Genomic DNA, 72,089 nt, shown 5'->3' with positions numbered 1-72,089 from the left:
CAATGTGCCTTGCTTAGCACGTGTGAGGCACTGGGTTTGATTCTCAGCACCACATAAAAATAAATAAATAAAATAAAAATATTGTGTCCATCTACAACCGAATATATATATTATATATATATATATTTTTTTTTTCTGGGAGTGTAGCTCAGTGGTAGAGCACCCCAGTACCCAAACAAACAAAAACAAAACAATAACAAAAAATAAAACAACTTTGTCAAATTATTACCTATAGAGTCATGTGTAACTTAATGATGGAGACATTTTCCAACAAATGCTTCTTTAGGTGATTTGGTCACATTTACAAACCTAAAACCCACTACACACTTTACCTGAGCTATATGGTGTAGCCACAGCTGCTTACGTGATCCATTGTTGATTGTGACATCTTTAGGCAGCATATTGCTGTGTTCAACTCTGTGAGGGGAACATTCTTTTCAGGACCTGGTGAGAGTAAGGTAGCAGCTCAGAAGAGTCTCTGGAATTCCAACCTCTCAGCTGATTGCTTCTGAATTTACCACTAAGTTGCTCAACTTGTCTCAAAACCTTTATTTCAGTCATGGAACTGAGAGAGTAGAGGTCATGCTCTCTCTCACCTGTCCAGATTCGACTAGTCAGTGAGGGCTGGTCAACACACGAACAGAATCAAACTCATTTTGTGAAGATGAAAACATTTTCTTAACATTTCCATCATGGAGAGGCATTGCAGGCCCAGAGTGAAACATGGATGAGGCCCTGGGTTCCATCCCCACACTACCGAAAAAACCATTTTAATGTCATACTGCTTTTATTTTATTTTATTGGCATCAGGGATTGAACCCAAGGGTGCTTAACCACTGAGTCACATCCCCAGCCTCTTTTATTTGAGATAGGGCTTTGCTAAGTTGCTAAGACAGGCTTTGAACTTGAGATCCTCCTGCCTCAGCCTCCCGAGCCTCTGGGATTACAGGTGTGCACCCTGATGGTCAGCAATATACTGCTTTTAAAGAATTAAGAAGGAAGAACTTTGAAAGATCAATTAGATTCTCAAAGTTGCCTGTGATGAATGTACCCCTGCATATGAACATGTACCTTCACTCACACATCCAGGTAAAATAACTGAATCAAAATGAGCTTCTAAGTATGTTTTATTTTTATTTTCTTAGTTTTTAGTAGCCAATTGTGTGTGTGTGTGTGTGTGTGTGTGTGTGTGTGTTAGTTATTGGGAATGAACCTAGGAGTACTACCATTGAGCTACACCCCAACCTTTTTATTTTATTTGAAGACAAGTTCTCACTCAGGCTAAGGCTGGCCTCAAACTTCTTAACCTCCTGCCTCAGCCTCCTGATTTGCTGGGATTACAGGTGTGCAATACTGTTCCCTGCAGGAGTCAATGTTTTAAATTGGGAAACCAATGCAACAATCCCAGACTTATTGAAAATGAATCAGTGTTGGGTGTGGTGGCACACACCTGTCATTCCAGTGAGTCAGGAGGTGGAGGCAGGAGGAACATGAATTCAAGGTCAGCCTCAGCAATTTATCAAGACCCTGTCTCAAAATTTTAAAGAGTGGAGAGTTGTGGCTGCATCTCAGCAGTAGAATACTTGCCTAGTATTCTCTGGGCTCAATTCTTGTACTACTAGAAAAGAAAAGAGAAAGAAAAGAGTCAGTAACAAGGTTTTACAAGTCCCATCCCCAACCAGCAACAAGAAGTCCTTTGCTTGTCCTGTCCCTAGTTCCTTAAGCCCCAGAATGGACAACCAGAAGTCAGGGTCAGCCTGGCCCAGGCCTGCCACTTCCCAACACCACAGCCCTGTCCATCCCTCCGTACCTTAACACACACCCTGGATCTGCAGGCTGGACAGAAGGAGAGGACAGGGTGGACAGAAGGAGAGGACAGCAAGGTTCCTGGTGTGACAGAGAATCACAGCCACATTCCAACCTGCTCAAAATCTCAAATTAGTAAAGGAAAACAGAAGGAAGACCAGCATGCCCGCCCACCTCCCTCCCTCAATATCCCAGGACAGCAGCATCACACCCCTCATTAACAACACGGTGATTCTGAGGCGACACTCCAGCTCCTAGTGGCTCCACCAGCCCCTGGATGACTGCTGTAAAGGACACAAAGACTATGGGGAGAGCATAGGCATTTGCCCCACTGCCTACTCAATACTAGCCAGTCAAGATGCCATCTTCAGCTCCAACAGGGGAGTGCCAGGGCCCCTCTCCCTTCCAAAACATCTGTGGCTTGGAACCAATCCTCTTGCCAGAAAAGAATGAGTTCTAAAAAGACATTTCTTCCCCAGCCTGGGAAGAAGGAGGGACTATAAGGCCTGGGACAGCTACACTGGCTCCTTGGCTTCAAAGAAGCTCTTGAGGTTCTTCAAAGAAGCTGTGCAGGATGCTGAGGGCCCAAGGATGAGGCGCTGCAGAATGGACCCTTGCAGTATTCAGCTCTTTGCTCTCAGTGGCCCGCCAGATGAGCTCCTCTTGCTACCTGTGCTGGCTCCTGCACTTTCCGAATCAGTTCCATTTGTTCTACCAGCTGTTGCACTTGTAACCACAATTCACCCAGCTTGTCTTGGGTAGCGAAATCTACATGTTTCGGGGCACGGTCATCCACCTGGATGTCCAGGTGGATTCTCAGGGTGCCTCCAGTGAATAGAGAGAACTTATACTTAAAGACAGATCAGGTGCTCCCCAGGGGCATGGGAGGGGAAAATGAGCCTGCCCTCGGAGCCATATAGCATAGCCAGCATGACCTTGTCCTCTAGATTCTTCACCTCCACAAACATGCCAAGCCTGAGACTTCTTCTGATGTTTATCATTCAACCATGTTGGTAGTTTCGTAAGGCCATGGACTTGTCTAGAATCTCCTCAGTAAAGCACTTCTCTGTTTCCCAGAGCATACATCTGATAGCTGGGGCCCACATTACTCTGCTCTACCCTATTCTGGATCAGGGCAAAGACCCAGATACTTGTTCTGCAGCCATATTGCCCCACCTCTATTTTTATTTTTAAATTTTTTGGTACTTAGGATTGAACCAAGGGGCACTTTACCACTGAGGTACATCCCCAGCTCTTTTTGTTTTTTACTTTGAGACAGGGTCTAAGTTGCTGAGGGTTTCACAAAGTTGCTGAGAGTGGCCTACAAATTCTGATCCTCCTGCCTTGGCCTCTTGAGTTGCTGGGAATATAGGCATGTGCTACTGTGCCTGGCTCCCACCTCTGTTTTTTAAACATTAGCAAAATCTTTCTATAAATAAATACTTGCCCTTTTCAATTTTATTTGCACTTTGGTATAAACTTCTCTAAATATCATTTGGGGGCTGAGTGTAAAAATGAAATAAACACCTTCCTAATACTTGTAACTGCATTTGTCAGCTAAGAAGAGACATGCAGGACTCCATGACTGTGTTTCTTGGGAGGAAGGGTTGTGGTGGTGTGGGCACCCACCCCCTTTAGAACACATCATGCTGGTAAACCACTAATTCCTGAAACACTGCCGGGAGTGGCTCTCCTCCAGATCCCAGGACAAGTGCAATCAGCACCAGGAAATGGCCTGCAGTTGTAAGGATCCTAAGCATCTGGAGATTATTCTTTTTTAAAAATTAAATAATTGATTTTGGTACTGGGGATTGACCTCCCAGACTTTTACCACTGAGCTCCATTCCCAGCCCTTTTTATTTTTTATTTGGAGACAGGGTTTTGCTATGTTGCTTAGGGCCTTGCTAAATCACTGAGACTGGTCTCAAACTTGCAATCCTCCTGCCTCAACCTCCCTAGTTGCTGGGATTTCAGGCAACTCTGTGCCAACAAATTAAATTTATTTTATGTTTTATATAAAATATAACAACTTATGCACATTTATGGAGCACCATGTGATGTTCTGATATATGCACACGTTGTATAGTGTTTTTTAATTTTTACTTTTGTTTGTAGATCTTAATTGGCTTTCTTTGTGATTCTAGAAAGCAGCAAAAAATGGCTGAGAATGAGTCTCATTATCAAGTTAAACATACCTCTCTCCTCAAACATTCATAATCTCTTTATTTTGTTTGTTTTTGCAGTACTGGGTACTGAACCCAGGGTTACTCTACCACTGTACTACATGCCCAGATTTTTTAAAAAAATATATATTTCTTTTAGTTGGTGATGGCACTTTATTTTTATTTGTATGTGGTGCTGAGAATCGAACCCTCACACATGCCAGGCAGGCACTCTACCACTGAGCCACAACCCCAGCCCATGCCCAGATTTTTTTTTTTTAACTTTGAAACAGTGTCTTGCAAAATTGCTCAGGTTGGCCTTGATATCATGACCCTCCTACAGACTTCCAAGTGGCTGGGATTACAGATGTATACTACTGAACCCAGAAATTATATCTTCATAGTAAAAATATTAAAAATACTTTGTTTTGATGTTTTGAAATATTCAGTATATTATCATTACCCATTGCCAACCTGCTGTGCAATAGTATGCTAGAATTTCCTACTGCTACCTAAGACTTTGTGCCCATTGATCAGTCTTTTCCTATTCCTCCCTCTCCATTACTCCTCAGTCTCTGACCTCCACCATTATACTCTCAACTTATTGTGAGATCAACTTTTTTAGACCCCACATATCATGGTCATGTGGTGTGTATCTTTCTGTGTCTGGCTTATTTCAATTAACTTTGATGATCCCCAGTTTCATCATTTTTTATGGGTGAATAGTACTGTGTACCATTCTGCTGTGTATTTGTACCACATTTTTTTTATCCGTCCATTAGGCTATCGATACTTAGATTGTTTCCAGAGAATTGTTCTTGATAGCTCCTCTTTCCCTCTCTTCTAGATCTACTCAATTATCAACATCTCTCCAATCTTTTCACCCCTGTTTAATGTATCACCACTTTCCTATGCCAAGCTACCTACATTATTGCAAAATCTTTCCAATTGGGAAATCTCCATTTACTTTTGCTCCCTTCCAATCAAGTCCCCATACTATGGCCAAGTTGATTAAAAAGCAAGCCCCTATCTAAACTACCTTTCCTCTTCCTATAATACTCTAATGGTTCCCCATTGCTCTTAGATTGAAGACCAAAACCTACTATGCTGAGAGGCCATGAATGAGCTGGCCCCTGTCCAACTAGCCAGCCTCATTCTACACCATTCCCATCGCTGTTCCCCTATTTCCTCCACTATGTGGATCTGCTCAGGGGTCCTCACATCTCAGGAGATTTGAGGACAAAGAAGACACAAACCTGAATGCTCCCCAAAGGTCCTTAGGCAATTCTGAACCATTACTCTGGTTGTGACCATCAGATAAGTGGGGGTCGATTTGAAACTTGTATCTTAAGCTCCTTAGGGTAAGTTCACAGTTGCTGGCATCAGGGTTTGACTTAGGACAGGCCAGGAAAATCCCCAAAGTGGCAAGTGGCAGGCAGGCTTCATAGAAGAACAGTTTGCTGCTGTACCTTTGGCTATCTAAAAAGAGATGGCAAAGTGAATTACACACAAACCACTGAGAAAATGCTTTTTGACATTCTATAAAATCTAAATCGAGCTAAAATAAGCCGTCATGAGGCTGAGGATGGATTCACAAAAGCTCGGGAACATTATCTTAGATGAAGCAGATGGTTCCTACATAACCAGAAACTCAGCTGAAAAATGTCTTTCTCTGGAGGATTAGAACTTCACATTTGTAGATGCTGTTTAGTCCTGCTATAACGGAGCTTGTTAAATGGATTTGGATGGGTAGTGGGTCAAATCCTGTTCCAGAAACAAGACAACCAGGAAGGGCTAAGCTTCATCACACAGGATATGGAGACTCTCTTCCAATTTCATTATAGAGAGATTCCAACATGTTGTCAAGTTCCCCTTTCTGCAAATATCTCATGAATTGCATGTTAGAAGCAGGATTCATTTTATTTGTCACTACTATTTATAGCACCTACTGAGTCCTCAGCCAGCTGTGGGAGGATATGGCTACAGTTTAGATTCCCATCGAGTTGTGTGTGACAGTATCTGGCATCCTTTCAATAACTGTAGTCATAATTCCCAACATTTCTTGGAGAGTAGAGCACAGAAGGAAATAAATCAACGTTTAGTGTCAGGATATCACACCCTCTCTAATGTTTTTTGGATACGAATGAGGCAGTAACTGTATAATTAACCTGGATCTTTCCGCTCTACAGCTAGATGATGACTTTACCAAGAGGTACTATCTATAACGCACACAAAAATTATTTAATTAAAAATGAGGGCTTAACATACTAGACAAAAATCTTCTTAAAATAATGATTATTGGGGCAGGGGTGTTTTCAGTGGTAGAGCATGTACTTAGCATACACAAGGCTTTGAGTTCTATCCCCAGCATTTCCCTTTCAAAAAAAATAATTTTATATAGATAGTATATGCAAGAGGACTCAAATTTAAAATGTTCAAAAAAAATTTTTAAAGACCACTATGAGACCATTATGTTCAGCAAAATAAGCCAAACTCAGAAGGCCTACAGTCACGTGTTTTCTCTCATATGTGGAAGTTAGAAAAAAAAGAAAAGAAGGATTTGTGTTGCAGTAGGAGGATCTCATAAAATTGAAGGGAGATAGTAGAGGAATCAGGGCAGGGAGGAAGGGAGGAAAAGGAGAAATATTTGGGAATGATATGGGACAAATTATATTGTTATATTGTGTGTATAAATAAATATACAATCACAAATCCTACCATTATGTACAATGATAATGCACCAATAAAAATTTGGAAAAAAATAAAATGTTCAAAAGAACTAACCATGAAAAATATGTCCCACTTCAAGCCCCACACCTCAGCCATCCAACTCTTCTCCCTGGAGGCAAACATACTAGTTAGTTTTATATTTATCTGTTCAGAAATGTGTGTTTGTGTGAAGGTTTCTGGCAATTGAACTCAGGTCCTCATACATACGGAACAAGTGCTATACCACTGAGCTACCCACAACTTTATCTTTCGAGACAGGGTCTCACCAAGTTGCCCAGGCTGGCCTTGAACTTGAGATCTTCGTTCCTCACCTCATAAGTAGCTGGGATTACAGGCACAAGTCACCCTGTCCAGTTTATATTTTATGCATTCACACACACATACACACACACACACACACACACACATACACACACACACACACACACACACACACACTTCTTTTTTTGAAACCCAAATAGTAGCATATTGTACATAATTTTGTATGTAATAAATGGTGATTTAAAAAATAATAGATGCTATTTGCTCGACATTTGTGCATGGAGACAGGCCTAACTGAACTGTAAATAGCTGCATTTTATGCAATCATTTCTTGACTGACCAGAGAACACTTCTGTGCCATGGAGTCCTTTTGCAGCACCTCAGGACTCAGGTATGATACAGAAGGTCCTTTCAATTCTGTCCCACAGCTGCGACTATTCTTTAACCTGTATTCTTTGCTAAATTGACATACTGTGGCTCTCTTGAAGAGAGTTCTAATGTCTGCTTTTTCCTGAACTCGCTGTCTGAGGAGTGATGAGTGATCTTGTCCTTCTAAGTGCTGGTCTTCTCATCCACAAATTAGGGGTTACGGGGGAGAGGGGGCAGACCCATCTCTACGGTCCTTTCAGCTCAACCTGTGAATCTGTGACTAGAAGAGGTCAAAGGGCCTTTCCAACCTCTACACTTTGATCAGCAATTTAAATTTTCATAGTTTTGGTTTTGTTTCCCCAATTGTCTATAAATTTAATAAAAGTCAAAGAATATTCTGCTAAAATTGTTGCTCCAGAAATGCTGTTGGTCTTCTGGGCTATCATTTAAAGGGCTGTGCATTAATAATTGCTCCAATCCTCATTACCTGAAATGGGTCAGTTAACCTAGTTTCTTTCAGGATGAAGGATAGGAATTACAATGCTGGTTCTGTATTAGAAGCATTGGGAACAATTCTCTCTCTCTTTCCCTGTGTGTGTGTGTGTGTGTGTGTGTGTGTGTGTGTATGTGTTTGCACGTTATTGCATGTGTGGTACTGGGGAATGAACCAGGAGCATTTTACCACTAAGTTACATCCCTAGCCCTTTAAAAAAAAAAAAAAATATATATATATATATATATATATATAGAGAGAGAGAGAGAGAGAGAGAGAGGGAGGGGGGGGTCTCACTAAATTGCTAAGGCTGGCCTTGAAATTGTGATCCTCTTGCCTCAGCCTCTTAAGCACCTGGGATTACAAGTGTGTGCCACTGTGCCCAGTGGGAACAATTCTTAATCTTAGCATTAGGCCCTTATTAAAACAATACATAGATGGCACAAGTTACATGTATTAGTAAGCACTTTACTGAGAAGGGTAGGAAGGTGTAGAAAACATCTCTATTTTAATGAATGGATATACAACCATGTACTACTAGGCAGACTAGAAAATGGCAGAAATGTTAATAAAGTACAGCCAAAGGAAAGGGGGCAAAATCCATTCAGATTCACTTTTATAAAAAGAACAATCTTGGTAAAGGACCAACGTAAAATTGTGGCAAGCTTATGTGAATTTTTTTTTTTTTTAAGAGAGAGTGAGAGAGGAGAGAGAGAGAGAGAGAGAGAGAGAGAGAGAGAGAGAGAGAGAGAGAATTTTTTTTATTTTATTTTTTAGTTCTCGGCGGACACAACATCTTTGTTGGTATGTGGTGCTGAGGATCGAACCCGGGTCGCACGCATGCCAGGCGAGCGCGCTACCGCTTGAGCCACAACCCCAGCCCGCTTATGTGAATTTTTAAAAATACAATTTCAAGTGTGAAAATTTAATTATATGTATAATTAATCAAAATTATCTTAATAGTAATTAATATTTTATATATTATTAATATTTATATATATTGCAGTCTTGAATTTTCTTCTAAGACTGATATGCTTTACTTAATTGAGGTCTATAATGGAAACCAGGCTGAGGCCCCTGAATAGGTTATTACTTGGTTGCAAAGTGTGTTAATAGCAAAGACTATAAGTTTCTCAGAATCAAACCATGGTGACTTTCATAAAAATAAAGTCTTTCAAAAATACTGGGGTACCAAAGTACCAAATCATATTGCTATATTACATATTGTGTGCTTGTATCAATATGTAACAACAAATCCCATCACCAATAAAAATATTGAAAAAAAAATAAATTTAATTAAAAAATAAAGTTCTTCAAAACATATTTCAGCTGCTTGGTTTGGATCTGGAACATCCTCCAAAGGCCCATGTATTAAAGGTCTGGTCTCCAGGGTGGTTTGGTCTCCAGGGTGGTTTGGTCTGTTGGGAGGCGGCTGAACCTTTAAGAGGTGGGGCCTGGTGGAGCATTTGTCCTTGAAGGGGAATGTGAGACTCTTTCTTTCCTTTTTCTTTTATACCTAGCCATGAGGTGAATAGGCTTCCTCTGCCATGCTTTATTGCTTTGTCATGACTTATTGCTTTGTCAATGGACTAAAAGGCCAAAAGGTCATGGACTAAACCCTCCAAAACCATGAGCCAAAATAAACCTTTCCTCTTTATAAGTTGACTATCTCAGGTACTTTGTTATAGCAGTGGTTAGCTAATATAGAGTGCACTAAATAATTTAAAATATGGGCTTATAGCTTATAACTTAAGTCTTATAACAGCTTTAAGCCTTATAGCTTAGGGGTAGAGTGTGTACTTAGCATGTATGTACCAGGCCCTGGGTTCAAATCCCAGTATCAAAAATAAATACAAAAATAAAATAACTTATGAGGTGGTTGCTATTTTATATTTGCTTTTTTACTTTGGCATTGGAGTACGGTTGTATCATTTAGTTAGAACTCTGAGGAACACATGCAGAAGAGCTCTCGATCGGTTAGACTTCTTCATTAGGTCACATTTTACAGTTACACCAGGTTCTGATAATGACTGGCATTTTTTCCTGGCTGGCTCTGACAGGTCTTGGGCCATGGTGCCAAAGGATTGTCTCTCATCATGTACTGCCTCTTGCATCACAGATTCTTTTCCAACAGATTTGGCTCCATCTTATTTCATTACTGCCAGAAGAATTTATCCAGTCATACATTGCCCTCGATGACATAGGAGCTAATCCTTGTGGGTTTTTTCCCCCCCAAACACTGTGGTTCTTCAAATGGTGTTCTGAAAGTGAATACCACAGGAGGCCTTCACTTGGTTCCTATCCTAAGGGTCCTCTGGAGGCACAAAGATGGGAAACAGCAAGAGGATGCGGGGGAGCTGGATAAGGCCTAGTAGTTAGCACAGGTTCTGGAATTAGACAGACTTGGCTTTGTATTCAGGCTCTATCTGTTCCTAGGGGAGTTCACGGCAGACAAGAGGAAGCAGCCAGAGCCAGTCATGCAAAAAGAAGGAGACTGGTGTGGGCTGGGGTGTCCACAGACAGCCATGTGGGGAGAGAGGAGGAACCTCAACCTTGTGGGATGAACAAACTTGGACAGATAGAAGGAAGCAGGTAAGGTATTCCCGGCTGGAGAGAGCGCCATGAGCCAAGGTTTGGAGTTAGGAGTGAGCATAGATGTAGATAAAATAAGTAAAAAAATGATCTAGTGTGGGATGTGGCTCAGTGATAGAGTTCTTAACCTAGCATTGAAAAAAAAAAAACCAGTAACTCTAAAATATTTATACACACAGACACACATAATAATGTAATGCAATATAATGGGGGAAATTGAGAAACAATGAGCAGTTTTAATTGTGGATACATGAATAAGAATTTCCTGTGAAATGTTCAGAGATATTCAAAGAATAATCAGAGGAGTCAAGAGCTGGAAATTTGCATGTCTGAGAAAGATCTGTGCCATCATGTAAAGGGCCTAGAGAGAAAGGAAATAAATGTTTGCTGAAAGAAAGGGAGGAATGAAAAAAAGGAAGAAGGAAAGGCAAAGAGAGAAAGAAAAGGGAAACAGATGGATATGTGAACAAATAGGGGAAAGAATAAAATCATGAATGAAAGAAAAAGAACAAAATCACAGAAGCCCAGGGAAGAGAGAATTTGAAGAAAGGAAAAGTTGTCAATAGAGTCAAATATTCTAGGATGCCAAAGGTTATTGCAGCTGGTAACAAGGTCACTGGACACAATGCAATTTGAAAGTGCATATTTTTAGTTGGAGGACAGAGGTAGTTATTTGCTGATTAAAGAGAGTCCCAAAGTGAAGGTGTGGTTAGAACATGGAGACAGCTAAGATACCCTTGAGTCCTTTTAAAAAATATGGATGCAAGACAAAAACGCCCAACATGATTTCTATTATTTCACATTGGTTTGAAACTTCTAACCCAATGCATAAATACAAAAGAAATAGAGGTAGGGGCTGTGATGTAGCTCAATGATAGAGCACTTGCCTTGTGTGCACAAGAGCCCTTGTTTAGATTCCCCAGCACCTTACAACACACACACTACACATACACACACACAGCCTGAAAACTGCTCTTCTACACAGAATGGAGTAACTCAGGCAGGACACAGCCTGATCTCCATCACCTCACCAGGGAATAGATGTGAATTTTCAAGAAAAACTGAAGATGTCTAATAACTTTTTGTGTGTGTGTGTGTTGCTGGAAATTAATCTCAGGGCCTTATACATACGAGGCAAGTGCTCTGCCACTTAGCTAGATTCTATCCAATTTTAAATTTTTTATTTTGAAACGAGGTCTAAGTTGCCCAGGCTGACCACAAGCTGGCAATCTTCTGCCTCAGTCTTCCGAATAAGTGGAATACAGGCCTGAGCCACTGCACCCAGCTCTAAAGATCACACTTAACTACATGGTAATGTTATAGGTTTGTAAGTTTTTGGTGGTATAAGCTGGGAAGATCAATTAATTAATCAAGTAGTTAATCAATTTATGCCCAATGACCTGAAGGTATGTTGATATCAATTCCTTATTGCTGTGGAGCTATAGAACTGTATTTTATAACTGTATTTAGCACTGCAGAGCTTTTGTCTATCTATCAGTGCCTTTTCTGTATAAGTTTCTCAAAGGTATTCACATTTGTATTCTCCTGCACCTATTGTGGTGCTCAGCACATGGCAGGAACTCAAGAATGATTGGAGGCAATGACCTTGTTTGGCATATAAACAATTCAGGGAGAGTAAAATTTAAAAAAAAAATAATGAAGCAGGTGTGGTGGCTCGTGCCTGTAATCCCAGCAGCTCAGGAGGCTGAGACAGGAGGATGGTGAGTTCAAAGCCAGTTTTATCAACTTACAGAGGTCCTATTGGCAACTCAGTGAGACCTTATCTCTAAACAAAATATTTAAAAAGGCTGAGGATGTGACTCAGTGGTTAAGCACCCCTGGGTTCAATCCCTGGTACAAAAAAAAAAAAGGATAAAAATACAGTAATGGGAATTACTAATTAAAGACACTTATTACTTGAACCTGGAACTACGATGAATTATAGCTCCCAGTTTATTGAGAGGAAACAGGGTTTTAGGAAGGTTCAATGGTTTGACCTTAGTCTATGGAAGAAAATGCAGAGCTGGGAGGCCTGAGGTCCTCTGATGATAAAATCAGGTTCTTCCTATTACTTTTTGCCTTTTACAAAACCAGATTTTGTCTTAATACTTGCAACCTCCTCTTTGCTCAATTGGGAAAAAAAATGAAGCATCTTAAAATAAAGGAGTCTAAAATATGTAATAAATCCACTCTGAGCAGAGACTATTTAGTTCCAGAGTTAGCAGCCCAAACGCACAAACAAAAAAGTCAGACCAATAGAATGTCATTTTGCTAGGGGACTGGCTTTCCAGACCATGACATTTAGGGAAGAAGGGGTTTGATGCCTGTTTCAACCAGCTCATGGTAGAGACTGCTCAGCCTAATATCACGTCTTTACACAATGCTAACAAATTTATCTCTTTATCTAAAGTGTTGGAGGCCATCTTGTCACTAAGTTGGGTGCAGATGAAACAGATTCACCCACATCAAGTAAATCATGCCTTTGTTCTCCAGGCTTTCTTGGTTCTTTAGATCATTTATTACTCTTCCAAGTAGAAATTCAGGATAAGCATGATGCGAGTCTGCGTCTCTCTTTAGAAACCTTGAAGCGCAGGGCCCTGGCCCTCTTGTGACCCTCTTCTCCATCACCACTCTGCTTGCTGCTATCCGAGGCCCTCAAGCTTGCTGGCTCACCCAAGAACATCCAGGGTGAGTGGCACCCCTGTCCTGCCTTCTGGCCCTTCCTTCGAGTTCTCAAGGATGGGCATGGAGCAAAGGCAGGTTTGCTGGGAGATCAGCCAGGTAGAGCACATCCAGAATGAAGGGCATTGGGGGGAACATGAACCAGAGCATCCCTTGGCTGTGGCAGCAGCAGCAGCAGCAGCAGCAGCAGACTTTTATATCCGCACCACAGAGCACTAGCAAGAGGCAGGTTAACCACCAGAACTGCCCGTGGGCTAAACATGGCAGGTGAGAAGCAGTGGGTGGAAGAAAAGCAGAGAAGGGAGAGAGAACCGTAGGGGTTAGCAAGACCTAGCTTTACTTTCTGAAGCCCTGGGTCGATGGCAGACAACTGACTTCGGTCCCTTGTATTACACACAACCAGCCACTTCCCACCTTGAGACCTAGGTATCTGTTAAGATGCTCACCTGTTTAGGACCTTTCATTTCCTAAAAGAAGCACCGGCAGGAACTTAAATAATGTGTTCTATTCCTATGGAATCCAAACCCCATATAATACATGCATAATATTTTTTCTGTTGCTGTTGTAACAAATTACCACAAACTTCATGGCTTAGGACAAAGTATTAACTTATAGTTCTGGAGGTCAGACGGCTAAAGTGGGTCCACTGGGTGGCATTCTTTCTGAAGGTTCTAGGGGAGAATCTGTTTCCTTGCCTTTTCTAGTTTCTAGAGGCCACCTACCTCTCTTGGCTTCTGGCCCCTTCTTCCAACTTCAAATCCAGCTGCTTAGTATCCATCTTCTTCCCTTTTTATTTGTTTATTTTTGTTCTTTTTTTTTTTTGGACAGGATCTAGCTATGTGGTCCTGGTTTAGAATTCCTGGGAAAAGTGATCCTCCTGCCTCAGCCTCCCAAGTAGCTGGGACTGTAGATGGAGACATTGTGGGACCTCCTTCCCTCTTTGAGCTCCTGCCTCCTTTTTTCTTTTTTCTATTTTTTTTTTTTTTCAGTACTGGGGATTGAACCCAGGGGCAATTAACCACTGAGCCACATTCCCAGTCCTTTCTATTTTTTTTTTTTTTTTGAGACAGGATCTCATTGAGTTGCTTAGGGCCTCACTAAGTTACTGAGGCTCACCCCAAACTTGTAGTCCTCCTGCCTCGGCCTCCAAAGCTACTGGGATTACATGTATGTATCACTCTGCCTGGCTCTTTCCTTCTTAATTGCTTTCTGTTAAACAGAAAACTCAGGGGCACTTGATCATTGAGCTACATCCCAGCCCTTTGTACTTTTTATTTTGAGATGGGTTTTCCTTAAGGTGCTCAGGCTGGCCTCAAACTTAGAATTCTCCTGTCTTGATCTCCCCCACCGCTGGAATTATAGGTTATCACCATAACACGCAATGAGGGAAAAATCTTGGAAGTAGGACCCATGATCATACATGAGTCTTTCTCCTTTCTTCCTTTACTGTCTCTTCCTCATACTCTTCTCTGTTAATTAAATGATATTTTTCATTTGTGCAGCATTTAACCCGTGTCAGACACTGTTCCAAGCATTTAGCATACAATGTGTTATTTTCTTTATTTGGGCTCCCCTCTGACTTGATCATCTGTGCTTTGGGTGTAAATTCTCATTTAATCTAAGGAAATTTTCCTTTTCACAATTAGTGCCTTACAACAAATAAGTCCCGTGAGTTAGAAAGCATCAATGGCAAAGCTTGGACTCCATAGCACAGCACTCTTAAGTTTTCTTTTGGCAACTAGAGATGTGGCATTCGCTGTGAAATATTGGTCACTGTTGAGTCATGCGCTTGAAGACAATAAAACAAATGGTGCTTAAGAACACTGTGTTCAAGCCAGGCACAGTGGTGAACACCAGTAATCCCAGCAGCTTGGAAGGCTGAGGAAGGAGAATCACAAGTTCGAGACCAGCCTCAGCAACTTAGCAAGGCCCTAAGCAACTTAGCCAGACCCTGTCTCTAAATAAAATATAAAAAGGGCTAGGGATGTGGCTCAGTGGTTAAGTGCCCCTGGGTTCAATCTCCAGTAGCAAAAACAAACAAACATTGGGTTCAAAATTAGGTTTAAAATGCTAGCTGTACCACTCATATCTGTGTGATTGGGTCTAAGTTAATTTTCATCTAAATCTTCTGTTACTCCTTGTAAAGACTAAATGGCATGATATGAAGTGATTGACAGAGTAAGAACTCTAGAAATGTGACTTACCGCTTGTAGTTGCCTATTCTTCCTTCTTTCATGTCACTTTGCCCTAGAGAGTTCCCAAAGCTGGCACGCTGGAGACTTACTGATAGGTTGTGCCTATGAGCTGCACACAATATCCCATTTGATCCTCACACTAACCCTGTCAAATGGCTGCCATTGCTATCCCCCTTTATAGATGGAGGAAGCCAAATTTAAGTAATTTTTCCAAGGCCACACAGCAGGTGACAGAACCAGATGTGGTATGAATGTTTGGTTCCGTATTCCACACCACTAACTACACCACTCATATTTTGCATCTTTGGCCAGGATGCAGTTTCCACATTCCAGGAGTCAGAGACGTTAATCAGGAAGATAATGTCATGGCCTTTGTTTCACCCAACCTCGTCATTAGACAGTTCTCCCTCTGGATGTGGAACTTTCTCCTTCCACTTCATTATCGGTGAGCATGGAACTTTCTGGGCCATAAATCACTCTGGTTTTCCTTTCCCCCTATTGACCCACAGAGGCCCATTTCACACTCAGTGAATTCAGTATATATCAGCCAGCTTGGAAGGAGTCTGTCACTAAAGAAATGAAGTAATTTTATACTCTCTTTCAAAAGCAAACAAACCTAGACAGCGCCCTGCACGGCCACAGTGAGCCTGGGTGTGAAGGAGGCCCCACGTTATGAAAGTGAACTCTGTGAGAAGCAAAGGGAGTGTTTCTTTTGGAAGTTCACTGGGACTTTCTAAGCTAACTTTGGTCCCATTTTCTGACACCCTGGTTCCTGAAACCATCTTCCACTGCCCAATCAGAGGCTGAAACTCTCAGACAATTTGATATGCTTGATCTCAGGTGCCAGGGCGCCTGCACGGCATGCATGACCCAGGTTAGCCACAGGAGGTGGGGGTTATGGAGTAATTCATAAGAGACATCTTCTCTAGTCTATCTCCTGATGTTTTTGCATAAATAAAAGCAGGTTAAAATGCATTTGCAGCTGGGTGTGGTGGCACATGCCTGTACTCCCAGTGACCTGGGAGGCTGAGGCAGGAGGATGGCAAGTTCCAGGCCCATCTTGGAAACCTAGTGAGACCCTGTCTCAAAAAAAAAAAAAAAATAGGGCTGGGATTGTGGCTCAGTGATCGAGTGCTCACCTAGCATGCATGAAGCACTGGGTTCAATCCTCAGCACCACATAAATATAAAATAAGGGAAAAAAAAGAAAAATAAAAAGAACTGGGGTGGTAAAGCACCTCTGGATTCAATCCCCAGGACCAATAAAATAAAGTGGGGGTGTGGCAGAGGTAGAATGCTCCTGGTTCAATTCCCGGAACCTTCCCCACAAAATAATTTTCAGAGCATTTGGGTGGCATCATGTGCATAGAGAAAAGGTACTGACCATTGGTCCATGTGAGAAGGATGAAAAATATTAAAGACCAATTGGACCAATGAGACATTAGGTCTATTCAGTCCTTTTCTCTCTGTGTACCTCCTTAAACGTGGCTCAGGTAGTGGGTTTGAAGGTCAGGCCTAGGAAAATTCTGGAATTCAGAACATGAATGGCACCATGTAGACCCAGATCTCAAAGCAGGAAGAAAGGAGAGAAAATCCTTATAGGGCCAAAGGTTCTCTCATTCTCCCAGGGGACTATCACCTCTCTCTTTCTCTCCTTCTCTTAAATTCTTTGTTCTGTAGCAGAACAATGAATGGGTGACGGAGGAAAAGAACAGCACAGACACTAACAGTTGTTGGTGCTATGATTAGTAGTTGCTGCTGCTTGTCATAACACATCAGAGAAGCAGCAACCCATCTGTTCCAAATTGATACAGTAGGGATTCAAAGAGAAGAGTTTATCCAGATTGTGAGGGGGAGTGTCTGCAGTGTACGGAACACTGACACGTGTGCCCGTCAACGAAAAGATGTCAGATGCCAGCTTTCTACCTAGCTCTGTATCATGTCACATCTGTCACCACAACAGCGAAGAGTTTTGACAAGTGGGCTGTTTTAGCACAAAGATGTCCAAGTTGGAGGAAGAATATCTTCTACTGAAAGTTAAATGCCACTTCAAATCTACAACACGGCTTAGAGTAGTCTACACTGAACATATAATAGGAAATGGAATCAAACCACCTCTCCAACCCACAAAACAAATTGCTGTAGCGCTCAGTGTTGGCGGTTCCCAGGCACTTCTCACTAGCGGTAATTAGCAGCACATAAATGCTAATGACTAATTACCTTAGCCTGGGCAGACACAAGGAAGGCTGACTTAGATACATACACAGTAAAAACCCAAGTTTTAATGACTCCTGGGTTGGGGTAGGGGGAGGGAGGAAAGGTATATGAATAAATTAATGGTACTTGGAACTTTGGAGGTAGAGTTGGGTGATTGACAACTGTATGCTGACTCTGAAAATAAATTTAATTCATAGATGCACACTAAGTCTCTGTGTACATTGCCTTGAAGATCTGTTTTTCTCTAGATGTTCTGTTGTCAGAGGGTGTGATACCTAAAACTTACAGCAGGAACATCTGGTATCCTTAGTAAAACATGTCAGATAAATGTCGGCTTCTGGACAGCATATGTGGACATAAATCACTATTCTGGAAAAAAAAAAATCAAGGTCAAGAGATGACTCTTCATAACAAGGTGTTAATGAGGTGTCACAAGAACACAGGGCCCTGCCTATTAACCCACCTCCATTCCTGTGTCCTTGAGAGAGAAGCAGTACACACGCCAGAATTTCTATAAATTTGAAACTTAGGGACAGTGACGAACTTAATAAAATGGACTAGAGAACTTATTTTCAAGCTGTGATGCCAATTTTTTTTTAATTTATAAAAAACTTTAGTGGTATTGGGCTGGGGATGTGGCTCAAGCGGTAGCGCGCTCGCCTGGCATGCGTGCGGCCCGGGTTCGATCCTCAGCACCACATACCAACAAAGATGTTGTGTCCGCCGAGAACTAAAAAATAAATAATAAAAATTCTCTCTCTCTCTCTCTCTCTCTCTCTCTCTCTCTCTCTCTCTCTCTCTCCTCTCTCACTCTCTCTTTAAAAAAAAAAAAAAAAAAACTTTAGTGGTACTGGGAATTGAACCTAGGGATGCTTGATGACTGAGCTACATCCAGACCTTTTTATTTTCTGCTTTTGAGACAGCATTTCATTAAGTTGCCCAGGTTGTGCTTGAACCTGTGATCCTCTTGCCCCAGCCTCCTGAGTAGCTGAGATCCAAGAATGTGCCAAAGTACCAATACCCAGCCACAAGCACAGTGTTGACTAGCAGTTTTGTTTAGTTTTGGGAAATGATTTGGGGAAAGGAGAGATGATGAGGAACTTAAGTCCCCAAAAGGCAACTCTGAGGAACTGCCATTAGTGAGAAGAAAGTAGATTATTTGGAAATAACATTCCCCACTGATAGTCTTCATCTACTTGAGGTAATAGTTTTTTCCTCAGGGAAATCAGAAGGGGGCCACTAAATTTTACCAATTAAACTTACTTAAAATCAAACGCCTGAATTTCAGATTCTGTGTCCTGTTGATTTGTACTCTATAACTAAAATGCATATCTTTCTGTTGAATAATTATCATAAGGCTTATCTTTGCCTTGTATTTGTAGTCTTTTGAAGGGGTTTTTATGGTTCTTTGGGGGCTATGGATATAACTCAGTAGTAGAGTACTTGCCTACCATGTGTAAGGCCCTGGGTTCAGTCCCCAGTATTACACCCCCCAAAAAATTAGGATGAAATTTCATATATGTATATTTACCACTCTCAATTCCATTTAAGCACCTACTAACTGAATAGCACACATTTTACTAACTCAGAATCTTCTCATTTTTTTTTACACTTCATAAAAAGGGGGATCTAGGATCTTAAACTGTAACTACTATATTTGAATTCTAGTGCCTCTACACCAGACTCAAAATAAAATATATATATTTCGTATCAAAATTAGTGTGTTTTGTTTTTAAAAGCTGCTGTGTTTGTATTTCCCATAAGTCATTATAATATTTAAACACTGTGCTGACAAAAGATTGAAAATCCTCTTTAAGATTTTTGGTAATGCAACTCTGTTCTGACCATGTCAACCAAACAACTTGTCATTTCAGACAACTCACATCACAATAAAATTAAGGAGATGAATCGATCTCCTTAGGCTTCCAAAAGTCAAAGATTACTTTAAACATGCTTTAGAACAATGACCTTGAAGGTCAAAAGTAGATGAATCTTATCTCACACACATCATAAATACCAGGCCCAAATGAGAGGCTGACAGGTTAGCATCCTTCAAAAGGATGCACTGTAAATACCATTACTCATTATTTGCTTTGAGGAAAAGAGAGATTAAGAGAGTGGTAGAAAGTCAGAGTACTATGGAAAGCAGTTTAAAGATTTCTTGGAAAACTTGGAATGGAACCACCATTTGACCCAGTTATACCCCAAAGACTCAAAATCAGTATGCTACGGGGATGCAGCCACATCAATATTTATAGCAGCTCAATTCACAGTAGCTAAGCTATGGAACCAACCTATGTACCCTTCAACAGATGAGTGGATAAAGCAATTACTATATATATACAATGAAATATTATTAGGCCTTAAAGAGGAATGAAATTATGGCATTTGCTGGTAAATGGATGGAACTGGAGAGTATCATGCTAAATGAAATAAACTAGTCCCCCAAAATCAAAGGCCAAATGTTCTCTTTGATGTATGTATGCTAACACACAATAAGGACTGGGGATGGAAGAATAGAAGTTCATGCTGTCCGTCTACAACTACAAAAAACTTTTTTTTTTTTTTTAAAGAGGAAGAAGGGGAGGGGAGAGGGGATGGGAATAGGAAAGACAGTAGAATGAATCTGACATAACTTTCCTGTGTGTGTGTGTGTGTGTGTTTATCTATATATGTATACCACCAGTGAATCTTCACATCATGTACAACACAATAATGGGATCCTAATTAGAATAAATCATAATCCATGTATGTATAATATGTCAAAATGCACTCTACTGTTATACTGTCATGTGTATCTAAAAAGAACAAAAGAAAAAGAAAAAAGGCAAAGCATTTGGAAGGTACAAGGAGTCTCACCTTGACTATTTTAGACAGTGCAGTTATGGCCCCAATCTTGCATATCTCACCCAAACACAACTAATCTGAAGACCAGTTTTTCTGAAAATGTAGAAGGTCTCTATCCCAAGTTGCTTACCAGAATACTTCTGTAAATACTACTATGAGAGATATTCTGCCAAATACAAATGTCCTTGTCTATTTACACTTTTGGTGATGTTTTAATACTCAGTCACGTTTTTGCACCCCTTAAAAATTCACACCTCAAGTTGCCAGCTGGCCCACCACTTAGTCTTCTTCCTGTTCATACAATTCCTCCCTGGTTTTAACTGCCTTGTTCCAATGAAGTAGTTTGCCTGCTGGGGAAGCTCAAGTGTCCTAAGGTTTCCAGTTTTAATACCCCTCTTTTTCTAAATGAGGTATTTAAGAATACCAAGAAACAATGCCTGTGAAATGTCAGTATCCCCAGTTTCCTCAGTTCTGTCATTAAAGACTTGATAACATTTAAGTTTCATATTTACCTTTATCTGTTAAATCATTTCCAATTTTCTTCCTCTTGCATTAGGAACTTTGGGGAAGAAGACCCTGATCAGAGGGCTGGGGATGTGGCTCAAGGGCGCTCGCCTGGCATGCGTGCGGCCTGGGTTCAATCCTCAGCATCACATACCAACAAAGATGTTGTGTCCACCGAGAACTGAAAAATAAATATTAAAAATTCTCTCTCTCCTCTCTCACTCTCTCTTAAAAAAAAAAAGACCCTGATCAGAAAGAAACTTTTAAAAGTTATACAGTAAGTAATATGTCAAAATAGACTCTGCTGTCATGTATAACTAAAAAATAAAACAAAAAAGTATTTAAAAACCTGAAGATACAAAATTATACAGTGAGTAATAATTTGTATAAATTGTTAAATAAAACTGTCAGTTGATTTGTCTAAACAACAGAGAACTGAAGTTTCCATCTGTATTAGTTTCTCGTTGCTGCTGTAACAAAATACCCCAGATTGAGTGGCTTGCAGTAATATGTATTTATTACCTTAGCATTTTGGAGGTTAGAATTTTGTAATGGGTCTAAATGAGTTAAAATAAAAATTTTGGCAGGGCTGCATTTCATTTAGAGACTCTAGGAGAATATCCATTTCATTTTCTCATTTGTGGAGGCTGCCAGCCTTGCTTGACTCATAGTCCCTTCCTCCACCTTCAAAGTCAGCAACAGCTGACCTAGTTTTTCTCCCATCACTCAGACAATGGCTCTTTTGCTTCCTTCTTCCACATTTAAATATCCTTATAATTTCGCTGAAGCCATCTAGATAATTCTGGCTAATCTACCCACCTTAAAATCAGCTCATTAGCAACCTTAGTTTCATCTGTCACACTGATTCCCCTTTGCCATATAACATACTCAGAGATTCCAGGGATAAAGATGTGGACATCACTGTGAGGTTGTTATTCTGCCTATCACACCATCGTACTCACCTAAATATTACAGAGCTTGGCAAATGCTTTCTTTTCAGTAGTTACTCCCAACTCCCTACTCACTAGAGTTCTGAACTTGTCTTCCAAAGAGTTCCATAGTGGGTGGTGTTATTGCTTACAAGAGAATTAGTGGTTGACAAAAAGGCAAATGGACAGGGATCATCCAATTGCCCTAAGTTCATTGAAATGATCCAGGGAGGAGATTGAATATGACAGGCGAGAAGATTAAAACTAAACAACATTGTCTATTATGACTCATTCCATTGCTAGATATAAATTGAGCAAACTATTATATTAATAATTTAGCTGGGCAAGGTGGTGCACATCTGTAATTCTAGCTACTTGGAAGGCTGAAGCTGGAGGATTGCAAGTTCCAGGGCACTCTAAGCAATTTAATAAGACCTTATTTCAAAGTAGAATTTAAAAGAGCTGGGATGTATCTCAGTGGTAGGACCTAGCATGTGCAAGGTGGTAGATTCCGTCCATAGCACCACCAAGACGACGACAACAGAAACAAAACCCAAAAAACTTACACACTAACAGAAAATGTGTGAAAAGCAAAATCAGCCTAAATTTCCTCTATTAGGACTTGACGGCAGTCATCAATGGTCTTGGATCTTGTCAAATCCTGGCTCCCCCAGATTATCACCAAAGGAGCCCATTGATAATACAAAACTGTTTGAGACTATTCTAACTGAAGCAAATTATTTTATTGCTTATTGTATGAGAGTGATTGTCACTCTAATGGAGTTTTTTTCTTTCTTTCTTTTTTGGTCCTAGGGATTAAACCTAGAGATACTTAGCGATTGAATCACATTCCCATACCTTTTTATTTTTGGAGACAGGGTCTGGCTAAATTGCTGAGGCTGGCTTTGAACTTGGGATCCTCCTGCCTCAGCCTTCCAAGTTGTTGGGATTGCAGGCATAGGCCACCACGCCTAGCAACATATTGCTAATTTAAAAAATAGTAATTAAAAAAAAATTCTACATTACTCCAGTTTAGTCTCCCTGTGGACATTGCTGTTGCCCTACCCAAATTTCTTCCTCCTTTTCACCAATTGTCCACCCCCAGTTTCTGTGGGCTTTGCTGGCATCTGTAACTAAAAAGGATTATCATTTGGTGATGGAGCTGGCTAACCCATAGGGAAAACAGGAACTGCTCAAGAGTCAACATCATTCTCAGAATAGCCAGTGAATGACACCTGACAGGTGTAAGACTATAAAGGCTTACCTACTTGCCATCAGGTGGGACGAACTCGAGAGTGTCAATTACAACTGAGTGAGAGACTTCGCTTGAAACTGCTTTCTTGCTTGGTTTCTTAAGTTTCCTATAGTGCTTATTCCATTTCATTACTAGTTTCTTCTAGGATCTTCTCTTTTAAAAATCACGTGATCTAGGCCGGACACCCTGGTGCTTACCTGTAATCCCAGATTGAGAGGCTGAGGCAGAAGAATTGCAAGTTCAAAGCCAACTTCAGCAATTTAGTGAGTCCCTAAGGAACTTAGTGAGACTCTGCCTTTAAAAAAATTAATAATAATAAATAATAAAGGGCTGGTGATGTGGCTCAGTGGTTAAGTGCCCCTGGGATCAATCCCTGGTACCAAAACAAAAACCAAAAAATAAATCACTCAGTCTGGGCATGGTAGCACAGGCCTATAATTCCAGGCTACATGAGAGGGAGGAGGATCTCAAATTCAAGGCCACCTTGGCAATTTAATACAAATAAGATAAAAAGGGCTGTGAATGTAGTTCAGCAGTACAGCGGCCCCCGGGTTCAATCACCAGTACTACTAAATAAGTACTTGTCACTTGAACTCAAATCCTTGGTTTGGGGTCTGCTTCTGGGAGAATGTGATCTACATTTATCCCCTAAAATTCTATCATCTGGGCTGGAGGTGTAGCCCATTGATAGAGCACTTGCCCATCATACACAGGCCCTGGGTTCAATCCCCAGCACTTAAAAAAAATGTTGTGATCACTAAAACTGGATCACCTGAAATCTATGTAAAGATTTGGTCATGTCTCCCCCTACTGCAGCCTTCATTAGGTCCTCCTTACCTACTTGATATCTTCATGTGACATTCAAGGCTGGCCACTGTTGGTCTTTGCCTGCCTCTCCCTCCCAGCTCGTCAATCCTCGCTTCCTTCTCTGTGGTATAGTGGCCTCAATTAGCTTTGTTCTACCCATGAAAGTTCTAGCAGCCCTGCAGCCTCCAACAGCTCCTCCAGATGGGTTGAGGTTTCTGTTTTGTACTTTCCCAATAATCCCTCCAAGCCCTCCCATTGCACTGACCACATTATATTGCAATTCGGTTTTCATTTATCTCCCCAACTAGGCAGTGAGATCCTTAAAAGCAGGGGCCATGTCTTCATCATTTTGAAGTTCTCATTAGCCTGCACAATGCCTAATGCATGAAGGTCTGTTATAAAAAAGTTTTTGAATGCATTCACAAGCCATTTTTTTTTTCAAGCAGAGGTGTGTAGGTAATTATAGCAGCATGCCCTTTAATTTTATCTCTTGGAAACTGGAAACACACTCAAAATAATAAAAATGACAAAAACTTTCAAAACATTTATGCTCTGGCAGTCAAACATAACTGCAGGGTTTAGAGTGATAAGGCAATGGTATCAGGATTTCATCCTTCAGTATCTACCTTGGGCTTTTTGTGCTCAAAAATTTTTACTCCAACTCAGATGATAACTGGCTGGTGAGAGCCATTATGTAACCCTTATTGGTTTATTTTATTTACTTATTTTTTTTAGTGGCTTTGTTTACCAAAAAAAAAAAAAAATTTTAACTTTGTGGTTTTTGTGGACTCCGAAGGACTGCTCCCTGACCCACCTCCTGGATTAGGAACACAGCCTACTAGTTCCACAGCCACCACTCACCGCCATCCTCATTCCTTAGCTGGGTTGGCATGAGTGGAAATGCCACAGGAAAAACAAGAGAGGGAGCTAAATTCAGTTTGCCTGGTTTCATCCTGCCAGAAACTATCTGTGAGAATCATTCAGCATCCATCATATGTGAAAAAATCAAAACTAGGAGAAAAAAAAAAAGTATTGATGACTTTTAAGGAAAAGTCACATCCTTGTGAATTGGAGTGTTAACACATCCAGAAAGCTGGCCTCAGGATTAGTGGCATGCAGATCCAAGGTCACAGTGAGGTGAGAGGTCAGAGCGAATGTGGTCCACAGACACTTGGTTATGCAAGGGAGGGCTTTTCTTTATCTACAAATGGTTCACATCTGGAAGACATTGAGCAAGATGCTGCACCGAAGCCCTCAGAATCACATTTGCAAGGGTCCTTTCCTGTCTCATTTCTTAAATTATGGTTTACCTGCTACTCACTCCTACCCTCTCTTGCCTGATCAAGGACACTGTTCTAGAGATTATTCCTGCTCTTCCCTGCATCATTGTTTTTTTTTTTTCCTTTCCTTTGGATCATTCCCAGCAGCATAAACTCCCATCATTTCTCCCATATCTCCCAAATCCTTTCTTTCTTTCTTTTTCTTTTTTTCAGTATGTGATGCTGGGGGTTAAACCCAGGGCCTTATGCATGCAAGGCAAGCACTCTACCAATTGAGCTATATATAGCCCCAGCCCTCCAGATCCTTTCTTTATTTCTCTCTTTCTCTGTGGACTATGCCATTTCACCCCTCCATTTTTGTTTTCCAACATGGGGACTGAACTCAGGTCCTTATGAATGCTCTTCAGGTGCTCCTCCCATCCCCCACTTTTTTGAGACAAGGTCTTGTTAAATTGCCCAGCCTGTCCTTGACCTTGGCATCCTCCTGCCTCAGCCTCCCATGTAGCTGGGATTACAGGTATGCCCTGTATAACTAAATTATTTTAAAAAGTCTCCTATACTGCTGACTGTAATTACTTTGCTCACATTCTCAATTTGTCCTTCTTCAGTCAGGCTTCAGCCCCCATTGCTTTGTTAAAATTGCTCTTGTCGAATTTACTATTGACCATCCCCTAATTAGACCCAGTGGTCAGTTCTCAGTTCACTTGATTCATTAATAACATGCGCACTGGGGCTGGAGATGTGGCTCAAGCGGTAGCGCGCTCGCCTGGCATGCGTGCGGCCCAGGTTCGATCCTCAGCACCACATACAAACAAAGATGTTGTGTCTGCCGAGAACTAAAAAATAAAATATTAAAATTTAAAAAAAAAAAATAAAAAAAAAAATAACATGAGCACATTTGTTTTCTCTCTCTCTGAAAACACTCCCCCCTTTCCAACATGGCTTCTAGGAAAATGCACTCTCTGATTCTCTTCCTAGATAACGGGTCCTTCCTTCTCAGTCTCTAGGCTGGTTCCTCTTTATCATCTTGGCTTTATGACATATAGAACCCCTGCCTCACTCTTAGGACTCTTTTCTTTCCTCCATCTACTCTATTCTCTTGGTGAACTCATCTAGTCTCATAGCTTTTTATGCTAATAAATTTCCAAATTTATATCCCAATCCCAAACTCTCCCATGAACTCTCGATTCTTATCTGTCTACTCATTATTTCTCCTTAGATGCCTGACATAAATCTCAAACCTGGCACTTCCCGGGATGAATCTCTGGTCTTTCTCCTGAAGTCGTCTCCCTGAAATCTTCCCTCAACTCAAAGCTGTTCTCACAGTTGGTCAGGCTTATTTAACATCTTGAACTCTCACTAGACTCTTTGTCTTTTACTGACTCCAAATACAAACCATGAGCAAGCAAATCCTGTTGGCTCTACCTTCAAGATCTATCCAAATAAGACCACTTCTCACTATCTCCATGGATACCATTATGGTCTATCTAAATCATCAAAATCTTTCCTGGGTTGCTGCAGTAGCTGCTTAATTGGGCTCCCTCCTTGAACCTAATTTACAAATGACACCATCACCACATTCCTTATTTTTTTCTTCTTTATAATATTTATATCATCTATATAAAAACATATTTGATCTCCTCTCTTGTGATATAGTTTAGGTACAATTCAATATATTCCCTTTAAGCATGCATTTTGTTTGTTTGTTTTTTGGTTCTGTGATTGAATTCAGGGGTGCTTAGCCACTGAGTCACATCCCAAGTTCATTTTTATTTTTTAATTTTGAGACAGGGCCTCACTGGGTTGCTGAAGCTGGCTTTGAACTTGCAATCCTCCTGCCTCTACCTCCTGAACCTCTGGGATTACAGATGTGGCTGTAATCAGCCTAAGTATACAGTTTGATGAATTTGAAAAATTTATGCACATGTAGCTACTACCTCAGTCAGAACATAGAACAAGGCTTCAGTGGGGTAGATTGGTGGTAGAGTGCAATACATGAGACCCTGGATTCAATCCCCAGCTCCAATAAAAATAAAAATGAAAAGAACATTTCCATCATGTCAAAACGTTTACTTTTGCCCCTCTCTTTGAGTAAATTATTACCCTATCCCTGGCTCCAGGCAACAACTGATGTACTTTTTAACAACTGGGGTGGGAGTTAGAGAAAGAACAACGTGTTTTCTTTTTATGGGAAAGATCCAGTTGAGAAGAAAAATAGATGATGCACATCACAACACATTATACTGTATTCACCTTTCCAGAAGTTCATATAAATGAAGTCATCACAGAATGTATTATTTTGTGTCTGATGTTTTTGAGATTCAACCATGTTGCTGCATGGATCAGTTCATGCCTTTCTATTTATGAGTAATATTCCATTTAAAGGCTGTACCATGACTTGCTTATTAATTCGCCAGTTGATGGTCATTTGGATTATTTCCAAACTGGGACTCTTTTTTTTTGTAATGGGGATTGAACCCAGGAGTGCTTTGCCCCTGAGCTACATCCCCAGCTCTTTTTATTGTTTATTTTCAGGTGAGAGGTTTAGAACCCTGCTAAATTGGTGAAGCAGATCTCAAACTTGAAATACTCTTGATTTAGCCTCTCAGGTTACTGGGATTATAGTCCTGCACCATTGTGTCAGGCCAAATTGGGACTCTTATGTACGAATAAAGCTGAGTAAATATAAACCATGTGTATACAAATCTTTGCATGGGTATGTTTTCATTTCTCTTAGGTAAATACCAAGAATTACTGGGTCATATAGTAAGGATATATTTAACTTCATAAGAAACTGCTAAACTGGTTTCTCGCAGTTGTACCATTTTACATTTCCATCAGCAATGTGTGAGATTTCTTTTTTCTTTCTTTCTTTTTTTTTTTTTTTTTTTTTGGTACTGGGATTGAACAGGGGTGCTTATTTAGTGACCACATCCCCAGCCATTTTTTTGATATTTTATTTAGAGATAGGGTCTAGGTAAGTTGCTTAGGTACTCACTTAGTTGCTGAGGCTGGTTTTGAACTTTTGATCCTTCTGCCTCAACCTCTCAAGCCAGTGGGATTACAGGCGTGCACCATAGAGCCCAGCTGTATGAGATTTCTGTTTGCTCTACATCCTTGGTATTGCTTGGTATTTTCAGTCTTTTTAATTTTAGCTATACTAGTGGGTATGTAGTGGTTATCTCATAGTGGTCTTAATTTGCATTTCCTTATGACTAAAGATGCTAACAGTCTTTTCATGTGCTTATCGGTCATCCATATATCTTCCTTGGTAAAAACATCAGTTCCAATCACTTGCCCATGTTTTTAATTGGGTTATTGCTTTCTTGTTGAATTGTAAGAGTTATTTATATACTCTGGTTGAAAATCCTTTTTCAGATATTTGTACTACAAATTTTTCAACTAGTACATTGAATGTTTTTGTTTTTTTTTTTAAAGAGAGAGTGAGAGAGGAGAGAGAGAGAGAGAGAGAGAGAGAGAGAGAGAGAGAGAGAGAGAGAATTTTTAATATTTATTTTTTAGTTCTCGGTGGACACAACATCTTTGTTGGTATGTGGTGCTGAGGATCGAACCCGGGCCGCACGCATGCCAGGCGAGCGCGCTACCGCTTGAACCACATCCCCAGCCCCTGTTTTTGTTTTCTTAACCTATCTTCTAAAGAGCACACATTTTAAAATATTTGACAAAGTCCAACTTAGAAATTTTTCTTTTATTGTTTGAATTTTTTTTATGTCCTAAGAAACCATGCTTATCTCAAAGTTGTGAAGGTTTTTTTCCTAAAAAATAATATATATTTTGCTTATTTCATTTTTTTCTTCCATAAATAAACAAACAAACAAAAAGACTAGAGAAAATTTGAATTAAACTGACTGGTTCTGTTTACATTTTCTAACTTCGAACTGTTTTTTTTTTTAACATCCTGAACTCTCACTTGACTCTTGTCTTTTACTGACTCCAAGTACAAACCATGAGCAAGCAAATCCAGTTGGCTCTACCTTCAAGATCTATCCAAATATGACCACTTCTCACTATCTCCATGGATAGTGGAGGATCAAACCCAGGGGCTCATGCATGCTAGGCCGGAGGTACTCAACCGCTGAGCTACATTCCCAGACCTAGCTTTTGTTTTCTTAGCTGGTAAGTTTTGCTCGAGAGACAATATAGCAGAGTGGTCAAGGGCAAAGACTTGCAAAATAGACAGACCTGGAACTGGAACCCACAGCCTATCCAAGTGGCCTTGAGTGGGCAAGTCACTTAACTCTCTGAGCTTCTTTCCTCATAATCAAAATGAAAACAGTGATGATTTTTTTTTTTTCATGAGAGAATACACACAAAATGCCTAGTCTAATCCTGGGTGCACAAATAGGGTTTCACACATCTTAGATTCCATTAATATTGTTACTATTATGACAATGATGGTGTTAAATATGCAGCTGCTAATGCCAGTTTAGCTAACAGAATATGGTGAATATTATTTATAAAATAGAAGTTAAGAGTATTGCTATGATTATTATTAAATTATTATAGGAGAATTTCCCAAATAGTAATGAGTCACACATTTCACAGTTGGCAGTATGTTTTCCTAACAAAAATTTGGGGGTGTTTGTAATTTGTTAGAGCCATATGTCAACAAATTCCTTCCAAACTTCTAAGAATAGAATAACCTCAAATTATTTTTACCACAAAAGGACTATCTTAAAAAAAAATGCCTGTCTTGGCTGCTGCTGACTGTGCTTCAGAAAGTCAGGTCTGGAAGAGTCTTTGTACATTTAAGCAGTTTAGTAATTGCTTGTTTTTTCTTGTCTTGGACCATGTCAATCACTCATCAGTCACATGCTAGGTCTTAGGAAAGAATATAGATTTACCTGATCAACTTCCTTTCCACTTACAGAAGTTTTGTAATTTCAGGTTCAGAGTGCCTTCCGGCATGTCAGCAACATAACTAAGTCTCCCACATTATTTGTATGTCATCTATAATTAAGTTAGCTTTTCAGGTTTACAATCCTGGACCAAATATTGAATAAGCAACCCCAGGCTCCCACATTGGTTGCATTTAATAAATAAATATTTGAAACCAGCCACTCCAAAAGGGCAACTCTGGTTCCTTTTGATAATTGCTAAACCCTATGCGCCAAAGCCTCATTATGTATTCTGTGGTGACTTCCCCGGAGGATATAAACACAGTTAGACAGAATTTGATGTCAGTAGGTTGTGATGACTGAGGGACTTTTGCTGTCTGGGTGATTTTCAACTTGCGCTGCTTAGTGCCCGTTCTCCAGTGAGACATTCTGAAAGCACAAAATGACTCACTTCTCACTCTCATTGATCTATCGGCTTCAATTCAAACCACACCAGATACGAACAGTTTGGTTTTGACTTAATATAGTTGGGTAGGGTTTAGCGAATGTGTGTATGCTTCTTTACCCCTGAACTAAAAGTCTACCTCTCCACGTTGCTCAGGGGCATGATATTTCTTTTTCAGAGATAGGATAGCTGGGTTTTGTTGTTACCGAATTATTCAGCTTTCAGGTCACACTTCAAGTGACACAGCATGTCCCTGGATGTCAGTATGCAGACTGTTTTCCATTTCATTACTTCTTTGGGGATTTGTAAGAGACTGTTCCGGAGGACACTTGACCAAGGCACAGTTGTGCAGTGTGAAGACCTCAGACAAAGGAAGCAGGCATTTTCTGGCCCAACATCTTATGCTTCCTAAGCATGGGCACGATGGGTATTGGGGTGCTGCCACAGCCTGTGTGAATTAAAGCTCACTTCTATTGATTCATTCTATAACACAGATGAGCGGATGCCCTGGAGAGAGTATGATCTCTCTATTTTTAAAAAATTGTTATTAATTTGTTGTTTTTTGTTTGTTTTGGTGGTGCTGGGGATCACACCCAGGGGCTCATGCATGCTAGGCAAATGGTACTCGACCACTGAGCTACATTCCCAGACCCAGTTTTGCCTATCTGAATGTGAATGGGTTTCTGATTGTTTCCTGTGATGTGATATCTATAGGAGAGGAGATGGAGGGGAGCAGAACCAGATAGAACATAGAGGAAACTGGGGATGTGAGGAGGGATAGAGGAGGGCAATATTGAAGGGTAGGAAAGGAAGAAAGGGTGTCACTCCCCAGATCTTCATACCCCCAGTTTTTCTGCACTATCATGGAAATGGGGTGCAGAGGTCTTTGTAGTTATTGAGCACACAGCCTAAACTGGTGGTTCTCCACTGTATAATAGTACCACCCAGAAGGTTCTAAAACTACCTATCCCATAGGACCCACTCCTTATCTCTAGCCAGGCTGATTTAATTGATCTGAAGTGGGACCAGAAGTGCAGTATCTTTATTTATTTATTTATTTATTTATTTTGTAGGGAAGGAAAGGTTTATTTAAAGGCTTACAGTTTCAGAGATCTTAGTCCAGAGCAGGCCGGCTCCATTTCTAAGGCTCCAGATGAAGCTGAACATCATGGCGGCAGAGTGTGGTGGATGGAAGCCGCGCATATCATGGTGATCAGAAGCAGAGAGTGAGAGTTCAGTATTTTTATCAACTCTCCCATTGTTTCTTGAAGATGGCCAGGATCAAGAACCCAAGCCTACAGGAAACTCAAGGAGTCCCCAAGAGTGGGGATCCCCACTTTGGTATCTTGTCTTAGGGAGCCTGGGGAAGTCCTAAGGACTGTTCAGCAATGGAAGAAATCCCCATTCTATCTTGTGGGAAGAGGAGAAGAAAGATGGGGCTGGTCTTCACCCTGGAAACTCCCTGACCCTCAGGCCTCTCCCAGGTCTCTCCATGAAGGTCCTGGCACAGAAGGCCTTCTTCCTAAGGGGGTATGGGCTGCTTGCTGTTCATGCCCATTTTTTTCCACATTCTTTCAGACTAAATTCCTTTGGCCATATTTACAATTAACCTTTTCTCAAGTTAGATTTCAGACAAGTTGGTACGGTTGTAACACGATTTTCCGGTTTGGCATGGCTTGAGATCTACTTTCCCAGAAGCAAGAAGAGCCTATGAAGTTTTATAATACATTTCTTAAACACAATCATAATGCAATTTACAACTACCCTAGGTGTGGACAAAATATGTTGTAATATAACCCAGTTTAAAATCAGATTACGTATTCTGAGCTTCTAGATTAGAACTAAAAGAAGAAAAAAAAACTAATCTTGAATTCAAGATCTTGGTAAGTGTGATAAACATGGAACAATTAGAAAACAATTCTTAGTGGAAAACCACTTAGTCTCAGTTTTCTCATGTGAGAAATGGGACTATAAATACCTGCATTTCCTGTCAAAGATTTGTTTATGAAGATTAAGTTGGATGATTTAGATGAGTGCACTTTAGAAACTATGAATTATTTTTCAGAGATAAAATACTTTTATGGTTCTGTTGAAATGTTTTTCGATTTAGAATTGATTGCATTTGAAATGAATCATCTTATTTAGTTCCCAATATCAAAACAATATGAAAGATAAAAATGTCTATGTAGTTCATCTATACATCAATCTATATTTAATAAAAAGATCTTGTTTTATTAGAGATCTTGTTTTGGCCATTTAATCTAATTTTATCTTTACAATTGCTTAATAGTAAAAAACCCTACTGAAGGATTTTTTTTTTTTTTTTACCATATGTTTTGTCTCATTTCTTCCAGACCAAACCACTTCCACCCCTTGAGCCTCCCAGGGTTTTTTCTTTAAAACAAATTCCAGACTTTTAATCATTTCATTCATAAGTACTTTAATATTTAAAGCACACTTAGAGATAAAATGGTTATAGTTTCAACAATACAAATGGGGAGATGGAGGTTTCCTGGCTTGTCGCGAGTCCCATGGCTTTTTAGTAAAACTGGGACTTGAAACACACTTTTTAGACTTAATTAGAAACAAACAATGCTTTTTAAAACACCTCTTAAAAAAATGCATTTCACCCTATGGGTAAATATGGCTTGTTAACAAAACATACTGAATTATGTATTTATTCTTATGGATTAAGTAATAAATAGGTTGTCAGAGAAGTAGATGGAATTTAATATCTTGTCCAACCCCTTCATTTAAATGAAGAAGTTGAGATCCACAGAGATTCAGTCTGGGTACACAGAAAAGTCTAGAATTTCATAGATTTGAAATGAGTTGACATTTTGTAGAGATGAGGCAAAATATTTCAATGGATAGAATAATTAAGAATTTGCTTTAAAAGAATTGAGAACATAAATGAATTCTTTGAGTGTGTGTGTGTGTGTGTGTGTGTGTGTGTGTGTGTGTGCATGTGCGTGCGCACGCCCAATACTGGGGATTGGACCCCTGGGGTACTTTACCACTGAGCTACATCTTCAGCCCTTTATGTTTTTTATTTTGAGACAGGTAGTCCCTAAATTGCTGAGGCTGGCCTTGAACTTACAACCTCATGCCTCAACCTCCCAAGATGCTAGGATTACAGGTGTGTGCCACCATGCCCACCTGCACACTTTCTCAGTATTTTGTCACGATGATACTAATACTGGGGATTTTACATGTAAGAAAGGATGACAATATGAGTGTCGGTGTTGGTGAAATTCATTCTGGAGTCACTCAAGTAGGACAATGATCTCCATGAAGCAATGATTGCTGGGGCTGAAACAGACATGGAAAAATGGAGACTCATATGGAGAACACTTCAGATTCAAAAGACTGGGCTGCAGAAGGAATTTTGCATTGGGGAAAAACAAACTAAACAGTTTTCAATTCTATAATTTTTGTGTGAAACCCAAGTGTGTGTGTGTGTGTGTGTGTGTGTGTGTGTGTATGGGTGTGGGTGTCAAGTCACAGGTAGTGGCAGTCAAATTAGCATAAATTTTAGATGTAGAGCTCAAGGTCACATAGGCTAGTGTCATTCGTGAATGTTATAGTCAAGAGAGTTATAATGAGCCAAAGACGTGGTACATACCTGTAGTTACTTAGGAGGCTGCTACTGGAGGATTTCAATCTCGAGGCCAGCCTACTCAACTCAGTGAGACCCTGTGTCAAAATAAATAAATTAAAAAGTCTGGGGATGTGATTCAGTGGTAGAGTGTCCCTGAGTTCAATCCCCAGTACCAAACACGCACACACACACACACACACACACACACACAAACACCAGTTTTGGTGGGCCAAAAGTTTGATGTAGTACCAAGGAAAGCTTCCAGGGGGTTGTTATTATGCCAGGGTTCTCTTGAACACTGGGGTCTTTGGGCCCCAATATCAGCTCAAAGTTACTACATTGATTAGGTTCTGTTCCTTGGGTGGTAATGTGGGCATAAAAGTGATTGCTTCAAAAAAACGCACTAATGATTGGGCCATACTCTCAGAGATTCTGATTTAAAATTAGAATGAGGTGGAGCTAGGAGGTGATTTCCCACGCTCGTCATGATTCCAAAGTGTAAGTAGGACTGAGATGTACTGATGTAGCTGTGAGGGGCCCTTCATGACTGGAGCTCTCTTGGGGAATGAGGAGCTGTCTTCAATACCAGAGTCATCCACGTCACTACCATGGCACTAACGAAGACATCATCCTCTCCGGGAGGATGCAGATGTTGGTTGGGAGTGGAGCTCAGGTGGTATGTGTGATCTCGCATTAAGTTGACATCCCTTCAGTGGAGTCAGAGTTCAACTGTGAAGACCTCTGTATGTCATCAGAACTCTCATCATTAGGGACCTGGATATCCTCTGAAACCAGAGGAGAAATTATTTTTAGGTAAGATTTTTTATTTTATTATTTTATTTTTTGGTACAAGGGATTGAACCCAGGGGCACTTAACCGCTGAGCTACATCCCAGCCTTTTTTATATATTTATTTTGAGGCAGGAGCTTGCTTAGTTGCTTAGGGTCTCACTTCGTTGCTGAGACTGGCTTTGAACTTGTGATCCTCCTGCCTCAGCCACCCCAGTGATGAGGATTGCAGGTGTGTGCCACTGTGCCCAGTTAGGTGAGATCTTAATAGATGACTTCTCAGGTTGATTTCCATTTTGTGTCTGACCTAGATTTAACGAACAGGAATCAGTTGCCAGGTTATGTCAGAGTAATTTTGTATTGCTTGAGAAGAACTGAGTGTGTATGGCAGGAAGTCATTAAGTGCAAACCAGGCTGTCCTCTCGGGATACACAGTCTCATCCTCTTACTTGTGATTCACTGCAGCAAACACTGTGCCCAGTTTAAAATGAGGATTATAATGCAGTTGATTTCCATGAATTTGTCAAAATGAAAAATATTATACAATCACACTTTTTACCTGTAAAGAGGAAATGAGTTTCTTTATTTCCTATGACAAGATGTGTCTTTTTATTAGGACAATTGTGTTTTAAGAGACAACTTATATTAGTCAATTGCTTTTCCCTTTAATCCATGTGTTTAAATATTTTTCCTTTCTCTATTATTGCATGTAAAAAGCACTACATGGGTTGGAGATGTAGGTTATTGTGCACAAGGTTTGAACCCCAGCACCAGGGGAAAGAAAGAAAGGAAGGAAGAAAGAAAGAAAGGAAGGAAGGAAGGAAGGAAGGAAGGAAGGAAGGAAGGAAGGAAGGAAAGAACTACATGCTTCATCAAAAAAGTTTATATAACCTAGAAAACCCAAGTTAAAAAGAGAAGAAAAAATATACTTACTACTCAGACAGTCACATTTGCCATCTGGGTTGTCTTTCCAGTTTTGGGGGGCAGGGAGTACTGGGGATCAAATGTAGCTCTATCACTGAACTACATCCCCATGTCTTTTTGTTTATTTATATATATATATATATATATATATATATATATATATATATATATATATATTTTTTTTTTTTTTTTTTTTTTTTTTTTGAGAGAGGGTCTGGCTAAATTCCCCGGGCTGGCCTCAAACTTGGGATTCTCCTGCCTCAGTCTCCCAAGTCACTTGGATTAAAAGTGTGCTTAATTCTCTTTTTTTTAGGTGAAACACTTTCATGCTGGGGAGGACAAGTGACAAGAACAAAACCGTGTGCCCAACCTTAAAGGGAACTACAGTAGTTAAATTAATAAGGGATCAATTCAAAAGCCAACTTCTAAGAGGGAGCCCAGTAATCAAACTTGGAGACCATGGGAGAAAGATCTGAGCCTGAACACTGGACCCAAGTCAGGAGTTGAAGATTCGATTTCTCCAGTTATTGGTCCTGGGAGCTGGGAACAGGTGAAATCCCCGTCTCTATGAGGAAGAGGAGGGCTACCTGGGCCAAGAAACACTGGGTCAAGCAAACATCTTCATCTTTATTATATTTTGGGCAATAGCTCTAAAACCATCCCTCCTCCTACTCACCTCAAGCAAAGGTGTCCTGGTCCCCTTCTCTGAGATCTCCTCCCCCAGATGATTCTAGACGAGTCTCCTTAAACTGCTTTAATTTATTATTATTTTTTAAAGAGACAGGGTCTCCTTGTTGCCCAGGCTGGCCCTGATTGACTAATCAGGCCAGTTCCAAACTTCACTCCCTGGCTCTTCCGATTTCTCTATAATCTAACACAAGCGTTTAGGCCATTTGATATTCTAGCTCTTACTCTTGCACTGTCCCCATTCAATCAGGCAGATTTATTAATTGTTCTAAAATGCATTATTCTCATTACCTTGGTCCTACCCTGGCCCCCACACTATTGTCTTATCTAGAATGATCTGTTTTCTTCCCTCTATTTATTGCCTCCTTCCAGGCCTGGACCTGGTCACACCTCCCATCCAGTATGTCCCTGTGTTCTTCCAGGCAACATGGATTTTTTTTTCTTAGAGTACCATATCAGTCAGAGTTTACCATTATTTACTGCCTTGATTTTGTCACTTTTATTTTTGTCAACGGTTCCCTCGATCCCACCAGTCCTTACAGACAGACTTTTTAGCTTTGTTCACAGCATTTCATTGTACTTTGTATTTTCAGGATGACGAAAAAAATGCTCATCATCCTTAAGTTCATTGTACTTAACCTTTAGGATAGCCATTTAGGTGGCTTTTTGTCTTTTTGTTACTATTAACACTGTATAAGGACGTATTTACTTTTGTACATACATCTGTGTGTATTCAACAGATTAAGAAACACGGTTTAAATGTTTTTCTTCTGGTTATTATTTCATTGAAAATAGGGTTGGGGGTATAACTCAGTGGTACAGCACTTTCCTAGCATGCACGGCCCTGGGTTTGATTTCTGGTATCACCAAAAAAATAAAAGAATAACAGAATAAGCAAAAGCTAAAATGAATGAATTAATGAATTAAAATGAATTTTATAAACTCCATAAGCTCAACAATCAGAGGCAATCACTCATAATGTGAAGATCTCTATCCGTCCACAGTCTCCATGTGATTTAAAAAGATAACCATGTCTGTTTCTCAGTGGCACCAAAACGTCCAAAACCCCCTTGCTCAAATGAACAGACACTTTACAGAAGAAGAAATCAATCAATCAACAAACATATGAAAAAATGTTCATCATCTCTAGCAATTAGAGAAATGCAAATCAAAACTAAGATTTCATCTCACTCCAGTCAGAATGGCAATTATCAAGAATACAAGCAATAACAAGTGTTGGCAAGGACCATGGGGACAAAGGTACACTCATACATTGTTAGTGGGACTGAAAATTGGTGCAACCACTATGGAAATCAGTATGGAGATACCTCAGAAAACTTGGAATGAATCCACCATTTGACCCAGCTATCCCACTCCTCAATTTTTAGCCAAAGGATTTAAAATCAGCAAACTACAGTGACACAGCCACATCAACGTTTATAGCAGCTCGATTCACAATAGCTAAACTATGCAATCAACCTAGTTGCCCTTCAACAGACGAGTGGATAAAGAAAATGTAGTACATATACACAATGGAATATTATTCAGCCTTAAAGAAGAACGAAATTATGGCATTTGCAGGTAAATGGATGGAACTAGAGAATATCATGCTAAGTGAAATAAGCCAGTCCCCTAAAACCAAAAGCCAAATGTTTTCTCTGATAAGTGGGTGCTGACCCATAGTGGGGCTGGGGGATAAGGAAGAATGAAGGTCCTCTGGATTATATAGAGGAGAGTGAGGGGAAGGGAGAAGTGGGGCTGTGGGGATGGGAAGGACAGTAGAATGAGACACACATTATTATCCTATACACATGTATGATTACACTAGTTGAGTGACTCTGCACCATGTACAGCCTGAGGAATGAGAAGCTGTGCTCCATTTGTATACTATATGTCAGAATGCATTCTACTGTAAAATAAATAAATTTTTTTTAAATTTCCCTTGCTTGTATATCCCCTGTAATGAGCTCTCATGGGGAAGGTGGGAGTTTTGCTGTGTAATATAAACCAGGAACTGAATGTTGTTTTATCTGTTCCTTAAAAACTCTTGGAGTTCAGCTATTTTTCAATAATGAAAACACCTGCAATGCTAGAGGCAGAGCCATGAGGCGTTGGTGAGAAGAGGTTGGGGAGAAGCATAGAGCGGCCAAGAGATGCCTGAGAAGTAGGAGGAGCACATGTGCAAATACCTTTGGAAAGAAGTCATTTCACTGTCTTTCCCCTTCCTCTGGGCAGTGGGGGTTTCTGTTCTAGGCAAAAGGGAAAGGCAATATCATGACTTGGAATTCCAAATCCCACATCCTTCATTCCCTTGAAAAAACTGGAATGAGCTTGGGAGATTGGAATGGAAGTCATTTTAAGTACACTCAGCACTTTGAAAGAGGGTGAAGAGAGGATAAACCATAAATTGTCATTTGGAATAGGTAGCCTGGTCTTAACTTCCTTTCTGTGTATGAAATTTCTAGTTTATCAAGATGTTTCATCATCTGAAAAATGAAGGACACGGGCCAGGTGTTTTATAAAGTTCTTCCCAGCCGCTAAATTCTTGGACTCTATTTGAATCAATTTGAACACTACCACCACACAGGGCCCAGGACAAAGCAGGCCTGCCACACACATTTGCCAAGTTAAATTAAAAAAGGGACAGAAAAGATTGCTGCTACGTAGATTAATTAATTTGTAAAAAAAAAAAAACAATTAAATTGAATCTCTGTATAGATGATTGAAAAAAAGCAAATTCCTCTGTGGCAGGATGTCTGGTAATTATTTTGCTCTTAATTAGCCTTAAGTTGATGATTATCAAAATGTTGAATGGTAATAGAGATTGAGGAAATAAATATTAAAGTTGGAAGCTCACTCTAACTGGACACTGGGTTAAAGTACGGTCAATGAGGGTAGAATCCATTGCAGATGTTCAAGAAAGATGGAAGGTAACTGGTAGATAAAGAGTGACCCCATGTTTATAACTCACCTCCTTCATCATCAAAGCAGAACTAGCAGGAATTCTCCTCCCACACACTCACCCCTGATGGGGTATCCAGACACACAAAGGAATTTGTTTCAGGTTGCCCCATTTCCAGTTGAATTGGAAGAGAACCAAAGGCACTGGTCCTGTATCTTGGGGGAACTCTTTGGAAGATCACCCTCCTGGATACCCCAGCTGGTTAAAATCCAAGTGTCCTCAATGGTACCAAATTTTCATACTCTCAGATTTTGTCTTCAAAGAGAAATTGTATCAAGAATAAATATCAAGTAATAATACCGAATAATTGATGCCTCTGAATACTTTTAACTCAATTACCAAAAGTTAAATTTTTAAAAAATGTAAAGGAAATGGAGGATTGTGTCAATGATTTACTTTCCACTGCATGCACAGTTTCAGTCTAACTTAATATTTCAAGATGTATGACCTTAAGAAAACCAACGACGTGTCACCACACCTGGAATCCTAGGAACTCTGGAAGGTGAGGCAGGAGGATTGCAAGTTCAAGGCTAGTCTCAGCAATTTTGTGAGGCCCTAAGCAACTTAGCAAGACCCTGTCTCAAAACAAAAAAATAAAAAGTGCTGAGGATATAGTTCAGTGGTAAAGTACCCCTGGGCTCAATTCCTATTACCAAAAGAAAAGAAAATCAACAAGGGGGCTGAGGATGTAGTTCAGAGGTACAGTGCTGGCCAGCATGGAGCCCTGGGTTCAAGCTCTAATACTGTTTAAAAAAAAAAAGTCAAACGCTCGTGTTAGATCTGTGCTGATTTTAAGATACACTGCAGCTTTTCAAGCAATTTCAGCTGTTAGGTAGTCCCAGATGCATTTAGTCTTTGAAAAGATCGGTGGTTATTCAGGTACAGTATGGATATATGGATATGTTCACTATGAATATGAAATTTGCATCTTTAGGAGGTGTGCTTTCTAGCTTTTGTTGCCAGGTGTGCCAGAGCAAATTAGGACAGTCATCTTGAGAAAAACCATGAGATTCCCTGATGGAAAAGACCAATTCCATTATACCTATCACACAGAGTATTCTGTCTATGACAGACTAGAAGAAAAAAAAAAAAAACAGAAATGAAACTATCCTCAAGTGACCTCACCTTCCAATATAATATTTCCAGTCCAAATGGTACAACTTGTACCTGCATTGCAGTCTGGCATCGGTCACTGTGATAATTCTAAGTTATGCTTACTCTAACTCCTACAGCATCCTATTTACTTGCTTCCCATTCTAATGTGTTCTTTTGGATTGTGCCGACTGAGTCCAGCACATGGACTCAGCAAATCTGAGCCTTTGAGGCACTTCCACACTGTTGACTGTGGGAGCCTTTTGGACTGCATATTTGGCTCCCAACTAGGAAATCTTTGCAAACAAAGTCATCCTGGTCTGTCTCCCCAGTGGACCTTAATCAGCAGGAGTTCAGGGCTATAGCCTCAGCTTCTTTGCCTGGCCCTTATCCATTCAATAAACGTTTGTTTGAGTGAAATGTAAGAGCAGATTTGTAGTGTTCTTACTAGAAAAAAAAAAATGACAAGTATGTGAGGTAACTCATATGTTGTTTAACACAATATAGCCATTCTACAATGTATATATATTTCAAAACATCATTTTACATGTAACTACATACAACTTTTTGTCAATATAATCTAAACTGATCAACTAAAAATGTATGCAGAATAAACTGGGGCTGGGATTGTGGCTCAGCAGTAGATCTCTCGCCTAGCATGCGCGGAGCCATCAGCACCACATAAAAATAAATGAATGGAATAAAGGTATTGGGTCCAACTACAACTAAAAAACTAAATTTTTTTTTAAAGTATGCTGAATAAATTATATCCCAAAGCAATAATAATTAGCAAATTTCTGAAGATTATTTCCCTCTTGAGTTTTACTTAATATATTCTGCTACTAACAAGGGCATTGTTGCTTGAGATGAAGGTTATTTTTTTCCTAAAGCCAAATGAATAAATATTATCCTTACTTAGGATTGTGGTTTAGCATAGTACCTGCCTTATCTTGGGTTCAGTACATTTTTATTGACTTAAATTAACTTAACCACTCTATATATTTCAAAGATCTATTGGGTTGATAATAATTTTATCCTGCTGAGCACTTTCAAACTGAAATTATACAGGAAAATAATTATTAAATAATGTACTACCTGAAGTGTCTAGAAAAATGTATGGCACTTAGTAGATGTTCAATATTTACTAATTCTTTCTCTTATGTATATTTTAAAAGAATAATGGCAACCCTAACTCTAAAACGTAGTGGAGCTGGTACAATGGCCCACGCCAGTAATTGCAGGTACTCGAAAGCCTGTCACAGGAGGGTGAGAGGTTCAAGGTCAGCCTCACCAAATTCATGGGACCCTATCTCAAAAATAAAAATAAAACGGGCTGGAGATGCTATGGTAGAGTGCGCCTGGGTTAGATCTTAGTACTTTTTTTAAAAAATTTTTTTATTATTAGTTGTTCAAAACATTACAAAGCTCTTTTTTTTTTTAAAGAGAGAGTGAGAGAGGAGAGAGAGAGAATTTTTAATATTTATTTTTTAGTTCTCGGCGGACACAACATCTTTGTTGGTATGTGGTGCTGAGGATCGAACCCGGGTCGCATGCATGCCAGGCGAGCGCGCTACCGCTTGAGCCACATCCCCAGCCCCATTACAAAGCTCTTGACATATCATATTTCATACATTTGATTCACACAGATTATGAACTCCCATTTTTACCCCTTATACATATTGCAGATTCACATCGGTTCCACATCCACTTTTTTACATACTGCCATACTAGTGTCTGTTGTATTCTGCTGCCTTTCCTATCCTCTACTATCCCCCTAGATCTTAGTACTTGAAACAAAACAAAACAGACAAAAAACTTGATGGAAAATATAAAACTAATTTTAGTACAAGACAAATGACCAAAAAAAGTATTATTTTTTGAGCTAACAGTTCAACTATCTGATGAGTTTAAATCTCATCAGAATTTTAAATGTTACCCTGCCCTTCTCATATTTCTAAACATAATCCGAAAATGCATCTAAATCAAGGTTGCCAGGCAAAATTACACAACATCTAGTTAAATTCGAATTTCAGATAAATAGTGAATAATTTTCTATTATAAGTATGCCTCCATTCGATATTTGGGACATGAAAGATTTGGGATATACTTATACCAAAAAAAATCATTCATTGTTGATTTGAAATCTAACTCGACACCCTGTATTTTTCGTTGCTAAATTTGGCAATCTTAATCAAACAGCAGTGACTACCAGCCATTTGAAAAACAATAATAATTTGGTGAGCTCTTTTTATTTTTTAAGAATGTTTTATTGTCAGCAGACCAATTTCTTTTAAGTGTTTTAAGCTAATTCTCCCCTTTATCCGGTAAACCTATGCTTAGTTTGCATAATGGCACTGTGTTTCACCTTCCTTTAGAAAATGCTCTAGAATCAAAATATCTATTTTGGCTCTCCATGGTCACCAGAATGTGGCTTGCAAAAAAAAAAAAAAGGAACAGTTGTTAGTCCTGGCTAAAAGCCAGACATTTGGTGTAGAATTATCAGTTGCTTATTCTACTAGAAGTTTCAGTGGGAGCTTGTAAAGCAGGTTTTCCTTATTGGTTTGGATCCAGTAGCCAGGAGACCATTTACATTGCTGTTTATTTTCATTACATAGCGAAGAGCCCCAAGCATTCATGCTAAGGAAGAAAAGAGCCAAGCTTGATAAGCAGTGTGGCCAGGGGATAATAAGGGCCTGTGACCTGCCAGTGAGCTCTGGTTCACAGAGCAGAGGAACCGTGAGCCAAGTCTGGATGGAGGTCTTGGCAGGGCACCACCAGCGGAGAAAGAAAAACCAGAAGTTGCACTAAATTGGTCCTTTTATGGGCACTTTTTCCCTTCATTATTCACCTCTCTCAAGCAACCATATAAATCATCTTGTGGCCTGAACTCTAAACTTTCATAAAGTTGGTAGGTGCGCAGCTGTGGGAGGCCAGGGCCTCTTGCCAACACAGAACCCTAAGGACATTCCGGGTCTCCAGCCAGCTCCAGAAGGCCCTCTTTCCTTTCTTCTCTGAGCCCCAGGGATAGACCAGCATGTTTCCTTTCCTCCCTTACCACCTGTTATTTCCAACTGCGTTTATCTCCTCCCCTGGAACAGAGTGGGACAGAAGACAGCTTCATAGCTGCTGGCCTACCTTGCTCACACCAACTGCCATTTATGGTCGGCTCACCATGCCCGGTGCTCTCCTATGCACTTTATAGCGTGATGTTTAATTCAATCTTTATTATCGTCCTGAGCCGGTGTGGTTGTATGCTATCTCACAGACAAGAACTGGCGCCCTTCGCAGAACACGAGTAATGAAAATGTGCTTCAGTTGCATCCGGTTTTATGATCTCAATCCAATTCCTGGGAAAAGTAACACCCCTTGTCTAAGTGACATTGCCCATAAAAATCACAAGAAAAGGGCTGTCCCTAATGCAGCAGCAGCAGCACGGGTTTTTCTTACAGGAAAATATAAAGACCACAAAGGTGTGAATACTGGCTCTCTGAGGCTTAATGAGGCTTTCTGGGTGAGATAAGGAGATAAAGAGATTATCTTATGAAGAAGTGGTTTATGGATTTTGATGAACACAGAATCATTGACAGGGGCTTGTTAAAACACACAAGTGGGCTGGGATTGTGGCTCAGTGGTAGAGTGCTTGCCTAGCATGTGTGAGGCCCTGATTCAATCCCTAGCAACACACACACACACACACACACACACACACACACACACACACGAACTGAGTGATAATGAAAACACAAGATAACAAAGTTTATGTTACATAAGTAAAGTGGGATTTAAGCCAAAACTTGTGGCTTGAAATGCTTGTACTGAAGATAAATTTTAAATTAGTGATCCATATTTTTATATTCAGCAAGAAGGTTATGTTTGAATAATTATAGTTTTAAAAAAGAAGAAAATAGAAAAAAAAGCTGGGTAAGGTGGCCTATACCTACCTATATTAGTCCTGGTTGCTCAGAAGCAACATGGGGAGGCCCTGTCTCAAAAAATAAATAAATGAATGAATATATTTAGGTAGAAAAAAAAGAGAAATAATGTAAAGGCAGAAATCAATGAAATAAAAAAAATCAAAAAAACAAAACTTGCTTCTTCGAAAAGATCAGTAAAATTGGTAAATACTTACAAAAACTGATTAATGAAAACCGAGAAACTGTGTGGGGGTACATGCTATAATACCAGCACTTCAGGAGGCGGAGGCAAGGGGATTGAGAGTTCAAGGTCAATAAAATGGGCTCAGGAAGTAGCTCAGTGGTGAAGTGCTCATGGGTTATGGGTTAAATCCCCCATACCCTCCTCCCCACAAAAAAGAAAGTTCATTAGAGGCCAACCTGGGCAATTTAGTGAAAAAACCCTGTCTCAAAAAAGGTTCAGTGCAAGGGTATACCCCAGTTCATTCCCCAGGGCTCTGGGTGAAGGGGTAGAAGGATGGGTCTGGGGAGAAAAGGCAGAGCCTAAGACTCAGTGGTAGAGCACTTGCCTAGCATGCTAGAGGTCCTGGGCCCTTTGATTCCCAGCACACACACACACAAAAGATTTTGAATATTTTTCATAACAGCATGAAAGTAAATTAAATATTGAAGAACAAATTTATTAAACTATGAGCAAGCCCAGTAAACTACAAACTGCAAAACAATTCTGAGAGATTTTAAATATCTAAACAAATAGAAAAGATAAATTTTGTTTTTGAACTGAATGACCCAATATGATTAAAAATGTCAATCCTCCCCTAACTATCTACAGAATCTAGAAAATCTATATAATCCCAACAGGCTTTATTGGAGAAATTGATAAATTTGTTCTAAAATGAAAAAGAAATTGCAAAAGATCTAAAATTACCAAAATGATTTTGAAAATAAAGTATATAGAGGACTTATACAACTTTATCTCAAGGTTTAATGTAGGGCTACAGTTATCAAGACAGCATCATATTGGCATAGACATGATAAATATGATGATCAATTCGAACAGAATAAAGTCCAGAAATAGATCCACGCATATGTGGTCAATTGGTTTTTATAAATGTGCCAAGTCTTTTCTATGGAAAAAGGAAATATTTTCAACAAATGATACTAGAATAACCAAACACATGTGTAGAAAAATTGGCCATGGTCCCTTGTCATATCAGGCACAAAAATTAATTCAAGGTGGGTCCTAGATATAAATGTAAAAAACTCAAACTATAAAGTTTTTAGAGGAAAATATTTTTTTGTAAATTTGTGTAGGCAAATTTCATAGAAAAGTACAAAACAAAAGCACTAAATATAAAAGCAAAATTGAGTAACGTTACCGAAACTTTAAATTTATAAATTAAAGAGACTTGGGAGACTCTAAGCTGAGGTTGTAGCTCAGTGGTAGAGTGCTTGTCTCCCACGTATGAGGCCCTGGGTTCGATCCTCAGCACCACATAAAAATAAATAAATATATAAAAATAAAGATATTGTGTCCATTAAAAAAAGGAGAGAGAGGGAGAGAGAGAGAGAGAGAGAGAGAGAGAAAGTAAAACCACGATGAGATTAAATTTCACATCTATTAGAATAACTAAAATTTAAACACCATCAAGTGTTGGTGAGGTTGTAGGATAACCAGAACGCTTAGACATTGCTCATGGGTGTGTAAAATGGAACAAACATTTTGAAAAATGATTTGGCAATTCCTCACACCAGAATTTCCTCTCCTATGTGTTTACCCAAGGGAAAGAAAAGCAAATGCTGACTAAAAATCTTGTACCAGAACATTACTAGCAGATTTATTCACAATAGTAAAAAAAAGATGGAAACAACTTGAATTGTGGCCTATTTATACCACATAGTAATATTCAGTAACTTAAAATAACTATTGATACCTAGGAGAACATAGAAGCCAGGCACAAAGCCAGGCATATCTGTGATTCCACTGATATTATATCAAGTTCAAGACAACAAATAGAGTAATCTAGGAAGATGGAAACTAAAGCATGTGAAGTTGGCACCCACTAGAAGGGTACACAGAAATTTTGGGGTGATGCAATGTTTTATGTATCTCCACTGGGAAGTTGGTTATGGGTATGTACATTTTTCAAAACTCATCTAATTTTACCCTTGAGATTTGTGCATTTCATTATATATAAATATAAGCTCAATTAAATGAGGCAATTCCATAAGAGCAGCATCGATGAGGCTGGAAAGGTGGGTAGGGCCAGCAGAGTTTGTACATGAAGGGCCTGATGAGCCACGATGAGGATGTTCAACGTGGCCCCCCAAACAACAGGAAGCTCTTTTTTCACATAGCTCATCCCTGCAAATACTGGGAATCAAACTCGGAGGTGCTGTTTCACAATCTCATCACTTGTGTGTGTGTGTGTGTGTGTGTGTGCAGGGGTGCTTATCCCCAGCCCTTTTTATTTTTTGAGACAGGGTCTTGCTAAGTTGCTTAAGGGCCTCACTAATATGCTGACTTTTTTTTTTTTTTTTTAGTTTTTCGGCGGACACAACATCTTTGTTTGCATGTGGTGCTGAGGATTGAACCAGGGCTGCACGCATGCCAGGTGAGCGCGCTACCGCTTGAGCCACATCCCCAGCCCCCTAATATGCTGACTTTTAACATGTGATCCTCCTGCCTCAGCCCCCCAAGCTACTGGAATTATAGGCATGTACTATTGCACCCTCCTCCCATCCCTTTCTATTTTTTATTTTGAGGCAAGATCTCACTAAATTGCCCAGCTGGCTGCAAACTTTCAATCCTTCTGCCTCAGCCTTCCAGTTACTGGAATTACAGATGTGTGTCACAGTCTTGAGCAATAGGCAGCTCTTGAAGGGAAACAAGTAGGATAGTACCATAACATGTGCATTTTGGAAAGATTATTGAGATCCTTTATATGAAGAAAGCCTTTGTCTTTTTTTTGTTTGTTTGTTTGTTTTGTTTTACATCACCATCAGTGGAAATTTGATAGTCTCTGTTGTCAGGGTTAGCATAGCACACAAATGAGAACCTGTGTTTTCCTCTATCCTCACCTTATCCCAAGAGATCCCTTTTATTTCTTGTGACTTTATTTTTGGAAATGTAAATAAGAGGTTAGAATCTCTCATCAGAATTATTTTCATGAATGTCATCTATCAGGTGATATGGAAATCAGCCAAGAGACCCAAATTTCATTTATTATGGAGTGGATCAGACTTTACACTTCAGAACGAAAAGCCTCTGGCTTCACACATGCCATTTTAGCCTCAATCCAAAAAAGGCTTAGAAAATAAATGAATCAAATTTTCAAATGTGAGAAAAATTATGAAGGTTTTACATAAAATACAGATTTCTGGTAAGCTGTGGCCTGTTCATCTACCCTGTTCCAACACTCTTCTCCACTTGAGTCTCACTGGTATTGAATTTCTGGCCTTTAATAGACTTGATGTCACCTACAGCAATTGTCACAAAGTCTCCAAAGGGTACTTTATTTTTCTGAGTGCGAACGCTTTCGTTTATAGTTGTAGAAACTATAAATTAAGATTCAAGATATGAGGGAAGCCATGGGCCTGTATGGTTTACCAGGCATGTTTTGGTTAGGTCTGCTCTGTGTTTTATAAATGCGGGACCAAGCTGGATTTCTGGAATCCCTGGAGCGCTTCTTCCAGAATTTTCTGGAATGTTCCATTGTCTTTCCCCTCTTTTTCTCTTAATATATCTGTTGAAGCCGTGCCCAGCAGGCCAGGGGTCCTTCATGAAATGACTGTTCCTGTGAGGTTCAGTAAAATTTCTGGTTGAAATGAAACTCTGACGTCTGCTCACTCAAATGTATCACTTCAAAGAGGAAAACAAATAAAACCCAGCTTCCTGTCATCTCCCGGCATGAAAGGATGACAAACTACAGTTGCTTTCCATTTTGACTAGAAGCAAAACTACAGATGAATAACATCATAGATCAAGAAGCCAAGCAAACTGAAATAACCTCTTCATCAGCAGAAGTCAACTAGTTAAAGGAAAGTGAAAACCACCCACGCTGACACCCTGTCAACTTCAAATGAAGGTAAGAGAAAAAAAAAAAAAAAAGGGAAAGGAAGAGAAATTCTTTGCTGAGCCATCAGATCATAACCAAATATTTTATGTAAACTACTGAAACCTGCAAGTACATTTTGCCTATGTACAAGGAGTAAAAAAGGAACTACTGAAATAATGGACATGCACTCATCTACCCTGGAAGACCTTGACTATCAGAGACCAGTATTGTGGGGGCTTTTCTGGTACCTGAGAGTCATCATCTGCCTCCCACTCATTCACTTCTCTGGCATGTACTCCATTTATTGGTTGTGTGTCTACTCTCTGTCCCCCAATGTTGCTAGAGGACCACATGAAAATACTTTGTTTTTTAAATGTACTTCTAGGGTTGTTGCTTTTCAATGATGCCAACACTTAATTAATTTACCTTTTTTTTTCTTTTTGTAGTTGTAACTGGATAACATGCTACAACTTATTTTTAGTTTATTTTTATGTGGTGTTAAGGATCAAATCCAGTGCCTCACTCATGCTAGGCAAGCGCTTTGCCGCTGAGCTACAGCCCTAGCCCCTTGATTAATTTACTTTCTAAAGCAGTGACCTGGGCATTCTTTGACAAAGGTTCAACCCCCTCCCCGAAGGGCAAAGGTAGCAACTTTTCTTTCTTTTTTTTTTTTTTTTTCAAATATCACATATTTATTTATATATGATGATCTGAATAAATAAATCAAATCCTTTCAAAAATAGTGGTTAGACAGCATTTCAACCTTCATACTACAAAAATTCATAGTATTAAGACACAATCCCGGGCTGGGGATGTGGCTCAAGCGGTAGCGCACTCGCCTGGCATGCGTGCGGCCCGGGTTCGATCCTCAGCACCACATACCAACAAAGATGTTGTGTCTGCCGAGAACTAAAATAAGACACAATCCCTATAGGATTATTCTACTTCAAAGCACTGAGGTAGCAACTTTTCTTGAGAAGAAACCACGTTCCGATCTCTATTCTTTCAGAATGTAGGTAGAGGAATGATGTCAGGAAGAGCTGTGGAAACACCGTTATTATATGATAGTTACGTTAATTAGATCACTAATGATCAATAATAAGACACACCTTCTTTTTAAAAAAAAAATACCTTTATTTTTTTTATTTTTATCTAGTGCTGAGGATCGAACCCAGGGCCTCATGCATGCCAGGCGAGAGCGCTCTACTGCTGAGCCACAACCCCAGGCCAAGACATCCCTTCTATACTCAGAGTTCTTATAAAAGAGTTTAGAGTAATTTAGGGTTTTCCAATATGTGGTCTGTGGGCTCAGAGTTACTTGGGGTATTTTTCAAAATTGTTTATTTCTGGAATCTGCCTCAGAGTTTTGAATCAGACTCTCTCAAAGTAAAATCCCTGATTCTGTTCTCAATGCAGGTACCCAAAGAGAGTCTTGTGTGCTGTAAAGTTGACAGTCATTTAACTACATGATATCCATGGTCCCTTCTGGTTCTAAAGGTCATGACCAAGGTCTGCCATAGAGAAGAGAGGGTGTCATCCAGAAGACGGATTTTTTTTTTAATTGAGATCAAAGGATGTTGATGACAGGGAAGTGATTTTGGAAAACAGAGAACTTTAGAAATTATATAATTAAATATACACTGAAAAATTATACTGTAATATTCACCCCTCAAAAGAGCAAAAACAATGGCATTTTGAAATTAATAATTCTCGAATGTTTTGTGAGGGAGAAACATACTAGAAGAACCCAATTTAAAATGTGTGGTTGATAAATTTAGCTATAATTAGAAAGAGGCTAAGGGAATAAATTCCAGATGCTTCTATTTCATGTAGCGGCACAGTGACATCGGGTTAAGCAAGGGCTGTTCAACTTAAGTTAGAAATGACAAGTGTTTGCCACAGAATGCAGTAAATATTTTTGATAGAATGCCTTTAATCATCATTCTGGTGGTGGATTATACTTCACTGGTGAAAGAAGGAAAATAAACTGAAGAGCCATAACATAACTGAGGAAACATAACATTTTGATTTATAGTTAACGGTGATTGTTTGGGAACTGTCATTTGCTCAGCTGTTTTGAGAGAGCTGCCGAAATAAAAAGCATATTTCTGGGTCAGAAAAATCCCAAAAAGGAAAACATTTTAAAATACAATAAATTTCACTCATGAATCGACTTCTCTAGACTGGTAGTAGCCATGCACACTCCTTGAAATTTTCAGTCTCTCACAGGAATATAATTAATTATTGGAAGAGCCATTAACTGGGTTAGATGATGTCTTCAAAACAGACATAGAAGCTGGATATGATGGTGCATACCAGTAATCCCAGACACTTGGGAGGCTGAGGTAGGAAGATCACAAAATCGAGGCCAGCCTCAGCAACTAACAATACCCTGTCTCAAAATAAAAATTTAAAAAGTGATGGGGATATAGCTCAGTGATAGAGCACTTGTCTAACATGCACAAGGCCCTGGATTCAATACTCAGTACTGCAAAAAACTTTAGGTTATGTCTGTTTTTTTTCTCCCCCAGATCTAAAAACTTGGGCCTTTAAAAGTTCATTTGTGATGCCCCTCTGGAGGGGTTTAACCTTGTTAAATTTGCAAACTTATCCGTCTTGTTGAACTCCAAGTGCATCTCTACACTTGACACAGTGACAATTAAATACTGCTTCCTCCTAGGTGATACAACCAATGCTCACTTGTGAGATGTGTGCATGGTGATATTATTATTATTATTATTATTACTATTATCATCTAGTTGTAGTTGGACACAATACCTTCGTTTTATTTATTTTTATGTGGTGCTGAGAATTGAACCCAGGGCCTTGCATATGCCAGGCAAGCACTGTACCACTGAGCCACAACTCCAGCCCATGCACGGTGATTTTGTAAATAATGCCATACCTGAGATTTTAAAGAGCCCACACACTGTACTGGGTGTTTAAAATGTGTTCAAAAGATTCCAAAGATTCCCTGTGAATATACTTCTAAACTCTTTGTGTTGCTCTTCTTACACCAAAACAAATTTATTATTTAAACATTTTTTCAGAGTCTACTCTGAAAAAGTAGATATATTAAGCCTCAAAAAATTGTATGAACTCGGTATTATCCTCATATTATAGATGCTGAAACTGCTTCTTAGTGAGACTTGAATATAATTCATAAAGGACAGAATGGGAATTCAAATCCTGGTTTGGGTGATATCAATCCCCTCATCTTGCAACTTTGAGTGACCCCCTTACTTGGCTCTTTTTTTTAAATTTTAATTTGTTCTAATTAGTTATAATGACAGTAGAATGTATTTATGAACTTTGATATATCATACATAAATGCAGTATAATTTCTCATTTTTCTAATTGTACATGTTGTTGAATCACAATGATCATGTGGTCATATCTGTACATAAGGTAATAATGTCTGTTTCATTCTACTATCCTTCCTCCCCATATCCCCTCCCCTCCCTTCACTCCCCTCTACCTAATCTGAAGTAACTGTATTCTTCCATAGCACCCCTGCCCCCTTATTGCGAATTAGCATCCACATATCAGAAAAAAAAAAAAAAAAAAAAAACGTTTGGCTTTTGGGATTGGGGGATTGGCTTATTTTGGTTAGCATGATGTTCTCCAACTCCATTCATTTATGGGCAGATGCCATAATTTCATTCTTCTTTAAAGCTGAGTAATATTCCATTGAATATATATTCTTTATCCAATCATCTATTGCAGGGCATCTAGGTTGGTTCCATAGTTTAGCTATTGTGAGTTGAGCTGCAATAAACATTGATGAGGTTTTGTCACTGTAATATGCTGATTTTAAGTCCTTTGGGTATAAACCAAGGAGTGGTATAGCACCCACTAGACAATCAAGAAGTGTTTGAAGAAGGAAGAAAGAAGGAGGAAAGCAGAGAGTGAAGGAGGCAGAGAAGGAGAGAGGGAGGAAAGGCCAAGGAAAGAAGGAAGCAAGAAGAGTGAGAGAAAGGGAGGAAGGAAGGAAGAAAGGGGAAGAGAAAAAAGGAAAGGGAGGGAAGGAAGTCCTAACCAAGTGCATGCCCTCAAGGTCACAGCTGTATAAACTTGCATAAACATTAACAGATATTTTGCTCCTGGCATGGAGTTATGGATTCTTCTCTAGTTATGAAATAGAAATTGATTTCTCACCATGTAAAATCCAGTAGAGTGTATATGGTGGGGTGACTTTCCAAGAAATCATTGAAGGACCTGGACTTCCTCCGTCTTATATTTCTTCTCTGAAGTTTTTGATATTCTTTTTAATCACCATCCAGACAGAAAAGAGGATCACTGTGAGGAGACTGTGGACCAGGTCCTGAAGTAGAACATATCACCACTGTGAACATTCTCTTTGCTGGAACTTGGTCCCATGGCCAATTTGATAGAGAGGAAGGCTATGAAATCTAGTCCGGATGTGATCCTGGTGTGGGCGGGGGACACTTTTTGGAGAATAAACTCAGCACTCTGCCATACCAGGAGTACTTAACATGTCTGAAGAGCACAGATCGGTTTGGTTTTGATTATATTAACAATGTAATAAGATTTAAAAAATTGTGTGTGTGTGTGTGTGTGTGTGTGTGTGTGTGTGTGTGGTGGGGCGATTACTGGGGATTGAATTCCAGAGCACTTAACCACCGAGCCACATCCCCATCCCCCTTTTTTGTATTTTATTTAGAGACAGGGTCTCACAGGATTACTAAGTGCCTTAGCTAAATTGCTGAGCCTGGCTTTGAACTCTCAATCCTCCTTGCCTCAGCCTCCTGAGTAACTGGGAACTACAGACTGCCAGACTGCATCACCGCACTCAGTTTATTTTGCTCTGTCTAAATGAGGCTGAGACTTCAGATAATTCACCCACAGTGTCTGCAGAACTTGCCCCTGCCTTGGAAGAACAGGAAGGGTTTTAGCAGTGGGAAGACTCTCAGTCTATCATGCGCTGATACCTTTGACCTTTTCAAAGTACAAGCCATACCACAGTGGTGAGCCTTAGCCCTGAGGGCAGGAAAAGGGTGAATGGGATGGAGATCTGTGCAAGTCCGTTTACATAGGATAATTAGGAAAGGGAGTTAAGTTGCCAGATACTAGACAAATGATTATGCAAAGTACTTACAACTGGTAAATATTAGTGTTGGACAGTAAGCGGAAAACAAGAATGATCCTCAGAAAGCTATTAGCAAAACACATTTGCAAAATGTATATAGCAATGAAATACTGCCTGACAGTTCAGAATGTACCAAACAAACTCTGAATTCTTCAGCAAGATTGATAGAAAGAAGAAAGTAGTGTTTCCGTGTGTTAAATATCTCTTTCCAAATTAGTTTAAAAGCATTTTGGAGTTGATAGAATTTTTCAAATTTTTCAATAATGTCCAATTCTAGAGAGGCTGTCTGGAGGTTCAATTTTTACCCAAATTAATTTTCAGGGATGTAAGAACTTCATATTAACATTGTCATAAATTTTTTTAAACCCATTTAACTTTTGCCAGGCATGGTGGTGTACACCTATAATCCCAGGTGACTCAGGAGGCTGAGGCAGCAAGGTGGGAAGTTCAAGGTCAGCTTCAGCAATTTAGTAAGGCCCTAAGCAATGTGGCAAGATACTGTCTCAAAATAAAACATGAAAAAGAATGGGGATGTGGCTCCGTGGTTAAGTGCCCCTGAGTTCCAAGCCCAGTACAAAAAAAAAAAAAAAAAAAAAAATTACTCCTTTTTAATTTAATGGCAATTTTTTTCCAGGTCATCTCCGGGCCATTAGAATCAAGTGTATTCCAAACACCATATTGTTCCTGGATAGTAACTTTGTAACATGTACATTCTAGAATTTCCTTAACGGTTTCTTTCAGATAGTAGGAAAAGGCAACAGGAATGGAGTGAAGGTAAATTGTAACTTCTTAGATGTCCTTCAAATATCTTTGTGTGTCTACATTTTGTGTTTGCATAATCAGTTATCATAAAATCCCAGCTAATTAATATTATCACAGAAACACAAAAAATGTTAATCCTCAATCTATTCCAAGAGCTGGACTGTTGTTCAATGTGTTTTCTCATTACTTTTAAGAAAGGAATGAACTTTTTCTAAGAATTTAAGAAAACATTCATGTAACCTTTTATTTATTTGTTTGTTTGTTTGTTGAGATCCTGATATAGAACTCAGGACCTTGTACATACTAAGCACATACTCTACAATTGATGTAACATTTCATGTAACATTTTTATGATACTTTCCTCGATTCAGGAAACTATTGATGAATGTTTTCTTAAGAACACCAGTGGATATTTAAAAAATAAAAACTTTAATGCAGAATAACAAGGAGGACTTTTTGACATTGGGGCCATCCCAGAAAATCTTTGACATACAGTGACCCTGACAAATCATTTAACACTTTTCACTTCCCATTTTCCTTAAAACAAGTGGCATACAATTCCTAAATGCTGGCAATGCAGTGTTACAAATGGAAAATAGCCATAAGTCATCAGAATCTTCTCTTTGTGTTTAAAAAAGATTTAATTCATGCATGGACTGCTTTATGGTAACTTCTGAGGGCTTATATGTCAGTGGATTCTATTGCCCTGAGAAACTTCTTGGAGAAGAGGAAGCGATGGATTCATATTTGCTCCTTAGGAGAGTCACAAGGTGTATCTTCTACTTTCATATTCATTTCCAGTTGCTCAATCATGATCATGCTTCATTCATAAGAATCTGAGTTAGGAAATCAGAAAAGATGCATCTATAAGCTGTCTGCTGCCACTTACTGGATAATCACTCTTCTTGCCTGAACAAATGGAGAAAAATTTGTTAACTGCTTCCTGGCAGTCACCTACACAAATGCCAAAAAAATATAAGAGGCAATATTAATAGGAATATGGGGCTGGGGATGTGGCTCAAGCGGTAGCGCGCTCACCTGACATGCGTGCGGCCCGGGTTCGATCCTCAGCACCACATACCAACAAAAGATGTTGTGTCCGCCGAAAACTAAAAAAAATAAATATTGAAAAAGTAAAAAAAAAAAATACTAATAGGAATATTACTTTCTAAATATGTTGCATGTCTTCTTAATAAAATATGTACTTCATCCTGATATTAATATTGTTATTATTTTATGCCCAGGGAAAGGAGAGCAGAAACAAAACATCTAAAACTGAATTTCTGAGGAAAATAGGAGGAGGAGTACAATATCTCATCAACAATATTGAGTAAGAAACCAGGAAGACAGTAGTTAATTAAACTCACACAATGTTCCAATAGCATAAAGCTACAAAATTGGAAACTTTTCTCAGAATAAGTGGTATATTTGTCTCCACAAATATTTGTGTGGTGTATTTGCTTTGATGCAAAATATTCCCTTTGGGTAGGCTACAGGACCCACTAATACATGTCATCTTCTCCTATTCATTTAGGACCACAAGCCTGACAGAAAAAAGCCTTGAACACTGTCATGGTCAAACAGGTGTCTAATCTTTATAACATTACATTTTTTTTGCCCTTGATGGTGTCTCAGTTGTTTCTGAAATTTGCACACCTGAAGATAGCAATGGCAGCTCATCCAAACATCAAACATCTCCTTTACTTGTTTGGCTTGTGAAATGATTGTAGCCTTTGTGAAAGTCTATAAATTTAGTTAGAATGCCCATTGTTCTAACCCCAAATGAAATTTTATCAAAAATTACCAGAAAAAAAATATATAAATGAATTAAATCAGCCTCATCTGATATAATCTTACATCTCCAAACTGGGATCAGCTTTAAAGGCAATTAATAATCATTAGATAATTAGGTAGGCTAGCAGGTTCTTTCTTCCAGAAAGATGCCCATTTGTTCAACTAACATTACAGGGTACTTTGCATGGATTAAGCAAGCATATACTGTTAAGTTTACTCTGTACCACACCTAAGTAGGCAAAAGGATCTTTTTTTTTTTTTTTTTTTTTTTGGTACTGGGGGTACCAAAACCCAGAGTGGCTTAACCACTGACTTACATCCCCAGTCCTTTTTGTATTTCGTTTTGAGACAGGGTCTTACGAAGTTGATTAGGGACTCACTGAGTTGCTGAGGCTGGCCTCAAACCTGCAATCCTCCTGCCTCAGCTTCCCAAGTCACTGGGATTACAGGTGTGTGCCACCGCTTCCAATAGAGGGATTCTGTTTTTTAGACTTAAAAAATTTGCTATTCCAAAAGGCAAAGCTATTTGTCAAAGCATGCACAACTAAGCAGGGTAGAGCTAGGAATCTAGTGACTAACAGAGCACATCTTTTTTTTTTTTCCACGTTATTTATTGGCGCATTATAATTACTTACAGTAGGACTTGTTACATATTCGTACATGCATACAATATAACAATATGATTTGACCAATATCATTCCCTCCTATTTCCCTTTTCTTTCCCTTCCTTCCTTTCCCTGGTCCCTTTTCTCTACTGATCTCCCTTCCAAATTTTCACGAGATTCTTCCCACACACACCTGTCTTTCCTTTTTTTCTCTCTAGCTTCCACATAAAGAGAAAACATACAACCCTTAACCTTCTGAATTTAGCTTATTTTGATTAAAATAATGTTCTCAAGTTCCATCCATTTTTCCTGTAAATGACATAATTTCATTCTTCTTTATGGCTGAAAAAAAAAACTCTATTGAGTATACATGTCACATTTTCTTTTTTTTTTTTTTTTTTTGGTACTGGGGATTGAACCCAGGGGTGCTTAACCACTAGAGACAGGGTCTCACTGAGTTACTTAGGGCTTTGTAAGCAGCTGTGGCTGGATTTGAACTCATGATCCTCCTGCCTCAGCCTCCTGAGTTGCTGGGATTACAGGCATGTGCCACCACACCCAGTACAGCACATTTTCTTTGTTGATTTATCTATTGATGGACACCAAGGCTGGTTCCTAGTTTGGCTCTTGTGAATTTCAAAGCACATTCTGTAACACAGAGCCCTTCTGCCTCTCCAGTTAGCCTAGAAAGTCAAGTATTAATATTCTTGACATACGTAATGACACTTTAGACTACCGTTTGTTGACACTAAAATTATGAAAAACATTATTCGTTTACATTCTTTTTCAGATCTATAAAGAATAAGTATCTTTTTCTCCACACCAGGTCAGTCTTGGGGGATTTGAACTCTTACTTAACTGGCCCTCTCCACTCACATGACCCTCAAGCTCCATATAGCCAGCTCTCCCCATCCACAGGTTCTGCATCTATGGATTCAACCAACTGTGGATCAAAAACTATTTGAAAAATATTGCACTTGTACTGAACATGTGCAGACATTTTATTTGTCTTTGTTCCATAGACGATACGGTATAACAACTATTGGCTTAGCATTTACATTGTATTCATATTTTTAATAATCTAGAGATGACTTAAATCTTATGGGAAGATATGGGCAGGTTTTATGAAAGTGTGCTCCTCAAAGATGTTCCTGGTCATCCTATGCCCTGGTGGTGACAAAGATGATATTATCAGTCACTCAGTCACCCAAGCCAGAAAACTGTATGTCATCCATATTTTTCCTTTTTCTTCTCTCCCTACATAAAATAATTAAACCAGTTGATGTACCCTTTCAACATCTCTCCAGTGTACCCAGCTCTGTCCACCCACAAGGCCTTCCCTGGATCCTGCCATCAACACCCCCAGCTTACACCACTGTTGATAGCCTTCTCATGGGGCTCCCTCTGTCCACTCGCCAAACATGCTTCAAACTGGCCTGGCCCAGAGATATTTCAAGTGTCATTGCCTTCCTCCTCTCTGAAAAGTTTTCCCTGGCTCTGCAGTTCTCCTGGAGTCCAATCTCTTCTCCACAGGGCCTTTCCACAATCTAGGTCCTATTTACCTCTCTATTAAGGGAGACAGATGGACAAACACATTAACACACAAATACAGATGTTTACAGGTTGCTCTAAGTGGTATGAAGGAAATGAACAGGAAACTAAGACAGAGGCATCCATTGGGGCTTGTGGACACTAGAGTTCCTTTAGGTAGAGAAACAGTGTGAAAGCACTTTAAAGGCCCTGAGTGGAGCACAATCAAAGACTTGGAAAACAAAATCTGTGTGCTTGGGGTAAGAGAAAAAGAGGAAAAGTAGCATGAGCTGAGGTTCTCAGCTCTGGACTCTGGGAGGGCATTTGAATTGCCTCCAAAAGAATCCAAGAGAATTTGCTTCATTTCAAGGGGGATTTCTGGCTGCTCAGCAGAGGGCAGGGCATTGAGAAGGGAAGCAGAAAGATGGTTAGGAAGGGCTTGCAGAGGTCTAACAAGAAGGGGTGGACCCAGACGGCAGTGGTGGCAGAGGAGGGGAAGTTGCCAAACACATCTGGGTGCCTTGTAGAGACAGATCTGGCTTGACATGCTGAGGATTTGGATTGTGGGTATTCAGCAAAAGGAGGAACAGAGACTGACTCCAGGTTCCTGGCCAACAGTCTCAATTGACCCAGCGTCTGAGAAAGGCAACCTGGGAGAAGAGCAGACGTGAAACCCAAAGACCTTTTTCTGACATGTTAATTTGTAAATGCTTGTGAGCATCTCTTAGCAAGTGAAATTGTCAAAGAGCCCATTGGTTTGGAGTTTAGAATTAGAGGATACATCTGGGTCAGAAATTAAGAGTGGGAATTTAGGCCAGGAGAGGTGACACATGCCTGTCATCCTAGTTTCTCGAGAGGTGGAGACAGGAGGATTGCAAGTTTGTGGCCAGTCTCAGAATTTAGCAAGGTCCTAAGCAACTTAATGAGACCCTGTCTCAAAATTTAAAAAATAAATAAATAAATAAAAGGGCTTAGGGATGTAGCTCAGTGGTAAAGAGCCCCTGAGTTATATTTAGTTATCCTCAGTACTAAATATAAATAGCAGGGATTTGTTCATACATGGGTAGCACATGGGACTCCTCCAGGAAACTTGCCCTGAGTCCAGTCTGGTCTAGAATCCCCCATGTCTACCTTTGCATTCTGCATTTCTGCTGTCACTACCTAAATGATTCCTCCATCTCTGTACTTGAGACTGTCCACGGCTAGTCTGTGTCCTCCACCCAAGAGGAAGCCAGTTCCAAGAGACTAGCACTGGTCTTGAATTCACTATTGCACCCTGAATCTGATTCTGAATGCCATCCATTCAAAAAGAAAAAACAGGCACCCAAAGGCAAACTTCACCTAATGGACAGTTGTGTTCAGGGTACTGGTATTGGGGCACACGAATCCAAGAAGTACATGAATTTGGTACAGCATGTACCCAGAGTAGGTCTTTATATGCCGTGTCTGTGTAGACAAGGCACATGCCACCTTCCTCCTGAAGTTCCAGCTGATTGAGTGTGACCAAGAGCTGGTAAGGGCTGCATGCTGGCAAGCACAAAAGGAAGGGCAGGCAAGAGCCCTGACTCTTAAGGAGGCCAGCCTCCAGGCCCAAATGGCAAACAGATGTTTTACATAAGAAAATCAAACTTCATTCTACTTTAAAAAATGAGAAATTGGGAATGGTTCCTGGAAATTCTTATGTGCCTCCAAAACTTTGCTGATGTCCTCCATCCTTGGAGAAGAGTGATGAGTTATCTTTGTGGTGGGGATTTTCCTAGCTGTTAATCTTTTACCCAGTTGTTGTTCTCAATTGGTTTGGCTAGCACTATGGTTTTCTATGATATTTTTACTAGTGGTGATGACACTGGCTTTAGAATCTAGACTGTAAAGTTCTAGTGGTGGTTCTGTCAAGGCGAGCTGGATGGTTATTGGCAGGTCAAATAAACCCCTGGGTTCCCCTTTTGTAAAACAAAACTCAAGAACTCAGGTTTCTTCTAGTTCTAAAATTCTGTCATTCTAGAAATTGATTTGTTATAGGCTTCTTAGAATTACCACAACAATGTAGAACAGTGCAAATTAGCTGGGTTTTTGTTGTTGTTGTTTGTTTGTTTGTTTGTTTGTTTTTTGGTTTGCTTGGTCAAGTTTTCTCTTGCACTTTTCCCACCCCCACCCCAGGTCATGTGGGACTGTCTTTCTTACATCATGTATTGGTTATTTATTGCTGCTTAACAAGTTGCCCTGAAAGTTGCAATTTAAAACAATAAACATGCCAGGTACAGTGGTGCACACCTGTGATCCAGAGGCCAAGGCAGGAGGATTGTGAATTCAAAGCCAGCCTCAGCAACTTATTGAGATACCAAGCAACTCAGTGAGACCCTGTCTCTAAATAAAACAATACCAAAAAAAAAGGGGGGGGGCTGGGGATGTGGCTTAATGGTTCAGTGCCCCTGGGTTCAATCCCAAGTACCAAACAAACAAACAAACATCCAATAAACATGAATTGTCTCACACAGTTTCTAAGATTCAGGAATCCAGGAGGAGCTTAACCTGGTTTCTCTGGCTCAGTACATGCCAAGCTATGGGCTGGAGCTGTGGGAACTGCAAAACTAGTCTGGGGCTGGGAGCTTCACTTGTAAGGATGGGGATGAGATCAGAGAACAAAGAGGCGTGCAGCAGATCTATACACTTTAATTGCAGAAGAGACAACGATGCATATATCAAATACTATTCTCCTAGAAGCACCTCAGTAACTCCAGCCTATGCCCAAGGGGAGAGGAGTTAGCTCTGCCTATATAGGGGAAGAGTTTCAAAGAATTCGTGGACATGTCTTTAAAAGAACCACGGTGAGCTGAACGGCTAAATATTCTTACATGTTGGGAGTAATAAAAGAAATCTCTGCATGCAGTAAAATATGAAATGACATGCCTATTAAAGTTTTTTTTAAAAGATAATTGGTTACAAACAAAATCCTCACGTTTTTCAAATTCAATTACATATTATCCTTGCTTTGAGACTGAGTTTGGAGTTAGCAAAACTTCTTTTTTTTTTAATTTTTTTACTTGTAGTTTCACACAATAACTTTATTTCACTTATTTATTTTTATGTGGTGCTGAGGATCGAACCCAGGGTCTCACATGTGCAAGGCGAGTGCTCTACCGCTGAGCCACAACCCCAGCCTCAGCAAAACTTCTTGACTAAAGAATTGTTCTTACTTATAAATAAACATCCACGAAGGAGCACTCAATTTACCCATCACTGTAAACTGACAGAATACACAACCCTCCTGCCACCAGACTTGTAGGAGAAAGGGGGGAAAGAAACTACCAAATAAGAATGCCTGCCAATCTGACAATGAATAATTCTAGGTGTTTTGTTGTCATTTTTTCTTGTGCATGTAGTCAGGGAGGCGGGAAGGGGCAGTACTAGAGATTGAACCCAGGGGTGTTCTACCACTGAGCTACATCTCCAGCCCATTTTATTTTTTATTTTGAGATAGGGTCTCGCTAAGTTGTCCAGGCTGGCCTCCAATTTGTCATCCTCCTGTCTCAGCCTTCCACATAACTGGGATTACAGGCATGTGTCACTGGGCCCCGCTAATCCTGGATGTAAATTGTTAATTTACTCACATTAATTTACAACAGGCAGTAAAATGGTTAATTGCTACTCTTATCAATATCTCTTCCTTCAGGAAGGTTTGCTACTAGTCATGAGGTTTTTGTTTGCTCTGGGATTAGTAAGGTAAAGAGAACCAAAGGCCAGTTGTAGAATCTGTGCAATATTCTATATCACCCCAATAGGTTATTAAATGAAGGGTCTGCTAATTTTTTTAAAGATGATACAAATCCCTTGTTTAACTTTGCTTTTAAGAAGTTATTTTACAATGTCATGAAATACATTTATTATATTTTAAAAATCAAGGTAACAATGGAGATAAAGGATCTTCATTTGGATCCTGGAAATCCTAGATGCTGTTAACTTTAGAAATTACAATGATTTTCTTCTTCTCCTTCCTCCTCTCTCTCCTCCTTCTTCTTCTTCCAGAATCCTTCAGTGTTGCCCATGCTAGCCTCAAACTTCTACTCAAATTCCTGGGCCCAAGTGATCTTCCTGCCTCAGCCTCCCAAGTAGCTGGGACTACAGGAACTCCACCATGCTCAGCTCTGGCCCCACATTTTTTCCTGCTATCACAGTTTTTCTTTATACTCAACTACTCTTAGTGTTTGCAGCTATTTAAGACCTGACCTGAGATATTTCTCATTATCAAAGTGCAAATTACAGAATATTTTCTTTCTTTCTTTTTTAGATATTGTGGATTGAACCTGGGTGCTCTACCACTGAGCCACATCCCCAGCCCTTTTTATTTTTTTATTTTGAGACAGGGTCTCACTAAGTTTCTTAAGGTCTCACTAAGAGGCTAAAGCTGACCTAGAACTTGCAATCCTCCTGCCTTAGCCTCCCAAGTTGCTGGAATTATAGGCATGCACCACTGCACATTCATCTTTTTGATACTTCTAGTTGACCACATCTTTCTTATCTGTATTTGGGTGGTTTGTGTGTCTGTTTTGCTGGTATTTGTTACATGATTATTTGGGGGATTATTTATCCTTATTTGATTCTGACATATTAAGTGCAGCCTAATTTCTTACCCTACGAAGATAATTTTGAATTCTGTGTATTTGCTGTCCTTCCAGCTATTTGGAAGTATTAGAAAGTCCAGTTGCTCTTTACATCCCTGCCCCTTAGACTTTGAAAGATCCAGCATATTCTTTGCCAAAAAGAGCAGCCTCCTTACTCACGACTCCTCACCCAGCTCTCCTGGAGCAGCTCCAAGTTCCTAGTGAGCTGCAGGCTTGCCACAGGGCTTCCCAGCTCCAGTGAATCTGTGAGTTGTTAGGAAGGTTAAACAGCAACTGACCTGTATCCTGTGTCCTGTGGTAGTCTCCTTCTCACACGTGGTTTGTCCAGTGGGTCATGTCAATTCCAGTGAGTTCTCATGCTCCTGGTCACAGTATTGGCTACCAGGTCCTTGTGCATTAGGCTCTTGGGCAAAGATGGTAGAATTGTGCAAGAGGATATATAGGTGGTTTGTTCTCTTGCCCAGATGCCAACATTACACTAGTTACATTTAGACTTTTAAAATATATGTTTGACTTCTCCATTCTGGGAGGACAAAATGCTGATTTCTTATATTTCTTTCTAATTGGGCTATCTTGGACAAATTAATGAACTATTCTGGCAATGATAAAATGAGGGAGTTGGATTGAGATCACCACCAGTTACCCAATAAGTAGAATTCTATAGTTCATTTCAGTTCTCTGCTTCCATTGAGACACTAGTCTTGTGAGAGGTTGTCTTTAGATGGTATTGGCTCATAGTCTAGTTATTTTCTGTATACTCATATACTGCACTGGGTTAAGGTTGTAAAGTGCCCTATGAGGACCATGATTTTCAACATAAACCTATAGCAAAACTTATCCTGGGTACCTTGATATTGTCAACCACTTTTAAAAGTTATTTGCACAGAAGATATGCAATCTGAATTCCAAACTTAGACCTTCTTATTGGCTGACCGAGGGACACCTAACACTTAACAACTTATACACCAAGTGACCCTTGTCCCTGAATTTCCTACCTTGGTAGCAGCACCATCAAACAATTCAGAGTCAACCCCAGATGTCTTCTCTCCCCTTTCCTGAACTCCAGCCTCCCGCCCATTTTAACAATGTATGATTCCAGGGGTTTTGTCATTGTTGTTTTGCATTACTGGGGATGGAATCCAGTATTGAACTGGGGATTGAACCTCTCTGTTCCACCACCATTTATATTATTTTATTTAATTGATATACTTATTGAGGCAAGGTCTCACTAGGTTACCCATGCTGGCCTCAGATTCCATCTTCCTGCCTTAGCTTCTTGAGGATCTGTGATTGCAGGCAGGCACCATGGTGCCCAGCTTGTTCCTCCACCATTTAATCAACAAGTACTGCTGATGCAGGTTGCCCCACATCAGTCAAAACTGCCCCCTCTTTCTGCCTTCTACTGCTGCCTGAGTGCAGGCTTTTCTCCATAATAGCCTTGCTTACTCAGGGTTCCCAGTCCTCTCATCTATTCTCTGCAGTGATGGCAGCACAATTATTGCAGAATACAGATCTGGCCATCAGGCTCCCTTGACCCTTCAAATTTCCCTCCAGGGATTGACACATAAGACCCATAAAATCCAGAACCCACTGAGACAGATCTACAGGGTACCCTGTGTTCTCCCCTTTCCTTCATGTCTCTACCTGGCTGACTTCACTGTATCTCCCTTTTTAAAGTATATATTCTTAAATTTTCAATTGACTCACAATAATTGCACGTATTTATAGGGTACAGTGTGACATTTCAATGTGTAATGATGAAATCTGGACAATCAGCATTTTGATTATCTCAGACACACTTTCTTTGTGTTGGGGACATTCAAAAATCCTCTTTGCGATCGTGATCGGGGACTCCACCGTGGGCAAGTCGTGCCTCTTGCACCGCTTCACCCAGGGCCGCTTCCCCGGGTTGCGCTCCCCTGCCTGCGACCCCACGGTCGGCGTGGACTTCTTCTCCCGCCTGCTGGAGATCGAGCCGGGCAAAAGGATAAAGCTGCAGCTCTGGGACAGGAGCGGTTCAGATCAATAACTCGATCCTATTACCGCAACTCAGTTGGTGGATTTTTAGTATTTGACATTACTAACCGACGATCTTTTGAACATGTAAAAGATTGGCTAGAAGAAGCAAAAATGCACGTACAGCCATTTCAGGTTGTATTTCTACTGGTGGGACATAAGTGTGATTTAGCTTCACAACGTCAAGTGACAAGGGAAGAAGCTGAAAAACTGTCAGCAGACTGTGGAATGAAGTATATAGAAACCTCAGCAAAAGATGCTACAAATGTAGAGGAATCCTTCACAATCTTGACAAGAGACATATATGAACTTATTAAAAAGGGAGAAATTTGTATTCAGGATGGCTGGGAAGGAGTTAAAAGTGGTTTTGTTCCAAATACTGTGCATTCTTCCGAGGAAGCAGTAAAGCCCAGGAAGGAGTGCTTTTGCTGACTTCAAACATGCCAAAGAACAAGAACAAATTGGATGTCGCTTCAGGATAAATATCAACATTAATGGCAGAAGGATGCAATGATAGCATTTTAAAAAGTTAGGCCTATACTAACACTATTTTGTAAGCTATTTGATTCAGAGCACTATGCTTGTTACACTACAAGATTGGGTATTTTGCTAAATTATCAGGCGAGGCAGACAACTTTTTGAAACTGGAGTATCTACATAATTTCCTCCATTCTTACTTCTTACCTTGTTAGCATATAGCTGACCTTAGTGTCCAGATATGTCAGTATTATGCACTTTTCTTGACAGTCCAAAATGGATTTTTTTGTCTGATTGAAGATTTTATTAGGAGTTATATTACCTTGAGTTAATTAATATTGAATATTAAAGTGCATTTAAAAGTATGCTGTTCAATTGCAAAGTAAACAGTCTCAGAAGTATTTTTTAAGAATATAACTTTTTTTAATTTTTTTTTTTTAATGTGGTGCTGAGGATTGAACCCAGGGCCTCACCCAAGGTAGACAAGCACTCTACCACTGAGCTACAACCCAGTCCTCAAAAATATTGACTAGGACAAAAGTAGCTGTTCCTTGTTTAAGATCCCAGATTTTTTACGATTCTCAGAAGTACTTATCCTCTCTTATTTTTGCCTGAAAGTGGGAAAATAAGTTTTATACTCATTTTTTGCTTGATTTATTGCTCTTGAAAATTTTATTTTATAAGATGTATAAGGATTCAGACAAAATATATATATACTTTTTTTAGAGAGCGAGAGAGAGAATTTTTTTTTAATATTTATTTTTTAGTTTTTGGCAGACACAACGTCTTTGTTTGTATGTCATGCTGAGGATCGAACCCGGGCCGCATGCATGCCAGGAGAGCGTGCTACTGCTTGAGCCACATCCCCAGCCCTCAGACAAAATATTTTAAGCAAATATTTATAAAAACAAAAATGAAGGACCACTCAATCGCAGATATTTTGATGTTGTAGTATACTGTCTGGATTTAGACAAGAAAATACAAAATTTATTTATATACTGACATTTTCCATGAAAAAAGGAATTAACTTTGAACCACTTTCAAAATTTTCCATATAGACACAAGAATGTTTTTAGTAACAGCATTTTTGTCCAAGTAAATTTCCAAATTTTCCCATTTCAATACAATAGAAGTGTAGAAAAAAGACTTTTCTGGACAAGGAAAATGGGTTAGATGCTTGATAAATTTAGCATTCAAATTGCATTTTACAATCTCCCCAGTACAAGTAAAGATAGACGAGATGGATGAGAAACAGTTAAGAATGTAAAATGACTTTCAACTTTTCTAATTTTGAATTTATTGATTAAACTTTCTCTCAGGACATTTTGAGCATACTATCAAATATTTTATATGACATACATGTCCATTTTGTTCTGTAAACTGTTCTTATTACAAAGAGTTACCAAATGAAGCTGCCTTTCTAGAAGCATAAAATTTTTACCACTGAACTATAGTTTCTTCATTTGTTTGAAAACCAAAATTGTATAACAGAAAGAATATTTTAGCAAGAAATTGAAAAACTTGGTTCTAAACTTGCCTTTGCTTACCAATATTTGACCATAAGGAAGTCATTTGATCTCTTTAAGCATCATTTTTCTCATTTATAAAACAAGGCTAGTGCTGGGCATGTTGTTGCACACTTGTAATCCCAGCAATTTGGGAGGCTGAGGCAGGAGGATCACAAGTTCAAACCCAGCCTCAGCAATTTAGCAAGGCCATAAGCAATTTAGTGAGACCCTATCCCAAAATAAAAAATGAAAAGGTCTAGGGATATAGCTCAGTGATCAAGGGCCTCTGGGTTTAATCCCCAACACCATAAAAAAAAGACTAATAACCTCATTTATTGAGTTTCATGGAATTATTTTAAGAATCAAGTGAATCATGAAAATAAAAAGCTTGTAAATAGAGAAAGCATTCACAAATGTGAGGTTGATATTGACTGCTCATGGGCATACCAGTATATTTACAGTGGATGAGAATTTTTTATCATCTTTCCTTTTATGTGTGTTCAGAAGGGGCAAAAGAAGGTACATGTTTTCATGGACCTGGGGGATTTCTTGGTTGAAGCTTATCCTCTGCCCTTTTACCCTGAACCACTATTCCTCCAAAGCAGAAATGATAGGGAAGGAAGTCCCCAGAAAATTAATTCAATCAAAAGTCACATTTGAATGTGTTTTTTGTGTATCTTTGAAGTGGATATTTAATTGTATTTTCAAATACTTGTACATTTTCTAGGTTCTTGTATGTATTTTCAATAGTGTTTATGAATAGAAGAATATAAATTATGTCACTATAAAATTTTAAATATTTACATTGTCAACTTTTTTATATTATTAAATTGATTTCACATGAAAAAAATCCTCTTTGCTAGTTATTTTGAGATATTCACTTTATCATTGTCAACTATAGTTATCCCACTATGCTAAAGAAGACTAAAAGCAATTCCTCCTATCCAACTGAACCTCTGTACCTGTTAACCACCCCCTCCCCATCTCCCCTTCCCCAACTGTATCTTTGGGACTTACCATGATGGTTACCTTCTTTAAGAGTCTTCTGTGACCCTCTCTTTCCAATTTTTATTCCAAGCAAGACATACCTCCTTGGTGCTCAGGAATATCTTGGGTTCTTATTATGATTGTTGATTTAATTGTCAGTCTGCCCACATGCCCCCTTCACTGGACTGTAAAGTAACATGTTTTGTTTTGTGGTGCTGTGGATCAAACTCAGGGGTACACACATGCTAGGCAAGAACTCTATCACTGAGTGACATCCCCAGTCACCAGAATGGTCTCTTTGATGCTAGTACAGTAAGAATTTGGTGAGAGCTGGATATAAAACACATTTTGCTGCCTAGATTTTTTTTCTATAGCACAATTTTACTAAAAAAAAAATCTCTTGTTCACTTTAAATTTTTGAGACAAAATAGGTAAAGATAGTCTGAATGGTAAAAGTTCATCTAAAATGAATTCGGTCCAAAGCAGTTATAATCCCAAATAAAGATTTCATTTTCTTGAAATTCTTCAGAAAATACTGGACGCTGGGGGGAAAGTTGTCTTAAAATGTCCTCATTAATTAGTTTCCTCAACAAATATTTGCTGAGGGCAAACTGTTTGCCGAGCCCTGAAATAAGCACAGGGAGATGGCAGGAGGCCACGAGACCAAGTTCTCATTCTTGCAGGACTTGGAGTCTGATGAGGGACTAGAAGCTTAAACAAGTAAAAAAACAAGTGGAAAAAAAAAGTCTAATATATGAAACAGCAATGAATTAGTAAAGGCTGGATGTGGGTGTAGAAAACAAAAATGGAACTGTGTGGATGGACACAGTGACATATAAGCCAAGTTCTAAAGTATGGGAGAAACCATTCTAGGCAAAGGAAAGGGTCTGTGTAAAGTCCCAAGGTGAACAGGGTCTTGGAGAAATAGAAAATACCCTTGTGATTGCCACTTTGAAAATGAGGGAGGAGCATGGGAGGAAGGTTAGAATAGTGAGCAGAGGCTGACACATTGTCTAGAAAGTTAGAATTTGATCCGAAATGCCAGGGAAGGGGATGGGAGTGTGGCTCAGTGGTAGAGGCTGTGCTTAGCATGTATGAAGCCCTGGGTTCAATCCCCAGCATCAACACTCCCCCAAGCCCCCCCAAAAAGCAAGAGGAAGCCAGGGAAAGATTCCTTCAAGGGCCAACAGGCTTCAATTTATATTTTTAAAGATGTGTATAGAATAGGAGAAAAATCGATGGACTCTGGGGTTAAGTGAAGAGTTCTTCTTAGACTTGAAACCAAATTCCTAAAAGGGAAAATTGAGAAATTTGACTATATCAAAATGAAAACCTTTTCATTGACAAAAGTTCCTATTGAAGGGGATGAAGATTTAAGATACAGACAGGGAGAAACATGTTTGCAAATCAATATCTGACAAGTAACTCCTAACTAGAATACATAAAGAACTCTCAAAATGCAACAGTGGAAGAGAAAAAAAGATTCAAACAATCCAATTAGAAAATGAGCAAAAGACATGAAAAGACATTTTGCTGAAGATGATACACAGACAAGCATATGAAAAGATGTTCAAAATCATTAACCATCAGGGAAATGCAAATTAAAACCGCAGTGAGATATCACCACACATCTATCAGAATGTCTAAAGTAAAAAATAGCGACACCACCAAATGTTGGCAAGAAGGATGTAGAGAAACTGGATCACTCATGCACTGATGGGAATATAAGATGGGATAGTCACTCTGTAAAACATTGTGGCAGTTTGTTAAAAAATGAAACATGTAACTACCATAGAGCTCAGCAATTTTACTCTTTGGCATTTATCCCGGAGAAATGAAAACTTATGTTCACACTAGAACCTGTACATGAATGTTCATAGCAGCTTTCTCTGTAATAGCCAAAACCGGGAATTAGTTCAGCAGTCTTTCAATGGCTGAATGGTTACTCAAAATGTTGTGTATGCATACCATGGAATACTACTCAACAATGAAGAGGAATAAAATTCTGCTACGCCAAGAAAGTTGCATGGATCTCCAGAGAAATTTGCTGAGCAAAACCAGCCAATCCCCAAAGGTTTCATACTGTATGATCCTATTTATACATATTATTGAAATGAAAAATTTTAGAAAGGAGCTGAGTGGTTGCACTTAATTAGTGAGTGGTTGCACATAATTAGTGAGGGAGATTAGTTGGTTACACAAAGGCAACAAGAGGGATTGTTATAGTAATAGAACTCTTCATATGTCTCTTGACTGTGGTGAAGAATATACAAAAAATAAAACTGTATAGAATAAATATTCATATACACACATGAGTACAAATAAGCTAGGCATAGTGGCCACAGCTGTAATACCAAGAACTCAGGAGGCTGAGGCAGGATGATTGCAAGTTTCAAGGCCAGCCTTAGCAACTTAGCAATGCACTCAGCAACTAGGTGACACCCTGTCTCCAAATAAAAATAGAAATGACTGTGGATGTAGCTCAGAGGTAAAGTGCTCCTGGTTTAATCCTCAGTACCATACCAAATCAAACCAAAATAAAAGCAAATGAGTACAAATAGAACTAGAGAAATCTGAATAAAGTCAGTAGATTATATCAATATCAATATCCTGATTATGGTAATATATGACTTTGCAAAATGCTACAACTGGGAGAAACTAGGTACCAAGGAAAAAAGATACATAGGGTCTTTCTGTATTATTTTTTATAACTATATGTAAATCTACAATTATCTAAAAAAAATTCAGCTAAAAAAAAGGATATCTAAAAAGAATGATGGGAACTAAAGGTAGGGAAAGTTAGATTGGAAGCAACGGGCCCAGAGAAGAGGTGACTGCCATGGAAATTATCAACTGGTGGCTCAGACCCTGCAATCGATGGAGGGAGTGGCCATGAAGAGAAAAATAACTGTGTTTGATGTGTCCTCTAGAATCAAGATCTTTGCCATTTAAAGGGAATTTTCCCAGAGAGCTTTCCAAACCCCCAAATTTGCAAGAACCATGATAATATACACCATGATAATGATAATTTATAATACCTATATTTATAATGTATGATTACAAATTATTGACAGTCCTTTTTTTCTTTAATCACCAAGATACAAAAATGAGAACAAAGTCAAAGTGGGAGTGGATACTGAGCCCTAGAGACCTGTGGGTCTTGCCTTCTCTGGCCTCCTACCCTCATCTTGTTGTAAATGGAATCTGGTGTTGGGACTCACTGTTGCGCTCACCCTCAGCAACCAGTATCTACTATCCCGGCTGGGTCCCAGGACCCCATCTTTTTTATCTCTACATTTTTTAAAAATTCTCACTTGTTATATATGACAGCAGAATGCATTACAATTCATATGACACATGTAGAGCACATTTTTTCATATCTCTGGTTGTATACAAAGTATATTCACACCATTCCTGTCTTCATCCATGTACTTAGGGTAATGATGTCCATCTCATTCCACCATCTTTTTGACCCCCTTGCCCTCTTCCTTCCCCTCCCTCCCCTTTTCCCTATCCAACTCCATTCATTTATCTGCAAATGCCATGAATGATAAAAAAGACAAAGAAGTTAGCAGGTCAGGTTTGCTTCCCATTTTCCAGGCACCTGAAAATTCACCATCAACACATACCACCCCCATTTCTTACCTCATATCTTTTCTTCCTACCCTGTGCCCAAGGTTAAATCCCATTCCTTCAAAATCCTGCACTTTCTACACAGAGTTCAGGGCCACTCTGGGTAGAAATGGTCAATCCTCAGAGGCCAATGACTCCAGGTAGACAGGTCAGGGTAGTGTTTTTCTCTGAATGAGGTCAAATGCCTTTTCTCCAGAAAGGTCTTCAAAGCTGCAAACAATAATTTAAGAACTAAACAAGGTCCTGCCCCCCCTCCCCCAAAATAGAAAGAAATCCAAAGAAAATAAAGTACAATTCTGAAGAGAATGTGAGAAATAGATAAATGGTGATGAACAACATAGGAAGGTACAACATTTATTAGATTAAAAGCACTAGGAGTGAAGCACACCAAGCTGAGCAGCTGAGAAATGTGGATTGTGATTGTTTTTGTCCTGATTGTTCTCAGGGACTTGAATTTTCAGCCCTAGACATCTGGCCCTTTGTAACTGAGATTTTAGCTTTTAGGTATCAGGCCAGCAGGGAGGGAGGTGATGAGGCCCAGACGTGTTCCTGGTGAGATGAAAAAGAGTTCAACTCCTGGAGGGTCCAAG

The 72,089-nt window shown here is 39.5% G+C and overlaps 1 pseudogene; it reads left to right on the top strand.

Annotated features, from left to right (window-relative positions):
• Window positions 1-13,231: 13,231 nt before the first annotated feature.
• On the top strand, window positions 13,232-65,326 carry LOC113179909 (ras-related protein Rab-39A pseudogene; annotated as a pseudogene).
• Window positions 65,327-72,089: the final 6,763 nt, after the last annotated feature.

The sequence above is a fragment of the Urocitellus parryii genome, chromosome 7, assembly GCF_045843805.1.
Source record: "Urocitellus parryii isolate mUroPar1 chromosome 7, mUroPar1.hap1, whole genome shotgun sequence".
Classification (NCBI taxonomy): domain Eukaryota; kingdom Metazoa; phylum Chordata; class Mammalia; order Rodentia; family Sciuridae; genus Urocitellus; species Urocitellus parryii.
Note: the sequence above shows the minus strand (reverse complement) of the source record. Positions and strands in the feature narration are given on the sequence as shown.